The sequence below is a fragment of the Sphaerodactylus townsendi genome, linkage group LG01 (assembly GCF_021028975.2).
Source record: "Sphaerodactylus townsendi isolate TG3544 linkage group LG01, MPM_Stown_v2.3, whole genome shotgun sequence".
Taxonomy (NCBI): Eukaryota; Metazoa; Chordata; class Lepidosauria; order Squamata; family Sphaerodactylidae; genus Sphaerodactylus; species Sphaerodactylus townsendi.
Genome location: NC_059425.1, coordinates 10596349 through 10667156, shown reverse-complemented (window position 1 = coordinate 10667156; position 70808 = coordinate 10596349). Strand labels below are relative to the sequence as shown.

Below are 70808 nucleotides of genomic sequence, written 5' to 3'. Positions count from 1 at the left end.
GTCCAAATCTTCTTTGCAAGTTGGCTGGCTCCTGAAGACTCCAAGGGCTTGATGAACAGGTTGCAACATGATGAAGGTTTCCAGGAGAACTCTCACTCATTACAACCACACAAGAAACCCTGAAACAATAAACTCCAACATTTACAACATAGCAAAAACAACAACTACCTTCCCAGTAGTTTCCAACAATATTGCAATTACCTTAACAAGGTGTTAAGGGCTTATAGAAATCAAGGTCCAAGTCTGGTAGCCTTGTTCTTCTGCAAAAGAGCTCTTTCAGCCTCTCTGCTGCTCCGAGTCTCCACCCCCTTACTGGGTCAACCCATTCTGGGCCAACCCATTCTGGGCATGGGGGTTACATTTGCACTGATTGTTTGTTTTCGACTCTATTTTTAATGCCGATTAAAAGTTTCTGACCACTTCTTGCGGGGGGGCGGGCAATTTTCTGCCCCCCACATGACCAAATGGCAGCCGCCCGGGGACATATGACCCGATATGTCCCCGTGGGCAGTACGCCCCTGCTTCTGGGAGGCTGTTCCGTCTCAGTAGGGCCAGCACTGAGAAGGACCTTATGCAGGCTGCAGCTCAACAGGCTATCTCTGTAGTTTGTAGATCCTCAAGTCCCACCAAAAGGCTGGCAACCGTAGCTTGAAAGGAGCACGAGACGGAGTTCTGTTTGTTCCAGCGCTCACCCAATGACCCAGAAGCCTATTTCCTGGTCGGAGGGCATCTGAAGGACACTGCCCACAATGGTCCTGGGCTGCCACATACCACGGAACGTGCCTGCCACCTCTGGCTATGCCGCTCTCCTCCTCTGTGGTTCCAGTCCCTTCACCCTGATTTTGGCTCTGGTTTTGTCAGTCCTGCTCAGTGGTGGGATCCAAAATTTTTAGTAGCAGGTTCCCATGGTGGTGGGATTCAAACAGTGGCGTAGCGCCAATGGGGCTGGGCGGGGCACGACGTGGGCGTGGCCGGGCATTCCGGGGGCGGGGCATTCATAATTTCTCTGTTACTGTAAAAAACTCTTACTGTAAAAAAAAAGTTCCTAATTTCCAGCTGGTATCTTTCTGTCCATCATTTAAACTCATCATAGCAAGTCCTATTGTCTACTGCCAACAGAAACAACTACTTCTCCTCTAATTGACTGCCTGTCAAATACTTAATACTTTCAAATACTGAATTTTGTTTCTAGAAATCAAAAGAAGGATACTTTCCTTAAACAAGAAGAAGAAGAAGAAGAAGAGTTTGGATTTATATCCCCCCTTTCTCTCCTGCAGGAGACTCAAAGGGGCTTACAATCTCCTCGCCCTTCCCCCCTCACAACAAACACCCTGTGAGGTGGGTGGGGCTGAGAGAGCTCCGAGAAGCTGTGACTAGCCCAAGGTCACCCAGCTGGCGTATGTGGGAGTGTACAGGTTAACCTGAATTCCCCAGATAAGCCTCCGCAGCTCAGATGGCAGAGCTGGGAATCAAACCCGGTTCCTCCAGATTAGATACACGGGCTCTTAACCTCCTACGCCACTGCTGGAACTTGGTAAAGGAACTTTACCATATATTCTAAAACATGTTTTTAAAACAGCCCAACAGGGAGAATTATCCCGTTTTCTACCTTCGCTAACCAGCCACATAGGAAACAACAGGACATGATGATTTTTGGACCTAGTGGAATTTCTAACGGAAAAGCAGACCCAATTAGTAACCCCCTCTCGGCACACACAAATAATTAGTAACCCACTCTCGGGAACTGGTGAGAACCTGCTGCAGACAGCCGGCGAGGAACAAAGGAAACACAAACTATAAAGTCCGGGGCAGGATCCTGCTCTCTCCCTTCTCTTGAGAAAGCTCCTGTGTTTATACAGCACAATAGTTCAGTTGTCTCACAGAGAAGAATGCCTGCCCCGAGGAGTTTACCAACTCTCAGTCTCAGCAGGAAGAGATAAGGACATCACGTGATAAATGGGAACCAGTTGCTTAGTCACCTGGGAGAGAGTGGGAAGGTTAAGCACCTGGCAATCCCTGTCTATTAAGTATGAATCTTTGCATTTCCCGTATGCGACGTCATGCGGAAGCCGTGGAATCTCTGGGTGTTCGATTATCGTAAGTTACAAGAGGTAAGGCACCAGCTGCACACTTCTCCTTATAACCGTGCAATGAAAAGGGTTACAGGTGTTTTTGAAAGAGACCCGAGCACCAGGCAATCATCACGACAATAGGTTTTGTTTTTTGCTGTCAAGTCATACCGTGTTTCCCCGAAAATAAGACAGTGTCTTATATTAATTTTTGCTCCCCAAAATGCACCATGTCTTATTTTCAGGGGATGTCTTATTTTTTCTGTGTTCTGTTCGTCAGGCATGCTTCCCAACAAAAACTTTGCGACGTCTTACTTTTGGGGGATGCCTTATATTTCGCACTTCAGCAAAACCTCTACTACGTCTTATTTTCCGGGGATGTCTTATATTCGGGGAAACAGGGTAGCTAACTCATGGCGACTCTGTAGGGTTTTCAAGGCAAGAGGGGAGGCGGTTTGCCTTTGCCTGTCTCCATGTCATACTTGATTCCTTGAAATTGGTGGGGTTGTTCTGCCCCCCCCCCCCAAGTGAATCTGTTTGAGGGGCCCTATACCTGGCTAGGACAGAGTGGGGGAGACACAAGCCAGGTTCAACAGTTCTTACAATAGGTTTATTACTTGAGAGAATCAAGACCCTAATTCCTCCCTTGGGTCTATCTAAATCTTGCTTGTCTTGAGCAGGTTTGAAGCTGTAGACTGTGTCTTCTCTTGGCTGCTTTCAAGAAAGTCCACCGTGTCTTACTTCCTTTCAGTCCTTTCAGTCTTTGTCTAGTTCTAACTGCTGTTAAAACTTAACTTGTGCTCTATGGACCACCATATAATAATATGGACGTCACGAATATTCCAGTCTCCAGCTACCCTTAGCACCTCACTCTGACTGACTGGCTAGAGCTAAAATAGGGGATTGCTGGGTAAAGAAAGGAAGACTGCCTATTGGGAAATGTCTTAAAGGGACAGGGGCTAACTCAAATACCCTCCCTTAGAAGACTTAACAGTGAACTAAAACCATGCTAACTATGGGGAAACTAAAGCATAATGGGGAAATAACCAAAGCCACTGTGGGGGCATGACAGGGGTGGTGCTGCAACGGCGCTGCCCCTGGCCACCTGGGGCTCTGGATTGGGCTGCCGATTGGGTGAGATTTCTACTTTACCCCCACCATGTCTGCTGGTCTCTCTGAGCCATTAAAGGCTGAAGTCAGAGGCGTATCTAGGAAAATGTAGCCCAGTGCAAAACCTGAGTTTTCAGGGGGGGCCCTTATTTTTTATTTTTTATTAGTTTTATATACCGCCTTCCCCCTGAGGGCTCAGGGCAGTTCACAACAGGTTAAAACATCCATTAAAACATAATTTAAATACCAATTACATAAAAACAGAACCCAGTTAAAAATGTGGATGGCGTCTGGATACCCCCCTCCCCCCCCCTTGTGCCCACGGGAGGCCAGATGACACAATAGATGTATTTTTAACCAGGCTGGCCAAACGCCTGGCGGAACAGGTCCGTCTTGCAGGCCCTGCGGAAACTCTGGAAGAAGAAGAAGAAGAAGAAGAAGAAGAAGAAGAAGAAGAAGAAGAAGAAGAAGAAGAAGAAGAAGAAGAAGAAGAAGAAGAAGAAGAAGAAGAAGAAGAAGAAGAAGAGGAGGAGGAGGAGGAGGAGGAGGCGGCGGAGGAGGAGGAGGAGGAGGAGGAGGAGGAGGAGTTTGGATTTATATCCCCCTTTCTCTCCTTTTCTCAAAGGGGCTGACAATCTCCTTGCCCTTCCCCCCTCACAACAAACACCCTGTGAGGTAGGTGGGGCTGAGAGAGCTCTGAGAAGCCGTGACTAGCCCAAGGTCACCCAGCTGGCATGTGTGGGAGTGTACAGGCTAATCTGAATTTCCCAGATAAGGTGGCATTGCTGGGAATCAAACCCAGTTCCTCCAGATTAGATACACGGGATTAGATACACAAGCTCTTAACCTCCTACGCCACTGCTGCGCCACTGCTGTAAGTCCTGCAGGGCCCTGATCTCCCTAGGGAGACTGTTCCACCAAGTAGGGGCCAGGGCTGAAAAGGCCCTGCCCCTCGTCGAGGCCAGCCTGATCATTTTTGGGCCAGGGATCACGAGTAGGTCCTCCTCCGAGGAGCGGAGGGGCCTACCGGGGCAATATGGGGAGAGGCGGTCCCTCAGGTATGCAGGTCCGAGACACGCAGCTGCCCTTCCCCACTACAACCAAACAACATGTGTGTTTTTTGCACCAGGTCATCTCAAAGTCACCATCACATTATAGAACATGCCGCAACTCACAAATCTGAGATGTGTGGGGCCGATTTTCCGCCTCCCCCCCGTGACTAAATGGCTGCAGACCGGGGACATTTGACTCATATGTCCCCCTGAGCGGTACGCCCCTGGCTGAAGTAGAGGCTGTGTTCCACAGCGCAAATATCTAGCACTGGGAAAGCTTTTCCTATTGAATTTATGTCTGCCATTCAGTACAGAAATCCTGCCTAAAAGCCATATATTGTATATGACCCTCCATTCCCATACTCCAGTGGTGGCGAACCTATGGCACAGGTGCCAGAGGTGGCAGTCGGAGCCAGTGGTGGGAGCCAAAATTTTTAGTAACAGGTTCCCGTGGTGGTGGGATTCAAACTGTGGCGTAGCGCCAATGGGGCTGGGAGGGGCACGACGGGGGCGTTGCCGAGCATTCCTGGGCGGGGCATTCCTGGGCGGGGCTGTGGCAAGGACGCAGCCACTGCGCCGGTCCTTGGGCAGGAAACGAATGCACGCAGGCGCAGGCTGCCACGCACACCGGTGCACCTCCTGCTAGACTGCTTCAAGTTCTGGGCGCTACTGCTGAGAGGAGGGGCGTAACTAAGGCAAAAATCACGTGGCCAAATCTCCAATTAGTAACCCCCCTCTCGGCACACACAAATAATTAGTAACCTACTCTCGGGAACCTGTGAGAACCTGCTGGATCCCACCTATGCTCGGAGCCCTCTCTGTGGGCACACGCAAACAGATTATTTTGGGCTCGATTATTAGCATTAAACCGAAGACCTAGTTTTGGGGAAGCAGTGTAGGTAACCCTGTTAAGCGCTGTTAAACCCCTCTGATTTTCACTCAAAGAACTAAAGCGCGATCCTTTACCTGGGAGTAAGCTCGGTTGCTGGCGATGGGGCTTGCTTCTGAGTAAAGCCTCCTAGGGTCGTGATTCGCCCGTTGGAAGAGTCGCACGGTTGCTTCAAAGCAAAGCCACCGACTATCACCAAGCTTACTCCCGAGTAACGCACGCCTCAGAGCCAGCCGTTTTTTCTAAACTAAAACCTCAGTATTCAGGTTAAATTGCCGGGTTGGCACTTTGCAATAAAGAAGTGGGTTTTGGGTTGCAGTTTGGGCACTCGGTCTCGAAAAGGTTCGCCGTCACTGCCATACTCAGACAGATTTTTTAAAAAGAAGGCCCGAAAATAGGTTGGCCTTCTAGGACATACGAATTCTGTCCGTAAACCCTACCCTTGTCACTGCTATGTAAGAAATTTCCAGGATATCAGCAGACTTTCAATTTGTCAAACTTTTTTTTTTTTTTAGAGAAACAATGTGGTATTTGGCTTCTCGGCCTTCTTGCATTTTCAAGTCATTTCCTCGCTGAGTCACTATTGGTTCTTTCCTCCAGAAGTGGCTCCAGATGACTTTGTGGTTGTTGAATTTTCCCCTTCCAGCTGCTGTTTATTTCAGAATTGTTTTCCTGGTTACTGGATGAGAACATAAGAACATAAGGAGGAGCCAGCTGGATCAGACCAGAGTCCATCTAGTCCAGCACTCTCCTACTCGCAGTAGCCCACCAGGTGCCTTTGGGAGCTCACCTGCAGGAGGTGAAAGCAAGGGCCTTCTGCGGCTGCTGCTGCTCCCGAGCACCTGGTCTGCTAAGGCATTTGCCATCTCAGATCAAGATTGATAGTCAGAGATCGACTTCTCCTCCATAAATCTGTCCAAGCCCCTTTTAAAGCTATCCAGGTGAGTGGCCGTCACCACCTCCTGTGGTAGCATATTCCAAACACCAATCACACATTGTGTGAAGAAGTGTTTCCTTTTATTAGTCCTAATTCTTCCCCCCAGCATTTTCAATGAATGCCCCCTGGTTCTAGTATTGTGAGAAAGAGAGAAAAATTTCTCTCTGTCCACATTTTCTACCCCAGGCATAATTTTATAGACTTCAATCCTATCCCCCCTCAGACGTCTCCTCTCCAAACTTAAGAGCCCCAAACGCTGCAGCCTCTCCTCATAGGGAAGGTGCTCCAGTCCCTCAGTCATCCTCGTTGCCCTTCTCTGCACTTTTTCAATCTCTTCGATATCCTTTTTGAGATGTGGCGACCAGAACTGAACACAGGACTCCAAGTGCGGTCGCACCACGGCTTTATATAAGGACATGACAATCCTTGCAGTTTTATTATCAACTCCTTTCCTAATTATCCCCAGCATAGAGTTTGCTGATACTAGCTTTGCTCTTCAGCCTAGTCATCCAGCGGTCTTATCTTGTCCTGCCACAAGCTTCCTCCCTTATGACTCATCTCCCCATTCCTAGAGGAAACACACTTCTCGTTAGAGTGTTGTGGGTTTTCCAGGTTGTATGGCCGTGTTCCAGTAGCATTTTCTCCTGACGTTTCACCTGCATTTGTGGCTGGCATCTTCAGAGGTCTTCAGAGATCTTGTTTATCATGCTGTGATTCCTGGAGGTCTCCAGACCCCACCTGGAACTTGGCAACCCTACTACTCTCCCAGTGCTTCCTCCTCCTCCTCCTCCTCCTCCTCCTCCTCCTCCTCCTCTTTTTTGGTCTCACAACACACCTGTAATTCCTGACCCACACAGTAAAAGGTCTATTGACAGCCTTAGCCCCGGGACTTTGGCTGTGACTCTGTGCCCATATTATGTAAGAGTAAGTTCTATGGAACGTGGTGAGACTTCCTGCCAAATAAACATACCCCGGTTGGGCCAGTGAATCAATAATATGCCGTCTTCTCCATGCCAGCCAGAATCACCTCAGAAGTCTGAGCCTTCACAACATCTTGGCTTGAAGCCCCAATGAAAATCTGGCTCCGGCTCTGAGCCTTCTCACGGCAACTGAGGCACGGCACCGAACCCAGAGGGACTTGTTAGCCATACTTGGGTGCAGAGGAGTTGCTAGTCACTAATCCAACATGGGATGCCTTTTCCCAGCTGGAGGGGAGCCCCGTGTGAGTGGCTTTCTGATGCAGCTGCAGCGCTATAAGAACATAAGAACATAAGAACTAGCCTGCTGGGTCAGACCAGAGTCCATCTAGTCCAGCACTCTGCCACTCGCAGTGGCCCACCAGGTGCCTTTGGGAGCTCACCTGCAGGAGGTGAAAGCAATGGCCTGCTGCTGCTGCTGCTGCTGCTCCCGATCACCTGGTCTGCTAAGACGTTTGCAATCTGAGATCAAGGAGGATCAAGACTGGTAGCCATAGATCGACTTCTCCTCCATAAATCTGTCCAAGCCCTTTTTAAAGCTATCCAGGTTAGTGGCCATCACCACCTCCTGTGGCAGCACATTCCAAACACCAATCACATGTTGCGTGAAGAAATGTTTCCTATTATTAGTCCTAATTCTTCCCCCCAGCATTTTCAATGGATGCCCGCTCAGACGTCTCCTCTCCAAACTAAAGAGCCCCAAACGCTGCAGCCTCTCCTCATAAGGAAGGTGCTCCAGTCCCTCAATCATCCTCTGGAGGAACCGGGTTTGATTCCCCTCTCTGCCGCCTGAGCTGTGGAGGCTTATCTGGGGAATTCAGATTAGCCTGTGCACTCCCACACACGCCAGCTGGGTGACCTTGGGCTGGTCACAGCTTCTCGGAGCTCTCTCAGCCCCACCCACCTCACAGGGTGTTTGTTATGAGGGGGGAAGGGCAAGGAGATTGTAAGCCCCTTTGAGTCTCCCACAGGAGAGAAAGAGGGGATATAAATCCAAACTCCTCCCCCTCCTCCTCCTCCTCCTCCTCCTCCTCCTCCTCCTCCTCTTCTTCTTCTTCTTCTTCTTCTTCTTCTTCTTCTTCTTCTTCTTCTTCTTCTTCTTCTTCTTCTTCTTCTTCTTCTTCTTCTTCTTCTTCTTCTTCTTCTTCTTCTTCTTCTTCTTCTTCTTCTTCTTCTTCTTCTTCTATGTCCACGGGCCCTAAAATGGTTCCTTTGTGAGATCACCTTTTTAGCTTTATGTCTGTTTTTTTCCTTTCCCCCGTGCAACCACACAGTTGGTTTCCTCTTTACTTCAGGGAAGAAGCGGTCAAAATTTTAGGTATCTCCTTTTGCAACGGAGGGAAACTACAGCATGTAATGACAAGCGTTCGGGTTCCTCGTGTTTTCACTCCTGACCTGTCTTGTAACCAAAAAACACCTCATAACCTTTTGCACTTTGACCACAATGGGTTGTGAAAACCCAGAGTGAGTATTTACAAAGAAGAAGAGTTTGGATTTATAGCCCACCTTTCTCTGGAACCAGCAGAGAGGAGTAGCAGCAGAAGAGACTTGGCCAGGAAGAGCAGAGTGACCTGCTGGTGTTCATTTTGGAGGGCTTGTCTCAAAGCCACAGCTTTTAAAACAGTGTTATTTTAACAGGGGTTATCTCTTTTTCTCCTTGTAAGGCTGCTGAATCTGGAAGGTGGGGCTTAACAGGGGTTAACAGAGTTCATCTCTTGTTCCTCTTTGTCCTAAGAGGTGGGGCTTTTGTCCTGAGAGGTGGGGCTTTAATTCAGTCTCTGGAACCAGCGGCGCGCGCCGATTTAATTTTTTTTGTTTTTTAAATTAATAAGGACATATTTGACAGATAGTACATGCAGATAGCTCCAGGGGGGCAGTGACTAAAAGCTTAATATCTAAATATCTAAACAAATCAGATATGAAGGCAGAAAGCCAGCAGGGGGATGGGGGCTTTCCTAAAGTGCGTTTTGCTCTTGAGTGTCACATGTATGACTATCTCGCCACTTCAGGGACAGAAGTCGTGGGTGTGCCCTCAAGCCGTAATGAGCTCCTGGCACTCAAGGAACGTGTATGCCCTCTTGAAGCCACAAGGTGGCAGACCTGGAGAAGCTGGAAAGAGTAAGCAGAGAGTAGGTGACAGACTCCAGGCTTCTCAGGGACCTAACAGCCGGGTCCCACCTCCTGCAAGGTGACATCTCTTCAGATGTCATGGAGAATGGAGGCCTTGGGGATGGAGTGGTGCCAGTTCGAGGTGGGGAAGATGCTCCCCTTAGGATGGGGACCCCTTCCTTAGCTGGTGCATCAGCTATCCTCTCGCGAAGACTGAGGATACCTCTCTGTGGGAGGTGGGGGGCTCCTCGTGAGTGGGTGATTCGGATCATTAGAAATGTAGAGAGTTGGGTTTGTGGGAGAGGCGGATGACCGCGATGGCATTCTGCCTCGCCTGGTGCGAAGGCTGCGGATGTCACGCCTGCTTCTAGATAGGCTTTTAGACAGTGCTAGGGTGGAGTCAGCAGTTGTGGTCCACATTGGCACCAACGCACATTGGGAAATGTAGCCGGAGGTTCTGGAAGCTAAATTTAGGCTGCTAGGAAACAGGTGGTTGAAGTCCAGGACCTCCAAGGTGGCATTCTTCTCAGAAATGCTAATACCCGCTCCACTCTGCAGGGCTTAGCCAGGGGCAAGCTGAGATACAGGGTCTCAATGCGCGGATGAGAAGGTGGTGTAAGGGGCAGAGGGTTTGCTAGATTTGTCAGTAGAACTGGGGAACCTTTTGGGACAAGGTAGGGCCTGTATTAAACGGGACGGGCTTCATCTTAACCAAAGAGGAACTAGAGCTGTTGGCGCCAACATTAAAAGGTGGCAGAACAGCTTTTTAAACTGATCACTGGGGGAAAGTAGCAGAAAGCTGGACTAGATGGACTCTGGTCTGATCCAGCTGGCTTGTTCTTATGTTCTTATGTTCTTATGAAAGCCGACAGGAGCTGAGGTGACTTTGGTTCGGAATACAGTATCTATGGGGATGCAGACAGAGAGGGAGGTTTTTCTAAATCAACCACATACAAGCGAGGAACATAGCAATGTGCATGTGACAAGGGATAGTGTTCTACAAAAAAGACTTGAGGGTAAAGCATTACAAATCCCAGTGGGTTAAGGACAGAGATAGTGGTGCATACAGGTAATCTCTATGCTAATAGTAGAAGCTATTCTTCAATCTAAAATGGGGAGAGCTAGAATACAGAGTTTTGAAGGAGTGACTTTGATATAGTGGGCATTACAGAGACATGGTGGAATGAGGGAGAACCAGTGGGATGCTGTTATACTCAGGCTACAGGCTCTATAGGAAGGATAGGACAGGGGGCGCATTAGTGGAGCTGTTGCCCTTTACATCAAAAGAGAGCATAGTATCACATAAAATAAATAGACAATGCAAGGGGAGCTGGTTCCCCTACAGAATCACTGTGGATATCACGATGCTACCAGGTGCGTGGTGAAGCGACAGTTTAATATTAGGGAATATATTATCAGCCCCCTGACCAAAGTGCACAAGAGGATTCTGAGATGGAAAAAAGAAATTAGAGAGGCCAACAAAAACAAAAAAATGTAGTGGTAATGGGTGATTTTAACTATCCCCTATATAAACTGGAAAAATGCATGTCACCCAGCTCATAGTAAGGAGAGAGCATTCCTGGATATGCGTTAAATGACTGTGGCTTAGAGCAGATGGTTGTGGAACCAACCAGGGGAGAGGTGATCCTAGATCTAATTCTATGTGGGACCCAGGACCTGGTGCAGGAAGTCAGTGTTGTTGAGCCGATAGGGAACAGCGCCCACAATGCTGTCAGATTCAGTTCCTCAGCATGCGTCCAAGTGGCACCTACTAATGTAGTTACATTCGCCTTCAGAAAGGGAAATTTCTCAAAGATGAGGGGGATAGTGCGCAGGAAGTTGAAAGGGAAAATCAAGAGAGAGTCAAAACTGTCCAGGATGCTTGAAGGTTATTTAAAAACACAGTAATAAAAGCTCAGCTGGAATGTGTTCCTTACAGGTTAGAAAAGGCAGCACCCAGTCCAAAAAAGAAAGTTTCACCATTAAGGTTCAACATCAAGAGGTTGAGGAAATTATCAGAAAAAAGAAAATGTCTTTTAGAAAATGGAAGTCCAGTTTGGCTGATGAAGAATATGAGAGGGAACACAAATGGTGGCAAAAAGAGAAGCAAGTTAGCTGTATAAGGGGAGGCAAAAGGGATTATGAGGAGAACGCATGGCTATGAACAAACATCAAGACCAGCAACAAAACAAAGTTCTTCAAGTACATCAAAAAAGCAGGAAGCCAGCAAGGGAAGCGGTAGGCCCGCGATTAGATGACAAAGGAACAAAGGGTATGGTAAGCAAGATGACAGGGGTGATTGCAGAAAAGCTGAATGAATTCTTTGCATCTGTCTTCACCCAAGAGGAGGTGAGGAAATCATTCCTGCACCTGAACCAAGCTTCTTAGGAGGCGAATCCCAGGAACTAGCTGTAAGATAGTGGTAGACAGGGAAGAAGTTCTGGCAGCCATTGATGCTAAACTAAATGTTACCAAATCCCCAAATGGCCCAGATTGGTATCTCACCCAAGAGTTCTTAATGAGCTCAAGTATGAAATTGCTGATCTTCCTTCACTTTTAATATGCAACTTATCCCTGAAACTCAGGGCTCCATCCCTGAAGACTGGAAGATGGCCAATGTCACACCAATCTTTAAGAAAGGATCTAGGGGGGGGACTCCGGAAATTACAGGCCAGCTCAGTTTGACATCTGTTCCTGGTAAATTAGTAGAATCTATCATTAAAGATAAAAATTATAAAACATGTAGAAAAGCAAGACCATGCTGAGGAAGAGTCAGCATGGCTTTTTGCAGAGTAAATCCTGTCTTAGCAAAACCTCACTCAGAGTTCTTTGAGGGTGTAAACAGGCATGTGGACAGGGGTGAACCCGGTGGACATTGTCTACTTGGATTTCCAAAAGGCTTTTGACAAAGTTCCTCACCTCAGAGACTGCTGGAGAAAAAACTCAGCAATGAAGGAATAAGAGGGGAAGTCCTCCCATGGATTAAAAACTGGTTGGAGAAAACAGGAAACAAAGAGTGGGTGTAAATGGGAAGTTCTCACAATGGAGAGATGTCGGGAGTGGTGTCCCCCCATGATCCGCTTGGGGACCAGTGCTCTTTAACCCATTCATAAATGACCTGGAAGTAGGGGTGGGTAGCGTGCAGGCTAAGTTTGCAGATGATACCAAATTATGTAGGGTGGTGAGAAACCACAAAGGATTGCTAAGAGCCTGCAAGCGGACCTTGATAAATTAGGTGAGTACTCAGAAATGGCAAATGCAGTTCAATGTAGCAAAATGCGATGCACTATAGGGGCAAAAAATCCAAACTTCACATTAAGACGCTAAGCAGGGGTCAAAAGCTATCAGTCACAGACCAGGAAAGGGATTTAGGCGTCTGAAGCTGATAGTTCCATGGGAATGTCAACTCAATGCATGGCAGCTGTGAAAAAGGCAAAACTCTATGCTGGGGATCATTAGAAAAGGAATTGATAATAAAACTGCAAAGATTGTCATGCCCTTATATAAAGCAGTGGTACATCAAGCACTTGGAGTACTGTGTCCAGTTCTGGTCAGCCGTGATCTCAAAAAAAGGATATTGAGGAGATAGAAAAAGTGCAGAGAAGGGCACCATGGATGATTGAGGGACTGGAGCACCTTCCCTATGAGGAGAGGCTGCAGCGTTGGGGACTCTTTAGTTTTGGAGAGGAGGCGGCTGAGGGGGGATATGATTGAAGTCTACAAAATTATGCATGGGGTAGAAAATGTTGACAGAGATAAATTTTTCTCTCTTTCTCACAATACTAGAACCAGGGGACATTCATTGAAAATGCTGGGGGGAAGAATTAGGACTAATAAAAGGAAACACTTCTTCACGCAACGTGTGATTGGTGTTTGGAATATGCTGCCATTATTAATAGGAGGTGTGTGATGGCCACTAACCTTTATAGCTTTAAAAGGGGCTTGGACAGATTTATGGAGGAGAAGTCGATTTATGGCTACCAATCTTGATCCTCTTTGATCTGAGATTGCAAATGCCTTAACAGACCAGGTGATCGGGAGCAACAGCCGCAGAAGGCCATTGCGTTCACATCCTGCAGGTGAGCTCCCAAAGGCACCTGGTGGGCCACTGCGAGTAGCAGAGTGCTGGACTAGATGGACTCTGGTCTGATCCAGCTGGCTTGTTCTTATGTTCGTATGTTCTCCTGTAAGGAGACTCAAGGTGGCTGACAAGCTCCTTTCCCTTCCTCTCCCCACAACAGATACCTGGTGAGGCAGGTGGGGCTGAGAGAGCTCAAAGAGAACTGTGACTGTCCCAAGGTCACCCAGCAGGATTCATGTGGAGGAGTGGAGAAACACATCTGGTTCACCGGATAAGCCTCCGCCACTCAGGTGGAGGAGTGGGGAATCAAACCCGGTTCTCCAGATTAGAATCCACCTGCTCTTAACCACTACACCATGCTGGCTCTTGGAGAAATAGAGGCATTTACTGAGAAACGCCATTTTTCTGTGACACCGATTCACCATATTTGGGGTTTATATCTGTCTTCAGGGATAACTCTTGCTCAGGCCTAGGCTGGAAATTCACACTCCGTGCTCCTCTCCATTTCCTCTGCCCACTTCTGTTATCAGCCATTTTACTTTCTTCTCAGCTTCCATCATTTGTCCGAGGAACAAAAAGCAACAGTCGGTGTTAGACCAAAACATTTCATTGCTGGTAGTGAAAAATTCCCAAATTATTCTCATTTTTACTAAGGTGACCAGATCGTCACCTTTTTAAACTGGGACCAGGGTGGGCGGGCGTGCGCACACGCGTGGCCGCAGGAGCGCACTGTCTTTTGGGGTGCTCCCCTGTTTCCCGCCCTGTTACAGGGCAGGAAAAGGGGAGCGCCCCAGAAGGCAGTGTGGCAGCCTTCCAAAAATCGGGACAGTAAAAAAACCCCGCGGGACGCAGGACAAATTGGTTTAAGGCGGGACTGTCCCACCAAAAGCGGGACGTCTGGTCACCTTGATTTTTACCCTACTTGCAGTGGTAAAATACAACAGCTGGCAATTGGCTATCCTTGAATGGAGTTCAGGTTGTTCCAATTATGGAGGCTGCTGTTTTTCCTCATGAGGAAGGGACCGTGATGAAGAAAATAGCAGACCACCGAGTGGGAAGAGAGGCTGAAGCCGCAGAGTTTGGGTGTTATGAAAGGGCAGGAAAATAACACCTTGTCTTGGCAGAATTTGTGTCATGATCCCCTCCGCCTTTCTCCAACGAAGAAATCCTTTCCAAGAAGGAGCACGGCGTGCCAGCAAACTAAAATAGGTGCACAACATTACCTCAGAGCACAGAAGGCAAATGACCTAATCCTAATCCTTCTTGCTGGAAATGACTCTCAGGGTGTTATGTGAGCAATGAGCAAGGCTATGAGGAAAAAGGGAAGCACAACGCACCATTTTTACAGGACCGAGTAGGCCTGGGGGGACTTTTGAACTGAGGCAATAGGACTCTCCATGAGGCACAAACAAAAGACACTTGTTCCTGCTAGTTCTAGTAGCTTTCTTTGTCTGCGGTTTTCCTTCCAAGAGGGCAGCAAAAGATAATTCGCCACGCTCCTTATTTTCCTTCCTTTTTATTATCTGCTTTCTGTTGCCCCAGCTTTCATTTTGTTGTTTTGCTCTTAAATATAACTCACAACCAGAAACGCGTTGAATCCCCCGCTTTTTATGTGCTCAAAAGTGTGCATCAAACAATAAGTGCATATATATAACAGAACGAGCACAACAATAATGCTATATAACAATACTCTAAATACTCCCATGGGGCTTTCTGCACTGACAGAGTTGTACTGGTTTCTATCTAGGTTCACCTCAGTGTATCTGCACTGCAACTGAGCTCAACGTTGTTTTGTCTCAGTTCCCCCCCCCCCGCCCCCAGAACTGCGACATCCCTGTTGCAGTTATGAACTGCACCTTTCTGCTGGAACAAGGTTGATACCGCTTCGAAGCTTCGAAGTGCGGATGCATCGAAACGACACCTCATCCATTCAACCAATCACGAGCCGCTTTTGTGGCATGCGCAGAACGGGAGAGTTGTGGCGGGCACGTAACTGTAAACTGTAAAAACTGTAAAAAAAAAAAGAATGCTCCTGTTTCCCATGGTAACACAAGCTCCAATCACGATCAAGGAGCGAAACAGGCACCAACATGATCCCGCCCACTTAGCTCGGTTCCAGGGGGCCAAGGAAGTTGCTGTGCTGTGCCTGGAATCGCCCCCCACTGAAGGGAACCGAGTCAACCTTAGCTCCCTTCTGTAGTGCGGAAAGCCCCAATATCTTCAAGAACAGAGTTTTTAACTATAACAAGTCTTAGCTTTAAGCGTATCAGCGTTCGTACGCAGTTATAGTTATAGTTAAAAACTCTGTTCTTGAAGATATTGAGTACTTAGAGTGTTGTTGTATAGCATTATTGTTGCGCTCGTTCTGTTATATATATGCACTTATTGTTTGATACATACTTTTGAGCACATAAAAAGCGGCAGATGCAACGCGTTTCTGATTGTGTGTTAGCCTTAACGTCGCATCGGTGGATTCATTGATACTTTGCTCTTAAATATACACAAGGATCATCAAAATGGCCAGCAGCGTAAGTGGGCAGAGGAACCAGAAAAACAGCACAGCGAGTGAATTTCCAGTCTTGGCCTGAGCAAGAGTTATCCCTGAAGATGGATTTTAACCCCAAATATGTTGTGAACTAGCATTTCTTTGCCAAATGCTGCTGTTTTGCACCTGGGGCTCTCTGCCTTACTCTCCCGTTCTCTCCTTCCAACTTCCATTAACTTGACACAAACTGCTAGTTGTTGTAACTCCCTAAGATATAGTAGTGCCAGAATGTGTGAAATAATACTAAAGAAGGGACTGTTTGGGAGCATGTGCAGAGTCCCGCTGTCCTCAAGCTGGAGTAACCACAGATAGTCCCCCACAAGAGACGCTAATTTTGGAAAGGGCTGACAGTCTTTCTCTTCTGCGCTCCAACTAACACTTCATGACCTACCCACCATAGTCTGTGGCCCGGTGTGGAACACGGCCACCAAAATGATAAGAACATAAGAACGAGCCAGCTGGATCAGACCAGAGTCCATCTAGTCCAGCACTCTGCTACTCGCAGTGGCCCACCAGGTGCCTTTGGGAGCTCACATGCAGGATGTGAAAGCAATGGCCCTCTGCTGCTGCTGCTGCTGCTTCCGAGCACCTGGTCTGCTAAGGCATTTAAGAACATAAGAACATAAGAACTAGCCTGCTGGATCAGACCAGAGTCCATCTAGTCCAGCACTCTGCTACTTGCAGTGGCCCACCAGGTGCCTTTGGGAGCTCACATGCAGGAGGTGAAAGCAATGGCCTTCTGCTGCTGCTGCTCCTGAGCACCTGGTCTGCTAAGGCCTTTGCAATCTCACATCAAGGAGGATCAAGATTGGGAGCCATAGATCGACTTCTCCTCCATAAATCTGTCCAAGCCCCTTTTAAAGCTATCCAGGTTAGTGGCCGTCACCACCTCCTGTGGCAGCATATTCCAAACACCAATCACACGTTGCGTGAAGAAGTGTTTCCTGTTATTAGTCCTAATTCTTCCCCCCAGCATTTTCAATGGATGCCCCCTGGTTCTAGTATTGTGAGAAAGGAGGGATTATGATGGAGGGATTATGAGGTTGGGCGGTATTAAGGTAGCTCGTTCACAGATTTATACATGGTTTTCATGTGAATAAACATTCGTCATGTGCTTTACCAGAAATAACCATTTGCTTATGGTATAGAGTGGTGTCGTGGTTAAGAGCAGGTGGATTCTAATCTGGAGAACCAGGTTTTGTTCCCCACTCCTCCACCAGAGGCTTATCTGGTGAACCAGATGTGTTTCCACACTCCTACATTCCTGCTGGGTGACCTTGGGCTAGTCACAGTTCTTCTGAACTCTCTCACCCCAACCTGCCTCATCAAGGTGTCTGTTGTGGGGACAGGAAGAGAAAGGAGCTCGTAAGCCACCTAGAGTCTCCTTACAGAGGAGAAAGGTGGGGTATAAATCCAAACTCTTCTTCTTCTTTTGTCTCAGCAGGTGAAAAATATGAATCCATTTAAGTTAATTCCAAACTTTCAGGTAAAGGTTAGAGGTCTCCTGGAATTATAACTGATCCCCGGATGACATGTTTGTTTGTTTATTATTTGCTTATTGAAAACCTTTATTCCACTTCTCTGGAGTAAAGGGCTGCTTCGGAAGATAGACCACATACTAAGGTCTCTCCCCTTCCTTAAACACAGGGGCGTAACGAGGCAGCCCTGGGCAAACTGTAGCCCTGGGCAAAACCTGAGTTGGATGCCCCCCCATGGGCGGCCACTCCACCACGACCAAATTTCTTTTTGCACCAGGACATTGGTGCCTGCAGGGGGTGCATTTTTAGACATATCAGCACCAAAATTTCAGCATATCACCAGGAGACTGTCCTTATGCTACCCCCCAAGTTTGGTGAGGTTTGGTTCAAGGAGTCCAAAGTTATGGACTCCCAAAGGGGGTGCCCCATCCCCCATTGTTTCCAATGGGAGCTAATAGGAGATGGGGGCTACAGTTTTGAGGGTCCATAACTTTGGGCCCCCTGAACCAAACTGCACCAAACTTGGGGGGGTGCCATCATCTCCAGATGATACCCTGAAATTTTGGTGCCGATACATCCAAAAATGCACCTCCTGCAGGAACATCCTAGAAATTTGCCCAAGAATCTTTGTTCTGCATTGAGTTGCTGGGCTGCTGTCAGTGGGGGATGCAAGGCTGTGGGGGGCACATTTCTAGAAGGCCTGATCTCAAAACTTTCAGGGTCTCATCCCGGAGACTGCCCTAATGATACCCCCCAAATTTGAACAATTTGGTTTAGGGGGGCCCAAAATTATGGACCACCTCAAAATTTCACCAAGCCCCAATCTCCTAGCCAAGCTCCCATTGGAAACAATGGGGGATAGAAGGACCCAGGAGTCCATAACTTTGGAGACTCCCTGGAATCAAACTTCCTCACCAAACTTAGAAGGTGGCATAAGGACAGTCCCCTGATGATTACGCTGGGGAATTTTAAGTTAGCCGCTAGCCTAAAAACTGCGCCCCCTGCAGGCCAAAAATAGAAAACCACTAAAATACTCAAAAACGAATCCAGCATTTTGATACCCCCCACAAGGTGATGCCCTGGGCAGCTGCCCACCTTGCCCAATGGGCATTACACCAGTGCTTAAACACCACTCTCCCAGACTCTAACTTCAAATCTCTAGGTCAGTAATTCCCAACCAGGGTTCCGTGGTACCCTGGGGTACCATGAGCACGTCCCAGGGGTATCCTGACAATGCTACCGCCTGCCTGCCCCCCCCCCCCCGGAATCAAATGGATTTTGAAGGGGCGGGGGGAGGGGGGTTGGAAACCTCATGGGGTTCCTTTAAACAACATTGAAAAACAGCATTGTTTTATTTGCCTAAATTCGGTGTGGATGGGGGGGGGGTATTTAAATCCCTTTAAATTCCCCCAAATCCATGCCGAATTTAGGCAAACAAACAACGCGGCTGCCAAGGTTGCTTTCCCTCCCCTCCCCTCCCCCTGCTTGCCACTCCCCCCACCTACAGGCCAAAAAAGGAAAAAACCCTAAAACAATGCAAAAAAAAATTTCAAATGAACCTCAAAGGTACCCTGAGATATGAAGAGCGAGGTCAAGGGTACCGCGACGTCGAAAAGGTTGGGAAACACTGCTCTAGGTATTTCCAAACCCAGGATGGTAACCCTAGATTTTGCGGTCTTTGTTTAATGGGACCAGAAGTTGGGTTCTGGCTGCATGATTGCCTCCTGCAAGGCATGATGGGAATATTCACTGACTGAGATTCTGGGAATGTGCGTGTGAACAGACAGGTGGAATTCCAAAGCAAATTAGGTTTATTTCAGTTTGCCCGCAAAAAAATCTGATTTTTTAATGCTTTTTGTTTGAACTTTCCCCAATAGTTCAAATTGCACATATTGCTGGATTTTTGAGATACGCAGCCCTGAAGAACTGAAACTATAAAGTGCCACTGCCAGCCATAGATGCATGCAAAACATCAGGAGAAAATACTACTGGAACACGGCCATACAACCTGGAAAACCCACACCATTCTAGCCACAGATGCAGGCAAAACGTCAGGAGAAAATACTACTGGAACACGGCCATACAACCCGGAAAACCCACAACATTCCAGCCACAGATGCAGGCAAAACGTCAGGAGAAAATACTACTGGAACACGGCCATACAAACCAGAAAACCCACAACATCTATCTACTAGGTCATTCGAATTTGCTGTTTTCATTTTTTTTAAAAGGCACAGCTCTAGCCCTTATATCTGTTGCAGAGATATAAAGAAAAATAAATATTTCTACAATAAAAACTTATGACTAATACAGGGGCCTATTGCCCACCAGGATGGAGGCATATGGTGGAACAGGAAATGCGTCGGCGCAAGAAATCTTGTCCTGACGGGCTTCCCGCTTGCGGCGTGCCGTGAGAGGAGGTGCGTCGAGGCAAGGTTTCTTGTCCGGACTTGCTTCTTCCTGCCCCGCGGACACTTCTCGCTTTCTGCAGGGAAAGAGAAAGCGCTTCTGGCGCAACGTTTTGCGCCACAGCGGGGCGAGGGCGGGGAACCAGCCGCAGTGGAGAATCGGCCAATGAATGAATGAATAAATAAATAAATTTATTTTATTGGATTTATATCCCGCCCTATTCCCGAAGGTCCCATGTACCAAATCAAGTTTTGCAATGTGGGAAAACAGAGAGAGAGAGAGAGAGAGAGAGAGAGAGAGAGAGAGAGAGCGTAGGGCCGCCCTTCCCCTTACTGGCTAAGAATGCAGATGTATGCAGATGTTCCCCCCAAAAATCTGGATGCTTTCTTACAACCACTGGGAGAGCCGATATTATCTATCCAAAAAAAAAAAGAATTCAGGTTTCTGTTCCTTAATGTCAGATATTTTGATTGATGCCACTTGACACTTTTGGCCATAATTACAAGGTAGTTTTGACGCCTCAGACAAAACACCCAAAGGAGCTTCCTTAGTGTCGCAAATGTTGTCATAGTTGATGGTGACTAATTTTTCTTCCGCTTAATGGCGCTCCATCTCAGCTTCCTGAAGCGTCCGCTTCCTTTTGCCTGACGCCCTTTGACCCAGATCCACGGATCCGTGGTGCTTCCTCCTCCACAAGGGAATCTCCAAGCTCTCACCCACTCAACCAGTTACATCCCCCCTTTCTCTCCTGCAAGGAGACTCAAAGGGGCTTACAATCACCTTTCCTCCCCCCCCCACCCCATAACAAACACCCTGTGAGGTAGCTGGGGCTGAGAGCCCTCCGAATAACTGTGACTTAATTTGGAGTCCAAAGGTCACTTAGCTGCTTAAAGTGTTGGAATGCACAAATGAAATCCTAGTTCCTGGAGTAAGAAAGCTCCACAGTGGGGAATCAAACCTGGTTCTCCAGATTAGAGTGCACCTGCTCTTAACCACGACACCATGCTGGCTCTCCCGCAGAGATCAGTTTTCCCTGGAGAAAATGGCGGCTTCGGAAGGTAGCTGATCTCCTTCCTCTCTCCAAACTCTTCTCTTCCCAAGTGTCACCCCAGGAATTTCCCATGCCAGGGTTGGGTTTTCCCAAGCCAGGGTTGGCATTTGGTGGCTAGATTTCCCCTCGGTAGGTTTGAAAGATCCAGGCTGGGAAACTCCTGAGATCTCGGGATGGAACTTTCAACTACCAGGACTATACATGGAGAAACCCATGACAATAAAACTAAAATTAAAGGTAGCAGAGGTAGAACACTGATACTCATACAGCGATGGAAACCCTAGCATACTTATGTTTTGTAGAGGATTTGTAAAAGGAAATGCTTTAAAATGTTTTTTAAAAAGGCTAGAAATACTTAGTAAGGTTTTGCAGAGTAAGAAAATTATTACTGCTAACATTTCCCACTGTAATAATTAATGTTCTTGTTAAATCAATTTTGTAAAATTGTTACTATAAAAGTTAAAAATGTTAAAAATGTTAAAAATGGCTAGAAATAGTAAGGTTTTGCAGAGTCTATGCAGCCATTTGGGTTTGTGTGTCAGCCCTGTTGAGAGGCAAGTAAGGAAATTATTACTGCTAACATTTCCCACTATGATAATTAACGTTCTAGTTAAATCAATTTTGTAAAATTGTTACTTAATATAAAAGTTAAAAATGTTAAAAATGTTAAAAATGTTAAAAATGGCTAGAAATACTTAAATGGTGTTAGCTATTACTAGAATCTAATGTACAAATTATACTATGAAGAAGAAGAAGAAGAAGAAGAAGAAGAAGAAGAAGAAGAAGAAGAAGAAGAAGAAGAAGAAGAAGAAGAGTTTGGATTTATATCCCCCCTTTCTCTCCTGTAGGAGACTCAAAGGGGCTAACAATCTCCTTGCCCTTCCCCCCTCACAGCAAACACCCTGCGAGGCGAGTGGGACTGAGAGAGCTCAGAAGAACTGTGACTAGCCCAAGGTCATCCAGCTGGCGTGTGTGGGAGTGCACAAGCTAATCTGGTTCCCCAGATAAGCCTCCACAGCTCAAGCGGCAGAGCTATGTTGTTTGTTTATTTGTAGAAAGACCTGTGTTGCCTTAAATGAATGCACATGAAATTTTTCCTGAAAGAATTGCTTCTCCTGAGGAAGACTACAGTGAGAACGTACTTAACAACGCGCGAGTCGTTTGGGAAGTACTTTCTATATAATGGAATATAATCATCCTAAAGATATTGAAAAAATGAACTATTTTCGTTCAGTAGATATTGAAGATATGGATTATATATCTCAAAAATGAACTTCTGTTGTTGGAAATAATACTTGTTTTTCAAAAAACTGGATGTACAATCATTGGATTCAGTAACTGGACAATTATAATAATATATATAAATACATTTATTGAATATATTGACATTACTGACCTCAAGCCACAATGTTTACCTAGCAGACTATGTTTGTGGGGTGGTTTGCCATTCCCTTCCCCAGTCATCTACCCTTTACCCCCAGTGAGTTGGGGACTCATTTTACCAACCTTGGGAGGATGGAAGGATGAGTCAGCTTCCTGAAACCACTTCCTTCGGGATCGAACTCCGGTCATGAGCAGAGCTTGGGCTGCGTTCCTGCAGCTTTCCATTCTGCACCATGGGGCTTCTCCAAAACTGATATTAACCAATATAAATTTGCAGTTAGAAGCTGTAAGATGTTGCTTAGACCAGGGGTCTGCAAACTGTGGCTCTCCAGATGCTGGCAGGGGCTGATGGGAATTGTAGTCCATGAACATCTGGATAGCCATAGTTTAAGAACATAAGAACGAGCCAGCTGGATCAGACCAGAGTCCATCTAGTCCAGTGCTCTGCTACTCGCAGTGGCCCACCAGATGCCTTTGGGAGCTCACCTGCAGGATGTGAACGCAATGGCCTTCTGCTACCGCTGCTCCTGAGCACCTGGTCTGCTGAGGCATTTGCAACCTCAGATCTAGGAGGATCAAGATTGGTAGCCATAGATCGACTTCTCCTCCATAAATCTGTCCAAGCCCTTTTTAAAGCTATCCAGGTGAGTGGCCATCACCACCTCCTGTGGCAGTATATTCCAAACACCAATCCGTGTTCGCGTTGAAGAAGTGTGTTTCCCTTTTATTGAGTCCTAATTCCCCAGCATTTTCAATGAACGCCCCCTGGTTCTAGTATTGTGAGAAAGGAAGGAAAGAATTCTCTCTGTCAACATTTTCTACACCATGCATAATTATCTAGACTTGAATCATATCCCCTCTAGGCGTCTCCCTCTCCAAACTAAAAAAAAGAGATCCCAAAGCGCTGCAGCCTCTCCTCCAGAAGGGAAAGGTGCTCCAGTCCCTCAATCATCCCTCGTTGCCCTTCCGCCGGCACTTTTTCTATCTGCTTCGATATCCTTTTTTTTGAAGGATGTGGCGACCAGAGACAGAACACAGTTCTCCAAGTGCGGTCGCCACCACGGCTTTATATAAGAGGGGCATGACAATCTTTGCAGTTTATTCTCAATTCCTTTCCTAATTATCCCCAGCAGAGGGTTTTGCCTTTTTCACAGCTGCCCATGCATTGAGTTGACATTCCCATGGAGCTATCGGCACTGAGGCAGCCCAAATCCCTTTCCTGGTCTGCTGACTGAGTAGCACTGACCCCTGTAAGCGATGTGTATGTGAAGTTTGGATTTTTTTTGCCCTATGTGCATCCACTTTACATTTTGCTACATGGAACTGCATTTGCCACGTTTCTTAGCCCACTCCACCCTGAATTTATCAAGGTCGGCTTGGGAGCTCTTAGCGCAATCCCCTTTGTGGTTCTCTTACCCCACCCTACCCTAATTGGCATCATCTGCAAACTTGGCCACCAGCTACCCACCACCCCTACTTCCAGGTCATTTTATGAATAATGGGTTAAAGAGCACTGGTCCCAAAGCAGCGGGATCCTTGGGGGACACCACTCCCTACATCTCTCCATTGTGAAGAACGCTTCCCATTTACACCCCACCCTTTGCTTCCTGTTCCTCAATCCAGTTTTTTAGCTTGAATCCATAGGAGGGACTTCCTTCCTCTTATTTCTTCATTGCTGAGTTTTTCTCAGTTGAGTCTCTGGTAAGGAACTTTGTCCAAAAGAAGCCTTTTTTGGAAATCCAAGTAGAACCAATGTCCCACTGGATTCCCCCTTATCCAAAGGTGACCAGATGTCCCTTTTGGCCCAGGACAGTCCACATAAACCAATTTTAGTCCAGCGTCCACGGTTTTTTTTACTGTCCGATTTTTTTTTGGAAGGCTGCGAACTGCCTTCTGGGGTGATCCCCTTTTCCATGCCTTAGCTGACAGGCGGGAAAGCGGGGCGCCCAAAAGAATGTAGTCGCAGCTCCCTGCGCCAGCGATGCCGCATGATGCAGCCCAGCATGCTTTCTGTGCCACACCACTTCGCCCTGGTCCCGGTTTTAAAAAGTGACAATCTGGTCACCTTACCCTTATCCACATGCCTGTTTACACCCTCAAAGAACTCTAGTAAGTGTGCAAGACAGGACTTGCCTCTGCAAAAGCCATGCTGACTCTTCCTCTGCAGGTCTTGCTTTTCTACATGTTTTACAATGTTATCTTTAATGACAGATTCTACTAATTTACCAGGAACAGATGTCAAACTGACTGGCCTGTAATTTCCCGGGTCCCCCCTAGATCCTTTCTTAAAGATTGGTGTGACATTGGCCATCTTCCAGTCTTCAGGGATGGAGCCTGATTTCAGGGATAAGTTGCATATTTTGCAGACCCCCGGCTTAGACGATACGCTTGTAGGGAGTGCAGAACTGGTGTTGTTCCTTCACCTGACCTAATTCTCCAAAGCCTCAAGGCAGGAAAAAGAATTCCAGCTTTTTTGGGGGGCGGGGGTGGGATGGAGTAGTGGGTTACTTTTGGCTTCTTTGTACCTGCAACCAGCGAGCCTAGACAAGCCTTATCTTATCACTTGAAAAGCCGAGCCTTTCAGTGTATCCTTTTTATCCCCTTGATGGGATTGTTTTTATGAACAGCTGCCCCAGGTCTTGTGGGAACAGATCATAAATGTAATCTGTCTGGGACACGGCGATTATCGCTAACTCCCCAGACCACACAGTGCTTCTGACTCCGGGCCTCTCGAAAGCATTGTCTGTGTTGAGACTCCGTTGCCCTGGCATTTTTGTGAGCTCGATGTAAAGAAGATCACAGCTTGTGAAGGCCACAGCTAGCAAATTCGGCAAGTAAAAAATCTGCAGGAGAAAGTAAGCAACTTGAGCGCTGGAGGCAAGATAAAGAAGAAGAAGAAGAAGAAGAAGAAGAAGAAGAAGAAGAAGAAGAAGAAGAAGAAGAAGAAGAAGAAGAAGAAGAAGAAGAAGAAGAAGAAGAAGAAGAAGAGAGAAGAAGAAGAGGGAGGAGGGAGGAGGGAGGAGGAGGGAGGAGGAGGAGGAGGAGGGAGGAGGAGGAGGAGGAGGAGGGAGGGAGGGAGGAAGTGGGAGTTTGGATTTGGATATCCCCCCCTTTCTCTCTCCCTGTAAAGGGAGACTCAGAAGGGCTTCAATCCTCCTTTCCAGCTTTACACTCCCCTCACAACAAACACCCCTGTGAGAATGGGTGAGGCTAGAGAGAGCTCAAGGAGCTGCTGACCCCAGCCCAAGAGTCACCCAACTGACATGTGTTGGGAGTGCAAGCTAATCCTGGTTCCCCAGTTCTTAAAGCCTCCACAGCTCAGAGTGGCAGAAGTGGAGAACCAACCCGGTTCTCAAGATTAGACTCTACAGCTCACCCAACCACTTCACCAGCAGCTACTGCAGACCCGGCCACAGCTGCCCAGAAAGCTTATCTCCATGAGAAGGGGTCCTTCCACACGGGAACCAAGCCCAGCACTCTGCCGCCCCACACCCCATTAGAAAGAAGAGAAGAAAGAAGAGAGAGAAGAGAGAAGAGAGAAAGAGGAGAGAGAAGAAGAAGAAGAGAAGGAAGAGAGAGAGAAGAGAAGAGAAGAGAGAAGAGAGGGAGGAGGGAGGAGGAGGGAGGAGGGAGGAGGGAAGAAGAGAAGAGAAGAAGAAGAGAGAAAGAGAAGAAGAAGAAGAAGAAGAAGAAGAAGAAGGAAGAAAGAAGAAAGAAAGAAAGAGAGGGAGGAGGGAGGAGGGAGGAGGAGGAGGGAGGGAGGAGGGAGGAGGAGGAGGAGGGAGGGAGGAGGGAGGGAGGAGGAGGAGGGGGGGGAGGAGTTTGGATTTATACCCACCTTTCTCTCCTGCAGGAGGAGACTCAAAGGGAGCTTACAATCTCCTTGCCCTTCCCCCCTCACAACAAACACCCTGTGAGGTGGGTGGGGCTGAGAGAGCTCCGAGAAGCTGTGACTAGCCCAAGGTCACCCAGCTGGCGTGTGTGGGAGTGCGCAGGCTAATCTGAATTCCCCAGAGAAGCCTCCACAGCTCAGGCGGCAGAGCGGGGAATCAAACCCGGTTCCTCCAGATTAGATACACAAGCTCTTCACCTCCTACGCCACTGCTGCGGAACACCAATGGCGTGGGGTGGAGACTGACACCCCGGGCAGCCGCCGTTGGGGTCACGAGGGGGGCAGAAAACTCGGAGTTTGCCCCGGGCTCCATTTCCCCCAGCTATGCCACTGCCTAGGGCACTTTCGCGCATGCAGAATAATGCACTTTCACAATTGTTTGCAAGTGGACGTTGCTATTTTGCACAGTAAAATCCAGCTGCAAAGTGCACGTGTAACCTGTGGGTTCTGTAGGGCAGAACTTGGAATGAGTTTGCAACAACAATTTTTAAAAACAAAATGATTTACTTTCTTAACACATAACACATAACATCCACATTGAACGTCACACTTCAAGGTCCTGTTCAGGTTGCATTTTCAAGTCCTTCTATTTACCGTCTACTGATAACTGCCCAGTCCAATTCTTCTTTTCAAGTGGGTTGGCTCCTGAAGACGCCAAGGGCTTGGTGAACAGGAGTCAACACGATGAAGGTTTCCAGGAGAACTCTCACCCGTTACAACCACAAAAGAAACCCTGAAACAATAAACTCCAACATTGACAACATAGCAAAAAATAAACAACTACCTTCCCAGTAGTTCCCAACAATATTGCAGTTACCTTAACAAGGTGTTAAGGGCTTATAGAAACCAAGGTCCGAGTCTGGTAGCCTGGTCTCCTCCAAAGAGCTCTGCAGCCTTTTGCTGCTCTGAGTCTCCACCCCTTTCTGGGTCAACCCATTCTAAGCTTGGGGGTTACACATGGAAAGTGCATTATTCTGCATGTGTGGAAGTGCCCCTAGTCTGACTTTGGTCACTCATGCCTGATGACATTGCTGCCAAACTCTTGCCTTCCACCATATTCCCTGCTGTCCTCCAGATACGCTGCTCCTGATCTTCTGTGGACCAATTAAATATCACCAGCCCCGCTACTGAGCCATGGGATACCCCACTGCTTACTTTATTCCATTGTGAGACCTTGTCCTTTATTCCCATTCTCCGCTTTCTGATGCTTGACCAATTGTTCACCCCCAAGAGGGCCTGTCCTCTTATCCCGTGTTTGCTGAGCTTAATCTTTGGTGAGGCACCTTATCAAATGCTTTTTTTTGGGAAGTCCGGGTACGTAATGTCTTGCAGACCGTCCTTATCTACACGCTTGTTAACCTGTTCCGATAATTCCAAGAGCTTGAGACAGAACTTCCCTTTGAAGAAGCCACAATGATTCCCACCCTTCGCATCCGCCATTCCCCCCAGGAAAATGGATCCCTCGTCTGAAGATAGGAGTCCGTTCTGCACAAGTCATTGACAACGATTGCAAAATATTTTCAGTCACCAACATTTGTTCACACTCAACCCCTTGAAACAATTCTTGGCTGCCATTTTCTGGTCGTTCCTTTTTTTTTTTACAGATCTGTGAATCTGATGCTCTGAAGCTTCAAAGCCTTGGGCTGCGGTTCTCCAGGTGTGGCACCTTTGAAGACATAACCCCCCAACATTTTTTTAAAAAAACAGAAGAAGAAGAAGAAGAAGAAGAAGAAGAAGAAGAAGAAGAAGAAGAAGAAGAAGAAGAAGAAGAAGAAGAAGAAGAAGAAGAAGAAGAAGAAGAAGAAGAAGAAGAAGAAGAAGAGGTGGGGGGGGAGGTGGGGGTGGTGGTGGGGGTGGGGGGGGGGGGGGTGGGGGGGGTGGGGGGGGGGGGGGTGGGGGGGGGGGGGGGGGGGGGGGGGGGGGGGGGGGTGGGGGGGGTGGGGGGTGGGGGGGGGGGGGGTTGGGGGGGGGGGGGGGGGGGGATCGGGGGGGGGGGGTCGGGGGGGGTGGGGCTGGGGGGGGGGTGGGGTGGAGGGGGGGGGGGGTGGGGGGGTGGGGGGGGGGGGGGGGGGGGGGGGGGGGGGGGGGGGGGGTGGGGGGGGGGGGGGGTGGGGGGGGGGGGGGGTGGGGGGGGGGGGGGGTGGGGGGGGGGGGGGGTGGGGGGGGGGGGGGGTGGGGGGGGGGGGGGGTGGGGGGGGGGGGGGGTGGGGGGGGGGGGGGGTGGGGGGGGGGGGGGGTGGGGGGGGGGGGGGGTGGGGGGGGGGGGGGGTGGGGGGGGGGGGGGGTGGGGGGGGGGGGGGGTGGGGGGGGGGGGGGGTGGGGGGGGGGGGGGGTGGGGGGGGGGGGGGGTGGGGGGGGGGGGGGGTGGGGGGGGGGGGGGGTGGGGGGGGGGGGGGGTGGGGGGGGGGGGGGGTGGGGGGGGGGGGGGGTGGGGGGGGGGGGGGGTGGGGGGGGGGGGGGGTGGGGGGGGGGGGGGGTGGGGGGGGGGGGGGGTGGGGGGGGGGGGGGGTGGGGGGGGGGGGGGGTGGGGGGGGGGGGGGGTGGGGGGGGGGGGGGGTGGGGGGGGGGGGGGGTGGGGGGGGGGGGGGGTGGGGGGGGGGGGGGGTGGGGGGGGGGGGGGGTGGGGGGGGGGGGGGGTGGGGGGGGGGGGGGGTGGGGGGGGGGGGGGGTGGGGGGGGGGGGGGGTGGGGGGGGGGGGGGGTGGGGGGGGGGGGGGGTGGGGGGGGGGGGGGGTGGGGGGGGGGGGGGGTGGGGGGGGGGGGGGGTGGGGGGGGGGGGGGGTGGGGGGGGGGGGGGGTGGGGGGGGGGGGGGGTGGGGGGGGGGGGGGGTGGGGGGGGGGGGGGGTGGGGGGGGGGGGGGGTGGGGGGGGGGGGGGGTGGGGGGGGGGGGGGGTGGGGGGGGGGGGGGGTGGGGGGGGGGGGGGGTGGGGGGGGGGGGGGGTGGGGGGGGGGGGGGGTGGGGGGGGGGGGGGGTGGGGGGGGGGGGGGGTGGGGGGGGGGGGGGGTGGGGGGGGGGGGGGGTGGGGGGGGGGGGGGGTGGGGGGGGGGGGGGGTGGGGGGGGGGGGGGGTGGGGGGGGGGGGGGGTGGGGGGGGGGGGGGGTGGGGGGGGGGGGGGGTGGGGGGGGGGGGGGGTGGGGGGGGGGGGGGGTGGGGGGGGGGGGGGGTGGGGGGGGGGGGGGGTGGGGGGGGGGGGGGGTGGGGGGGGGGGGGGGTGGGGGGGGGGGGGGGTGGGGGGGGGGGGGGGTGGGGGGGGGGGGGGGTGGGGGGGGGGGGGGGTGGGGGGGGGGGGGGGTGGGGGGGGGGGGGGGTGGGGGGGGGGGGGGGTGGGGGGGGGGGGGGGTGGGGGGGGGGGGGGGTGGGGGGGGGGGGGGGTGGGGGGGGGGGGGGGTGGGGGGGGGGGGGGGTGGGGGGGGGGGGGGGTGGGGGGGGGGGGGGGTGGGGGGGGGGGGGGGTGGGGGGGGGGGGGGGTGGGGGGGGGGGGGGGTGGGGGGGGGGGGGGGTGGGGGGGGGGGGGGGTGGGGGGGGGGGGGGGTGGGGGGGGGGGGGGGTGGGGGGGGGGGGGGGTGGGGGGGGGGGGGGGTGGGGGGGGGGGGGGGTGGGGGGGGGGGGGGGTGGGGGGGGGGGGGGGTGGGGGGGGGGGGGGGTGGGGGGGGGGGGGGGTGGGGGGGGGGGGGGGTGGGGGGGGGGGGGGGTGGGGGGGGGGGGGGGTGGGGGGGGGGGGGGGTGGGGGGGGGGGGGGGTGGGGGGGGGGGGGGGTGGGGGGGGGGGGGGGTGGGGGGGGGGGGGGGTGGGGGGGGGGGGGGGTGGGGGGGGGGGGGGGTGGGGGGGGGGGGGGGTGGGGGGGGGGGGGGGTGGGGGGGGGGGGGGGTGGGGGGGGGGGGGGGTGGGGGGGGGGGGGGGTGGGGGGGGGGGGGGGTGGGGGGGGGGGGGGGTGGGGGGGGGGGGGGGTGGGGGGGGGGGGGGGTGGGGGGGGGGGGGGGTGGGGGGGGGGGGGGGTGGGGGGGGGGGGGGGTGGGGGGGGGGGGGGGTGGGGGGGGGGGGGGGTGGGGGGGGGGGGGGGTGGGGGGGGGGGGGGGTGGGGGGGGGGGGGGGTGGGGGGGGGGGGGGGTGGGGGGGGGGGGGGGTGGGGGGGGGGGGGGGTGGGGGGGGGGGGGGGTGGGGGGGGGGGGGGGTGGGGGGGGGGGGGGGTGGGGGGGGGGGGGGGTGGGGGGGGGGGGGGGTGGGGGGGGGGGGGGGTGGGGGGGGGGGGGGGTGGGGGGGGGGGGGGGTGGGGGGGGGGGGGGGTGGGGGGGGGGGGGGGTGGGGGGGGGGGGGGGTGGGGGGGGGGGGGGGTGGGGGGGGGGGGGGGTGGGGGGGGGGGGGGGTGGGGGGGGGGGGGGGTGGGGGGGGGGGGGGGTGGGGGGGGGGGGGGGTGGGGGGGGGGGGGGGTGGGGGGGGGGGGGGGTGGGGGGGGGGGGGGGTGGGGGGGGGGGGGGGTGGGGGGGGGGGGGGGTGGGGGGGGGGGGGGGTGGGGGGGGGGGGGGGTGGGGGGGGGGGGGGGTGGGGGGGGGGGGGGGTGGGGGGGGGGGGGGGTGGGGGGGGGGGGGGGTGGGGGGGGGGGGGGGTGGGGGGGGGGGGGGGTGGGGGGGGGGGGGGGTGGGGGGGGGGGGGGGTGGGGGGGGGGGGGGGTGGGGGGGGGGGGGGGTGGGGGGGGGGGGGGGTGGGGGGGGGGGGGGGTGGGGGGGGGGGGGGGTGGGGGGGGGGGGGGGTGGGGGGGGGGGGGGGTGGGGGGGGGGGGGGGTGGGGGGGGGGGGGGGTGGGGGGGGGGGGGGGTGGGGGGGGGGGGGGGTGGGGGGGGGGGGGGGTGGGGGGGGGGGGGGGTGGGGGGGGGGGGGGGTGGGGGGGGGGGGGGGTGGGGGGGGGGGGGGGTGGGGGGGGGGGGGGGTGGGGGGGGGGGGGGGTGGGGGGGGGGGGGGGTGGGGGGGGGGGGGGGTGGGGGGGGGGGGGGGTGGGGGGGGGGGGGGGTGGGGGGGGGGGGGGGTGGGGGGGGGGGGGGGTGGGGGGGGGGGGGGGTGGGGGGGGGGGGGGGTGGGGGGGGGGGGGGGTGGGGGGGGGGGGGGGTGGGGGGGGGGGGGGGTGGGGGGGGGGGGGGGTGGGGGGGGGGGGGGGTGGGGGGGGGGGGGGGTGGGGGGGGGGGGGGGTGGGGGGGGGGGGGGGTGGGGGGGGGGGGGGGTGGGGGGGGGGGGGGGTGGGGGGGGGGGGGGGTGGGGGGGGGGGGGGGTGGGGGGGGGGGGGGGTGGGGGGGGGGGGGGGTGGGGGGGGGGGGGGGTGGGGGGGGGGGGGGGTGGGGGGGGGGGGGGGTGGGGGGGGGGGGGGGTGGGGGGGGGGGGGGGTGGGGGGGGGGGGGGGTGGGGGGGGGGGGGGGTGGGGGGGGGGGGGGGTGGGGGGGGGGGGGGGTGGGGGGGGGGGGGGGTGGGGGGGGGGGGGGGTGGGGGGGGGGGGGGGTGGGGGGGGGGGGGGGTGGGGGGGGGGGGGGGTGGGGGGGGGGGGGGGTGGGGGGGGGGGGGGGTGGGGGGGGGGGGGGGTGGGGGGGGGGGGGGGTGGGGGGGGGGGGGGGTGGGGGGGGGGGGGGGTGGGGGGGGGGGGGGGTGGGGGGGGGGGGGGGTGGGGGGGGGGGGGGGTGGGGGGGGGGGGGGGTGGGGGGGGGGGGGGGTGGGGGGGGGGGGGGGTGGGGGGGGGGGGGGGTGGGGGGGGGGGGGGGTGGGGGGGGGGGGGGGTGGGGGGGGGGGGGGGTGGGGGGGGGGGGGGGTGGGGGGGGGGGGGGGTGGGGGGGGGGGGGGGTGGGGGGGGGGGGGGGTGGGGGGGGGGGGGGGTGGGGGGGGGGGGGGGTGGGGGGGGGGGGGGGTGGGGGGGGGGGGGGGTGGGGGGGGGGGGGGGTGGGGGGGGGGGGGGGTGGGGGGGGGGGGGGGTGGGGGGGGGGGGGGGTGGGGGGGGGGGGGGGTGGGGGGGGGGGGGGGTGGGGGGGGGGGGGGGTGGGGGGGGGGGGGGGTGGGGGGGGGGGGGGGTGGGGGGGGGGGGGGGTGGGGGGGGGGGGGGGTGGGGGGGGGGGGGGGTGGGGGGGGGGGGGGGTGGGGGGGGGGGGGGGTGGGGGGGGGGGGGGGTGGGGGGGGGGGGGGGTGGGGGGGGGGGGGGGTGGGGGGGGGGGGGGGTGGGGGGGGGGGGGGGTGGGGGGGGGGGGGGGTGGGGGGGGGGGGGGGTGGGGGGGGGGGGGGGTGGGGGGGGGGGGGGGTGGGGGGGGGGGGGGGTGGGGGGGGGGGGGGGTGGGGGGGGGGGGGGGTGGGGGGGGGGGGGGGTGGGGGGGGGGGGGGGTGGGGGGGGGGGGGGGTGGGGGGGGGGGGGGGTGGGGGGGGGGGGGGGTGGGGGGGGGGGGGGGTGGGGGGGGGGGGGGGTGGGGGGGGGGGGGGGTGGGGGGGGGGGGGGGTGGGGGGGGGGGGGGGTGGGGGGGGGGGGGGGTGGGGGGGGGGGGGGGTGGGGGGGGGGGGGGGTGGGGGGGGGGGGGGGTGGGGGGGGGGGGGGGTGGGGGGGGGGGGGGGTGGGGGGGGGGGGGGGTGGGGGGGGGGGGGGGGGGGGGGGGGGGGTGGTGGGGGTGGGGGGGGGTGGGGGGGGGGTGGGGGGTGGGGTGGGGGGGGGGGGGGGGGGGGGGGGGGTGGGGGGGGGGAGGGGGGGGGGGGGGGGGGGGGGGGGGGGGGGGGGGGGGGGGGGGGGGGGGGGGGGGGGGGGGGGGGGGGGGGGGGGGGGGGGGGGGGGGGGGGGGGGGGGGGGGGGGGGGGGGGAGGAGGAGGAGGAGGAGGAGGAGGAGTTTGGATCTATATCCCCCCTTTCTCTCCTGCGGGTTAGGGTTAGGGTTAGGGTTCTCCTTGCCCTTCCCCCCTCACAAGCTGTGACTAGCCCCAGGTCACCCAGCTGGCATGTGTGGGAGTGCACAGGCTAATCTGAATTCCCCAGATAAGCCTCCACAGCTCAGGCGGCAGAGCAGGGAATCAAACCCAGTTCCTCCAGATTAGATACACGAGCTCTTAACCTCTTACGCCACTGGTCAGGGGTGGTGTAGGGTTGCCAGATCGAAGCTGGGAAAGCCCTGGAGAGTTGGGGATGGAGCCAATGGAGGACAGGATTAAACGCTGTTGTGTCCTTTCTGCCAAAGCATTCATTTCCCCCCGGGCAACAGTGTAGTCTAGAGATGAGCTGGAATTCTGGGACGTCCCCAGATCTTCCAGGTGGAAGCTGGCATCTCTACCTGGAGATCAGGTGTGTCTCTGGGAAAGCTTTACCTCCCAACTGGATATTTGTTTATGCATTTATGCTTATTTTATTTCTATCCCATTCTCCCTTGACTCACATCCGGCTCGAGGCAGCTAGCTGGTAGCTCTGTTTTAACATATCAAATAAATGAACATTAGTTGCATTCAAAAACACTAGCGTGGGAAGAGGAAAGGTTTTCAGGAAGCCGCCTTGTGTCTAGCTCACTAGTTAGGAGTGGCGATGGATGGCGGAAAGGGAGGAGGAGGAGGAGGAAGAGAAGAGTAGTAGTAGTATTAGTAGTAGTAGTAGTAGATTGGAATTATACCCCCCTTTCTCTCCTGTAAGGAGATTCAAAGGGGCTTACAAACTCCTTTCCCTCCCCCCCCCCCACAACAAATACCCTGTGAGGTGGGTGGGACTGAGAGAGCTCCGAAGAACTGTGACTAGCCCAAGGTCACCCAGCTGGCGCGTGTTGGAGTGCACAAGCCCCAAGACAACCTGTTCTCCGACTACATTATTAATCCCGCGCGAGAGTGGAATTATGGCAGCATATCTTCGTCTGCTGATTAATCCCACCCAGTAGCCTTGGCTACTGCAAGATGTAATGTGCTGCCGTCAGCTCTGCTGGAGGGAAGATTTCAGAATATGGAACGTTCTAAAAGAGCTTGTTCATGTGATCTGATTACGGTTGGGCACTTGCCAGCCATTCTCTGTTTCTTTACCCTAAATACAATGAGATGCTTGCTTGCCAATACATGAATTCCATTTTCTTGCAATGTTCTCAGTGGCATGAGTGTTATAAGATACCCAATCTCCTGAACAGCTCTGATGTGCTCTTTTGTGAAACTGTTGCAAATTATATACTGGAAATTAGCAATTTTAACAGCATTTCTTAACCTTGTTTTGTTTTAAAATTTTGTCCTGTTTTATATGCGAATAAAGGCTTGTGTTGTTGTTGTTGTGTTGTTGAGTGCACAAGCTAATCTAATTCACCAGATAAGCCTCCACAGCTCAAGTGGCAGAGCGGGGAATCAAACCCGGTTCTCCAGATTAGAGTACACCTGCTCCTAACTCCTTCGCCACGCTGGCCTCGCAGCTGTGCTGGCGGTACTGCAGAGGCCTCTGAGGTAGGGTGCCAACTCCCGCTTGGGAAATAGCGGGAGATTTGGCGGTGGGACCGGAGGGGTGGGGGCAGAGTTTGGAGAGAAGAAGAACCTTATAAGGATACAAACGCCATAGAGACCACTCTGCGAAGCAGCCATTTTTCGCAGGGAAACTGATCTCTGACTGCTAAAGAGCCCCTGGGGCACTGCCAGCACACTGGGGAAGGGTCTCGGCCTTGGCTGCACTTTCACCTGGCTGCCGGGGCCCACCAGGAATTTTTCCCAGCAAGCATCAGAACCTGCTGGTTTTCCTGGACTCTTTGGACTCTCCGTAAAAGGACAAACCTATAATACAACACTCTGATATCTTGTCAGATATTGGAAGATGAGCAGGGTCATAGAATCCTAGAGTTGGAAGAGACCCCCAAAGGCCATCCAGTCCAACCCCCTGCCATGCAGGAACACACAATCAACACACTCCCGACATAGGCTCATCCAGCCTCTGTTTAAAAACCTCCAAAAAAGGAGACTCCACCACACTCTGAGGCAGTGAACTCCACTGTCAAACAGCCCTGATGGTCAGGAAGTTTTTCCTGATGTTTAAGTGGAATCTCTTTTCCTGCACCTTGAACCCATGACTCCTGGTCCTAGTCTCTGGAGCAGCAGAAAACAAGCTTGCTCCCTCACCAACATGACATCCCTTCAAATATCTAAACATGGCTATCACGTCACCTCTTAACCTTCTCTTCACCAAACTAAACATCCCCAGGTCCCTAAGTCTCTCCTCGTAGGCCACGGATTCCAGACCTTTCACCATTTTGGTTGCCCTCCTCTGAACCCGTTCCAGCTTGTCAATACCCTTCTTGAATTGCGGTGCCCAGAACTGTACACAATATTCCAGGTGAGGTCTGACCAATGCAGAACAGAGAGGTACAATTACATAATTCGATCTACTATATTCCTATTGATACAGCCCAGAATCACATTGGCTTTCTTGGCTGCCGCATCACACCGCTGACTCAGATATTGGAAGATAAGCAGGGTCGGCTCCAGTTAGTACTTGAATGGGAGACCACCAAGATCGAGGGTAGCTTTACAGAGGCAGGCAATGGCAAAGCCCCTCTGCTTATTGAAAAGCCTACACTCTGTACAGCACCAACTCACCTGCAATGTCTGAGGCCTTGCTAGCATCTTTGGACAGTTTGTCCTTTACGGGACATTCCAACCCCTTGGGGAGTTGGAATACAATGGGTCTAGCACCATTAACTAGAATAAAGTCTCAAAAGTCCCCTGCTCTTGCTTCTTCCCCTTTCCCCCTCCCCGTCTCACTCATTTTTACCCCCTATTCAGTTGCAACGTGAAGGTGATTCCTGCCGCCGTGGAGCAACACTGACTCAAAAGTGTTTAAAAATAAATCCTCAAAGCTAGTCCCTGGCGCGTTGACGAACGCACCTCGCACTTCTCAATTCCCCACTCGGCCTCTATATTATTGCAACATCGTCTGTCTACGATTTCATAACCTGCAGCGAGTGTTTTTGTTGGTTTGTTGGTTTGTTTGTTTTAGTCGCCTCGTAACCCGACCCTGAATGCATCCAGTGTCTGTTTTGGGAAGAAGAGGATGAGTGTTTCTTTGGAAGGAGGGACGGCGGCGCATAGTTAAACAGCCAGCTCTCTTTTTTTTCATTGTTGTGTTTTGCGGTTTGGGTGATGGAGGGTGACTGGCGAGCAGGGCGTGCCTCCAACGTCAAGGCGGTGACTCAGTTTCTGTTGCAAGCCCTCGGCTGCCGGAGTGTCCAGAGGGTTATAAAAGACTGTCAAAGAGGCGGAGGCAGCACACAGCAGTTGGGAAACCCAGGAAGCCAGAGGAAGGCAAACTGCCTGCACAGAACCTGAAGGCAAGACGTGACTCCGGCTAAGCTGGGATGCAGACGAAGATGCTCGCCGTCCTCCTGGTCTCGTGGCTGGCGCTGGCCAGGTCAGCCACCGTGCCGTCCGAAGGTGAGTCTAGGAAAAGAGAAAGTGGTCCCCCGGGTCTGGCTTTGGGGCCCCCCTCTTCTTGATCCAGGGCAACCTTTGCTTTGGCCGGCCTGTGAGATGAGCAAATGCGGTTGTGCAAGGTTGTCGAGGACCGACAGGATGGCGAGCTACACAATGTGCCATCACATTGTGGCCAACAACTTGCCGGAACGGGGACGGGGTGTGTCGTTGTTGTGAACACGAGCCTGGGCCAAATTACTGTCAAGACGAGCAGCAGTGGCGTAGTGGCTAAGAGCAGGTGCACTCTGATCTGGAGGAACCGGGTTTGATTCCCAGCTCTGCCGCTTGAGTTGTGGAGGCTTATCTGGGGAATTCAGGTTAGCCTGTGCACTCCCACACACGCCAGCTGGGTGACCTTGGGCTAGTCACAGCTTCTCGGAGCTCTCTCAGCCCCACCCACCTCCCAGGGTGTTTGTTGTGAGGGGGGAAGGGCAAGGAGACTGTAAGCCCCTTTGAGTCTCCTACAGGAGAGAAAGGGGGGATATAAGTCCAAACTCCTCCTCCTCCTCCTCCTCCTCCTCCTCCTCTTCTTCTTCTTCTTCTTCTTCTTCTTCTTCTTCTTCAAATGGGGTGTGGGGCGGCAGAGCGCTGTCTTTGCCCCGTGGAAGGATTTTCTCACGGAGATAGTTTCAGGGGGTAGCCGTGCCGGTCTGCAGTAGCGTCGTGGTGAAGTGGTTAAGAGTGGTGGACTCTAATCTGGAGAACCAGGTTTGATTCTCCACTCTGCCACTTGAGCTGTGGAGGCTTAACTGGGGCACCAGATTAGCTTGTGCACTCCCAACACATGTCAGTTGGGTGACCTTGGGCTAGTCACAGTTCTTTGGAGCTCTCTCAGCCTCACCCACTTCACAGGGTGTTTGTTATGAGGGGGGAAGGGAAAGGAGATTGTAAGCCCTTCGAGTCTCCTTGCAGGAGAGAAAGAAGGGATATAAATCCAAACTCTTCTTCTTCTCCTCCTCCTCCTCCTCCTCCTCCTCCTCCTCCTCCTCCTCCTCCTCCTCCTCCTCCTCCTCCTCCTCCTCCTCCTCCTCCTCCTCCTCCTTCTTCTGGGGTTCAAATCCCCACTCAGACCATTTTTGGAATTCAGCATGTTTCCGTTTTTATGCTGAGCGCAGCTTTAATTGAAAAAAGATGCAACTGCTTTTTCAGTTCTGCAAAGTTTCTTAGTCAATCTCATTTGTTGTCTCTCTCCCATATCCTCCCCACTGTGTCTGAGTGAGAGAGTGTGAAGAGACGGTATGCAATGAGCCAAACTGTGTTGCAATCTCGGAGGAGCCCTTGAAATAATTCTTTTCCTTTTCCAAAATGGTAGCTCCAGCTACTGCTGGTTCAGGTTGCAAACACAAGGTAAATTCTGGAGGTTTGTCATATGGAATAGTGCACACGGACCATAAAGAAGTGTAAAGAAAAACAGTGTAGCTGACTGGTTGTGGTGGGTTTTCTGGGCTGCGTGGCCGTGCTCTGGTAGATCTTGTTCCTAACGTATCCCCTGCATCTGTGGCTGGCATCTTCAGAGGTGTACCACAGAGAAAAGTGTGTTACACACTGTGACACAGACTTCCCTCTGTGGTACACCTCTGAAGATGCCGGCCACAGAGGCAGGGGAAACGTTAGGAACAAGATCTACCAGACCACGGCCGCGCAGCCCGGAAAACCCACCACAACCAGTTGAATCTGGCCGTGAAAGCATTCGGCAATACAGTGTAGCTGACTGTTTGTGAGCAGGAGATGAAGTAACTGAGGTGGATGTGTGCATCAATTTGAGTTTAAAAGGAGAACTGCTCCTGGCAAAGAGACGTTCTTAGGTGGCATTCATTTTCCTCTGACAACCACCCTTCGTGGTAGGACACGAATGCTCCCATTTTACAGATAAGGACTGAAGTCTATACAATTATGCCTGGGGTAGAAAATGTGGACAGAGAGACATTTTTCTCTCTTTCTCACAATACTAGAACCAGGGGGCATCCATTGAAAATGCTGGGGGGAAGAATTAGGACTAATCAAAGGAAACACTTCTTCACACAACGTGTGATGGGTGTTTGGAATATGCTGCCACAGGAGGTGGTGACGGCCACTCACCTGGATAGCTTTAAAAAGGGCTTGGACAGATTTATAAAGGAGAAGTCGATCTATGGCTACCAATCTTGATCCTCCTTGATCTCAGATTGCAAATGCCTGAGCAGACCAGGTGCTCGGGAGCAGCAGCAGCAGAAGGCCATTGCTTTCACCTCCTGCAGGTGAGCTCCCAAAGGCACCTGGTGGGCCACTGCAAGTAGCAGAGAGCTGGACTAGATGGACTCTGGTCTGATCCAGCTGGCTTGTTCTTATGTTCTTATGAGACCTTGGAGTCACATAATTTCCTTCTGACCTCACAGAGAGTTCACAGCAAAGCCACTGCTAGGTGTCTGCTAGGTCAAGATACCTATTTCTCTGCCCACTAAACCACGGTGGCTTCGGTTACCCAGAAAGCCCACACACAGAAATAGGAAGATGCTTTGGAAGGCCAATCCCCCTTTTCAGTGGTTGCTTGGAAGACCCCAAAAGACAAAGCAGAGTTTATTTCAAACTAGTCAATCAATCACAAGCCTTTATTGGCATAAAATAAACATACAAAATCAGCATACAAAATTTGCCCATTATTGCTCACAATTATAGACACTGGTACTAAAATACTAAATACTAAAATATATACATGGTCCTTCTGTAACTATAGGACATTCCTTCAGCTAAGTTAACTCACTTAAACGTCATCGGATACTGACAGAAGCTAGAAAAATTACTGCTGGCTATATGTGGTCATAATACATAGACTTTGGTTGGTATTCATCTAGACTTACGTCTATTATTGTTAGCAGAAATTTTGCTACATTCTCACACACTGTGGGATCCATGTTGTTCAAAAGCATAGGTATCTTAAGAGCATCAGTTAGATTGTTATACAGAAATGGGATAAGTGCAGATTGTGACATTCTGATTTTTGCAAACCTTACACAATGAAAGAGGGTATGATCGAGTGTCTCCACCTGACCCATATTGCATGGACATAGCCTCCTCTGTTTATCAATTTGTTGATATCTGCCATAGAGCAGCATAGAAGGCATTAGATTGAATCTGGCCAGTGTTAAAGCTCTTCTTAATTTAGGGTTGGTGATCCACTGTAAATAATTGGCCATGTGTCCTTGTTCAATTGGAATAAGCAGGGTCAGGGGGGAACACGTTTTCCTCGCAGCTGTTATCATATCCCGATACTCTTGTTCTAATAGCTTAGTTTTCAAGCAGCTATATGCTTCTGATAGGGAAAGAGGGACTAACGACTCTAATGAAAAGCCAAGAGTGTTGATTTTTCCCTCAACTATTTCAAACTAGTAAAATAATTTTCAGAAATACATTTCACCTGGGATAGAAGGAAAGCAAATGGAATCAACGGGACATTTTTAAAGATAAAAAAAACCCTAAGCAGAAAGGAGGGAGTTGGGGATGTTTCGTCTGGAGAAGGAGGGACATGATAGCTATGTTTAAATATTTGAGGGAGTGCCATGTCGAAGAGGGAGCAAGCTTGTTTTCTGCTGCCTCAGAGACTAGGGCCCCTTCCGCACACGCAAAATAATGTGTTTTCAAACCACTTTCACAACTGTTTGCAAGTGGATTTTGCCATTCCACACAGCTTCAAAGAGCATTGAAAGCAGTTTGAAAGTGCATTATTCTGCATATGCGGAATGAGCCTAGGACCAGGAGTAACCGATTCAAGGTGCCGGAAAAGAGATTCCACCTGAACATCAGGAAGAACTTCCTGACCGTCAGAGCTGTTCGACAGCGGGATTCACTGCCTCGGAGAGTTGTGGAGTCTCCTTTGGAGGTTTTTAACAGGGGCTGGATGAACATATGTCGGGAATGCTTTGAATGTGTGTTCCTGCATGGCAGGGGGTTGGACTGGATGGCCCTTTGGTGCCTCTTCCAATTCTATGATTCTATGCAAGCCACAATCTTATAGCTCACAGTCCTTTCCCCAGGGTGTTCATCCGTTGATTTGTGCAGTCAGCTACAGAAGTGTGAAGGGAAACCCTTGGTGGATATGCTACCGCATTTCCCCGAAAATAAGACAGTGTCTTATATTAATTTTTGCTCCCAAAGATGTGCTATGTCTTATTTTCAGGGGATGTCTTATTTTTCTGCGTTCTGTTCGTCGGGCAGGCTTCCAAACAAAAACTTTGCTAAGTCTTACTTTCGGGAGATGCCTTATATTTAAGGTGACCAGATGGTCACCTTTGTAAACTGGGACGGGCGGGTAGGCAGAAGCGTAGCGCGACATGCATCGACAGCCAGCCAGGAGCGCACTCGCCTTCCTGGGGCCCCGCTACCTCCCTCCTGTTCCCTTTGCACTGCTCTTCTGGGGTGCTCCTCGCTTTCCTCTAGAAGGCAGTCTGCGCAGCCTTCCAAAAAATCGGACGCTTCAAAAAACCCGGGCGGACGCTATGGGACAAAATTGTTTTTTAAGGAGGGACTGTCCCAATAAAACCGTGACGTCTGGTCACCCGTGCAATTTATGACATTTCGCCACACACTTCAGCAAAACCTCTACGACGTCTTATTTTCAGGGGATGTCTTATATTCGGGGAAACAGGGGACGTTGCCAAGACCCCAAACAACCCCTCAAACAGGTCAAAAGACTGAATGGCTGTGCTGAAATAACTGCTACTGCAAAGCACGTTCGGCTTGTGTTTAAATTGCTTCCAAAAATCCCAGCCAGAGTTTTCTGCTGATGTGGGCCGGGGTTCCTTCCTTTCTGGGAAGAAGACTCCAGTAGGCTTTTCAACGATGGCTTTGTCAACACCTCTTCGCTCAATCCGAGGGAATCTTGGATCCTATCGTTTCTTCCCACCATGGGAAGAAGGTTAAACAAACCGGCCCAGCAGGCTTTGGTGTCCGTCCCGGCAAACTGCTCCCAACTCCAGACTGCATGGATCCGTAGGGCTTTGCCGTCTGGAAACAAATCTACTGCTTTTTACTGGAAAGGGATCATCAGGCGTGAATGGACACGTTTAGCAGAATCCTGGCCGTCGTGGTGGGTGGTTTCCTTCCAATTGTTTTGCCTCTGCAAGCTCTGCGTGTCCAACTATTTGCCTTCCTTGCAGCGGAGATGGGAGTGGATTCTCACTGTTGTTTGAGAAGAACTTAAAGCAGATTTGTAGCTTTGGTGTTTGCTGGCCTCGGGGAGAAGACCTTACCCCCGTTTCTCCGAAAATAAGACCTCCCCGGAGAATAAGACGTAGTGGAGGTTTTGCTGAAGTGCTAAATAGAAAACATCCCCCGAAAGTAAGACGTAGCAAAGTTTTTGTTTGGAAGCACGCCCGTCGAACAGAACACCAGAGCAGGCAGCAATGAGCCAAACGGGAAAGAAATTAGCCCTCGCGCCTCAAAGAAAGAGTTTCTACTTAATTCTACTTTCTTTGCTGCAAATTTTCATTGGGCTGAGCAATTAATATTGCTGCTGCGTTCACCCCCCCCCCCAATTTAAGCATAAGCATAAGCATTTTATTGTCATTGTGCACGCACAACGAAATTTACAGCAGCATTCCTCGATGCACACAATTTCAGACTCATACATCATCCTCACTTTCCCCTTCCTCCACCCATCCCTACACAGCCCCAAACACATTTCCTGACTATCAGCCCCCTCGCCAGCCTTCACTGGTAATTAGACAGCCGGCGCGGTGTAGTGGTTAAGAGCAGGTGCACTCTCATCTGGAGAAGTGGGTTTGATTCCCTGCTCTGCCCCTTGAGCTGTGGAGGCTTATCTGGTGAACCAGATTAGCCTGTGCGCTCCCACACATGCCAGCTGGGTGACCTTGGGCTAGTCACAGCTTCTCTGAGCTCTCTCAGCCCCACCCACCTCACAGGGTGTTTGTCTTGGGGGGGGAGGGGAAAGGAGATTGTAAGCCTGTTTGAGTCTCCTCACAGGAGAGAAAGGGGGGAGATAAATCCAAACTTTTCTTCTTCTTCTTATGGGGTTCAAATCCCCACTCAGACCATTTTGGAATTTAGCATGTTCCCGTTTTTATGCTGAGCGCAGCTTTAATTGAGAGCACAAGAAGAAAAAAAATAAAAGAGCAAGCTATTGGAGGTCAGTCGAGAAAGGATTTTTCTTCTTGCCATTGGCAGCTGGGCAAGCAGCCTGACTTAACAGGACTCACTGCTCCTCGTCGCTCCCCAAAGAATTTCAGGTTTGAGACACAGAGATCTTCAGCGGCGTCGCTTCCGCTCTGGCGGATGTTTCTGGGAATTCCTGAATGGCGGCTACACCATCTTCCCTGACCCAGATTGCTCAGGCTAGCCTCATCTTGTCAGATATCAGAAGCAGCCGTATGCTAAAGTACCGCAACAAGGGCTTGTAAGACGATTTCTCCTTTCCTACGGGAAGGAACTTTGCCACCCTCCCCAAACTGTTCCTTGAGTGTGGACTGCATCAGGAAGGTGGTTTTCCATAGCTGTCTGCCCTCTGGGTTTAATCATTTCGTTGTTAAAGTTCATGTTGTTTTATTCACGGAATGTTTTAGAAAAACAAGACAACTATTTTGGACTTATACCCTCCCTTTCTCTCCTGTAAGGAGACTCAAGGTGGCTTACAATCTCCTTTCCCTTCCTCTCCCCACAACAGACACCTTGGGAGGTAGGTGGGGCTGAGAGAGTCCAGAGAGAACCGTGACTAGCCCAAGGTCACCCAGCAGGAATGCAGGAGTGCGGAAACACATTTGGTTCACCAGATAAGCCTCTGCCACTCAGGTGGAGGAGTGGGGAATCGAACCCGGTTCTCCAGATTAGAATCCACCTGCTCTCAACCACTACAACACGCTGGCTCTCACGCTTTCAAATATGTTTATATGTCCCCCAGAGTCAGGCCTTGTCCAGGAATGGGCAGGATATAAATTTAATAAGTAAATAAGAATAATGCTCAGTCCCCTTTGGCTAACTGCCTCCAAGATGGTTACACAGCTCCAGAATGACACGGAGCAATGACCAAGCCAGTGGTGGGATCCAAAAATTCTAGTAACAGGTTCCCATGGTGGTGGGATTCAAACAGTGGCGAAGCGCCAATGGGGCTTAGCGGGGCACAACGGGGGCGTGGCCGGGCATTCCGGGGGCGGGGCATTAATAATTTCTCTGTTACTGTAAAAAACTCTTACTGTAAAAAAACAGTTCCTAATTTCCAGCTGGTATCTTTCTGTCCATCATTTAAACTCATTATAGCAAGTCCTATCGTCTACTGCCAACAGAAACAACTACTTCTCCTCTAATTGACAGCCTGTCAAATACTTAATACTTTCAAATACTTAATTTTGTTTCTAGAAATCAAAAGAAGGAGACTTTCCTTAAACAAGGAACTTGACCCTATTTCTAAAACATGTTTTTAAAACAGCCCCACAGGGAGAATTCTCCCGTTTTCGACCTTCGCTAACCAGCCACATAGGAAACAACAGGACTTTATGATTTTTGGACCTCATGGAATTTCTAACGGAAAAGCAGACCCAATTAGCAACCCCCTCTTGGCACACACAAATAATTAGTAACCCACTCTTGGGAACTGGTGAGAACCTGCTGGATCCCACCTCTGGACCAAGCTCTTGTTTTCAAACGAGGAGCTCCCTGCGCCTGCTCGCTTTTTTCCCCAAGTCTTCCGGTTTGAGTTTCCTTGTTTGCCTCTCCGGATTAAAAAGTGATCCCTCCCTAATAAACAAGGGCGAGGAAACTGCAGATCCTGAGGAACGAGTCCAGTTTCCTCCACATGCCTGGTCCCAGAGTTGGAAGTGGATTTGAAGGACTTCTTAATCAGCACTTGGCCACTTAGTCACGCCGCCGCCCGGCTCCTTCTGTGGGTGTGCGGCGAAGGCTGGGTGTCTGGCCGCACACTCCCGTTCAAAATGTTCAGTTCGCGAGGAAGAGCCTCCCTTACCTCTTTCCTCCTCAACAATCGGGGAAGCTAATTTCTCAGCTCGCATTTCATCAGAGATGAAGATGCTCTGAATCAATGCAGTGGTGGCGAACCTTTGGCCCTCCAGATGTTATGGACTACAGTTCCCATCAGCCCCTGCCAATTGGCCATGCCCCTGCCCCTTGAGCTGTGGAGGATCTCCCAGCAGGCTTCATGTGTAGGGAAACAGATCCAGTTCACTTAATAGAAGTCCGCCACTCGTGTGGAGGTGTGGGGAATCAAACCAGGTTCTCCAGATTAGAGTCCACCTACTCTTAACCACTACACCGTGCTGGCCCTCACGTGAGAACTACTTAGCAGGAGACAACCTCATCCTACACTGGGAGAAGACGCGTCCCTTTATCACTTCCGCCCAGGGCATCAAGTGACCCAAACAAACAGGAAATGACCAAGGTTGTCCTAATCTTTGGCTCACCGCTCCTCTGCCCACTTTTGGAGATGATGCAGCACAACTTTGGCCCCTTCTGCACAGCATCCTACACAAGAAGTCCTGTGTGTGTGTGTCTATGTGCAGGCAGCTGTAGTTCAGGGCAAGAAATGTGAACAATACACCAACGAAGTCTACATGAACTGGAGACCTCTATGCCTACCTGTCTCCCTTCCCTCCCTCTCTTTACTGATCCTTGCGGACAAATAATTTTTTGCTTAAGAAACTGACAGACAGATAAGGTATTAAAAGCAATAAGACGCAGAGTTGATCTTTATAACCTGGAAATCTGGGAAACCTTCAGGCTCTGCATTTGATTGCATTTGATGCTTTGATTGGTTGTTCCTGCATTGCAGGGGGTTGAACCTGATGGCCCTTGGGATCTCTTCCAACTCTATGATTCTATGCATGGAGGTTGGTAACGCTGTCCTAATTTATCAGATTTCAGAAGCTAAGCAGGGTTGTTGCTAGTTAACAGAGGCGAAGCTGCAAGGGGACCAGGGGGTGCGTGTTGCATTGGGCGCGCGCCTGGGGGCGCAAAAATTGGTATACTTTAGTGTTTTTTTCCGTTTATGGTCTGCAGGGGGCACGGTTTTTAGGCTAGCAGCACCAAAATTTCAGGGTATCTTTAGGAGAATCTCCTGATGATACCACCGAGGTTTGGTGAGGTTTCGTTCAGGGGGTCCAAAGTTATGGACTCCCAAAAGGGGTGCCCCCATCCCCCCTTGTTTCCAATGGGAGCTAATAGGAGATGGGGGGTACACCTTTAACAAACTTTACCACAACTTTACCAAACCTGGGTGGTATCATCGGGAGAGTCTTCTAAAGGTGCCCTGAAATTTTGGTGCGGCTAGCCTAAAAACTGCGCCCCCTGCAGGCCAAAAACTGGAAAAACATGAAAAAAATACAAAAAACACAAACGAACGGGGGGGGGGGGGGCGCGAAAAACTCAGATTTTGCACTGGGCTGCATTTTCCCTAGCTGTGCCTCTGCTAGTTAATACTTGGGGGGGAGACCACCAAGGAAGTCCAGGGTCGCTGTGCAGAGGCAGACGACGACAAACCACTTCGGTTTCTTGCCTTTGCTGAGACTTGAATGCGTTATACAGACACACATTCATTCTAGTATTGGACCTCGTTGCCTTGAGCAGCAGTGGCGTAGGAGGTTAAGAGCTCGTGTATCTAATCTGGAGGAACCAGGTTTGATTCCCATCTTCCGCCTGAGCTGTGGAGGCTTCTCTGGGGAATTCAGATTAGCCTGTGCACTCCCACACACGCCAGCTGGGTGACCTTGGGCTAGTCACAGCTTCTCGGAGCTCTCTCGGCCCCACCTACCTCACAGGGTGTTTGTTGTGAGGGGGGAAGGGCAAGGAGATTGTCAGCCCCTTTGAGTCTCCTGCAGGAGAGAAAGGGGGAATTTAAATCCAAACTCCTCCTCCTCCTCCTCCTCCTCCTCCTCCTCTTCTTCTTCTTCTTCTTCTTCTTCTTCTTCTTCTTCTTCTTCTTCTTCTTCTTCTTCTTCTTCTTCTTCTTCTTCTTGAGATGGGGCAAGGGTTTCAGCCCCAATTATGCAAACAAACATTTCTGGCGGAAGATATCCTCCAGGTTGACTTTCTGACACCGGCGAGTTGTTTCCTTTAAAAACAAACAAACTTTTTTTCTCTTCCTCCCCTTAGGTGCTGCAATAGAGCCCCAAGAGCACATCGTGCAAGAACCAATTGACCGTCTGGAAGACTTTCCGCTTCAGACTTTGCTCCAGGAAGAATTGGACCCTTTTGGGACCCACGTGGAACAACGGGAAGGTGAGGGCTCGAATCTCTGCTCACTTCCAGCCCATTCAAGAGGCACATTCTTTTATTTATTTATTTATTTTATTTATATTTATTATTCCCCTTAGGTCTCGGGGCGGTTCGCAACAGGTTAAAACAAACATGAAAACATCATTTAAATATCAATTATATAAAAACAGAACCCATTTTAAAATGTGGATGGCGTCTGACTACTCCCCTCCCCCCCTTGTGCCCACGGGAGGCCAGATGACATGGTAGATGTGTTTGTTTTTTTTAACCAGGCTGGCCAAACGCCTGGCGGAACAGGTCCGTCTTGCAGGTCCTGAGGAAACTCTGTAAGTCCTGCAGGGCCCTGATCTCCCTAGGGAGCCCGTTCCACCAGGTAGGGGCCAGGGCTGAAAAGGCCCTGCCCCTCGTCAAGGCCAGCCTGATCATTTTTGGGCCAGGGATCACGAGTAGGTCCTCCTCCTCCGAGCGGCCTACTGGGGCAATATGAGGAGAGGCGGTCCCTCAGGTATGCAGGTCCGAGACCGCGAACGGCTTTGAAGGTCAAAACCAACACTTTAAACAGAATCCGGAATTCAATCGGCAGCCAGTGCGGATGGTATAGGATCGGTGTGATTCGATCCCTGCTCGAACTGCCAGTAAGCAGCCTGGCAACCACACTTGGAGTCCTGTGTTCAGTTCTGGTCGCCACATCTCCAAAAGGATATTGAAGAGTTAGAAAAAGTGCCGAGAAGGGCAACGAGGATGATTGAAGGAATGGATCACCTTCCCTATGAGGAGAGGCTGCAGCGTTTGGGACTCTTTAGTTTGGAGAGGAGACGTCTGAGGGGGGATAGGATTGAAGTCTATAAAATTATGCATGGGCTAGAAAATGTTGACAGAGAGACATTTTTCTCTCTTTCTGACAATACTAGAACCAGGGGGCATCCATTGAAAATGCTGGGGGGAAGAATTAGGACTAATAAAAGGAAACACATCTTCACGCAGCGTGTGATTGGTGTTTGGAATATGCTGCCACAGGAGGCGGTGATGGCCACTCACCTGGATAGCTTTAAAAGGGGCTTGGACAGATTTATGGAGGAGAAGTCGGTCTATGGCTACCAATCTTGATCCTCCTTGATCTCAGATTGCAAATGTCTTAGCAGACCAGGTGCTCGGGAGCAGCAGCAGCAGAAGGCCATTGCTTTCACCTCCTGCACGTGAGCTCCCAAAGGCACCTGGTGAGCCACTGCGAGTAGCAGAGAGCTGGACTAGATGGACTCTGGTCTGATCCAGCTGGCTTGTTCTTATGTTCTTAAATGCCTTAGCAGACCAGGTGCTCAGGAGCAGCAGCAGCAGCAGAAGGCCATTGCTTTCCCATCCTGCCTGTGAGCTCCCAAAGGCACCTGGTGGGCCACTGCGAGTAGCAGAGTGCTGGACTAGATGGACTCTGGTCTGATCCAGCAGGCTAGTTCTTATGTTCTTATGAGTTTTAATTTCTGGATCATGGCCAAAGGCAAGCCCGCGTAGAGCGAGTTGCAGTAGTCTAAACCTGGAGGTGAAAATATTCTGGAAATATTGATGAATGGGATTTATTTACGCTGAGCTGTTCTGACGTTGCTCTCCGTGTGTCCCTTCCCAGTGTTCGACCTGCCGTTGCTGATCCACGGGGAGCCGTCTTCCTTCTCCCCCAGAGGGCGAAGGCCCGTCGGCCGCCCGCATTACACCAGCACCCTGGCCGATTTCCCCCCGGGCCGCCCCAGCCTCAGCAACATTGACAACATCTGCGCAGAAGGGAGGCAGAAGGCGTCCTACAAGCCCTGGAGTCTTCCCCGCACTGGCTTCAGTCACCTCCGCCGCCAGGGGGATGCCCTCAACAATCTGGAGGCCAGCCTAAGCCAGTGCTGCCGACTGTCTGAGGACGAGAAGCTAAACTGTAGCCAGGCTGCGGTGAGTTGCCCTCGTGGCTGCCATCTCTGGGTCGGGAGATTCCTGGAGGTTTAGAGGCGGATCCTGGGAAAGGATCTTCGAGGGGTACGGAGCAACTATTTTCTCCAGTGGGAGGGAACCAGTGGTGGGATCCAAAAATTTTAGGAACAGGTTCCCACGGTGGTGGGATTCAAACTGTGGCGTAGCGCCAATGGGGATGGGCGGGGCATGATGGGGGTGTGGCCAAGCATTCCTGGGCTGGGCTGTGGCAAGGACATAGCCACTGCGCCGGTCCTTGGGCGGGAAACGAGTGCACGCAGGCACAGGCTGCCACGCACGCCGGCGCACCTCCTGCTAGACTGCTTCCAGTTCTGCGCGCTGCTGCTGAGAGGAGGGGCGCAACTGAGGCAAAAATCACATGGCAAAACCACCGATTAGTAACCCTTGGCACACACAAATAATTAGTAATCTACTCTTGGGAACCTGTGAGAACCTGCTGGATCCCACCTCTGCTGTCATATTTTCTCATTCCTGGCAGTGCCTCACATTGGTTCTGTCTTGGGCGCTGCCAGCCCCTCCCGGCCTTAAGACCAGGTGCCACCAACATGGGGTTTCAGACTGTGGTTATTTGATTTGTTATGCTGCGCTTTGAATTTTAAATGTTTAGATGTGTTTTTAAGTGTTTTATTGGAGGTTACAGTATATTGTGAACTGCCTAGAGCAGTGGTTCTCAACCTGTGGGTCGCGACCTCTTTGCTTATTGGAGCATGCCTGATGTCCCGCGTTCTGATTGGCTATTGTTTTTTTAAGTGGCAGCTGCAATCATCTCTGAGCATGCCCGGTGTCCCATATTCTGATTGGCTGTTGTTTTTGAGGGGCAGCTTGAATGAACGTCAGGCAGGGAGATCAGGCAGTTAGGCGGGAAAAATACACCGGTCCTGCTCCCGATTGGTTTTTGCACGGTAGCAGGAACAAGCAGGGTCACACTGGGATTTTTAAAAAGAACCTCCAAACTGGCGATTTTTGAAAATCCCGGGCTAAGGTAAATATTGCAGGGCAACAACGGGCCAAGCCCGCTTTAGCACCGGGAACCGTGCGGAATTCTCGCCTGCACAGGAATATTTTTCTGGCCCAATGCAGGATATTTTGACCGTGCGGAAACGGCCTAGGGGCGATGAACTGTTCTGTTGAGGATTTCAGTGAATAATATGATGTAGGATGGAATATAGGCATTGAAGACCATATTCTTAATGCATCCTTACAATAATTCCCTCCGTCGTACATTATTCTATCACGCTTGGCAGGGATAGCTTCTCAGAGCCGACCGGGACTTTGGGGTTGCACTGAGCCGGGTCGCTGTGGGCGCAGCCGCTTGTTTTGCTGGCGTAGTCGTAATCTGGGAAAGGGGCCCCTCCGGGGGATGGCGGTATATAAATATAACCAGTAAATAAATAAATAAATAAATATCTCACCACGAGGTGAGGCGCCTGTGTGAAATTTAACATCTGTTTGTCCTGTCGATTGAGCTTGGTTGGGATTTGCCATGGGCTGGGGGTGAAACTGGATTGTTTAATTTGCTGCTGCTGCTACTAAACTTTTTAAATTGCTGGTGGGGACCAAGACTGGTAGAGAGCTGTTTTTGAGGGCCATTCTTTGCACCAAGGAGCCCTGTGGAGTTTCAAGGCTAATGCCTTTGGGGAATATTAGTGAAAAAAATCCTTGACCCTTTGCACAAAAATGTGCAGGCTCCAGCTGTGGTTGTGGTGTGCTCAGATACTGCGATGGCGGCAAGGCCCACGCAAGTGACCGGCAAACTCCCTTCTCCCGAGCCAGCTGAAGAGGGTAGACGGACCCACGGTCTTGACGCCGTGACTTCCTGACAGAGCCGGCTGCGAGGGGCCTTGGAGACCTCCCCTTCTAAGACGTGTCTGAACTGGAAGGCCCTCTTCCTTCTCATGCCAGTTTGTGTGGAGGCCATGCTGTGTGAGGAGGAGAAAGCGTTCGGTGCCAAGCCCAGAGAAAGCGTTCGGTGCCAAGTTCTTTGGCCTCCTGCTGCTTGCCTGGCACCGAAAGCAGCTTTTGAGCTCCGGTGTGCATCCCTCGTTGACACTTCCTTTCTCACTCCCGCCTCAGTGGTCGGACGCCTTGGAGAACTTCTGCAAGGCCGAATTCATGGTGAAGACCAAGCAATACGTCTGCTGCAAACAGAAGGAGTCCCGCAGGAGTAGCTGCTTCGCCCGGGCGGCCCCTTTCCCAAATTACGACTACGCCAGCAAGACGAGCGGCTGCGCCCACGGCGACCCGGCTCGGTGCAACCCCGAAGTCCCGGTCGGCTCGGAGAAGCTCCCAGCCCTCTTCTTCCCGCCGGGCAGGCCTTCCGAAGCCAACATCAAGAACATTTGCAAGCTGCGCAAATTCCGGCCCGTTTACTCCGAAGACAGCCTCCCGCAGACGGGCTTCGGCTGGTTCGTGCGCCAGGCCTGGGCCGTGAACCGCCTGGAGAAAGAGTTCAAAAAATGTTGCCCGAAGGAGGATGTCCGGTGTGCTCAGAGAGGGGTGAGTGACCTGGGAGACGGTGGTGGAAGCCGCAGCTGGCCCTTGCAAATCTATCCCCTGAGCTGGCCCCGTTTCCCTTGCTCCCAGAATTACCCAGCATTCCACACCTTGCGATCCCTGAAACAAACACGGACCTTGTCCTCAACCAAAGTATCTTAGTCCTCCACAACTGGGAAAGTGACCTAATTTGTGGGTCGTACCAAGCGTGCAATTAAGAAAGTGTCTAAGCCAGTGGGGGCGAAACTACCCTGTTTCCCCTAATATAAGACATCCCCGAAAAATAAGACATAGTAGAGGTTTTGCTGAAGTGCGAAATATAAGGCATCCCCCGAAAGTAAGACATAGCAAAGTTTTTGTTTGGAAGCATGCTCGACAAACAGAACACAGGAAAAATAAGACATCCCCTGAAAATAAGACATAGCACATCTTTGGGAGCAAAAATTAATATAAGACACTGTCTTATATTCGGGGAAACACGGTATGGCACGGGTGCCAGAGGTGGCACTCAGAGCCCTCTCTGTGGGCACGGACAGACAGAGTCCCCCCCCCCCACATCTAGGCTGGCCTGGGCCACTGGGCTCGATTATTAGCATTGAACCTAAATTTAATTAGGTTTAATACTAATAATTGCATTAGGTTTAATGCTAAGTTTAACCAGGTTTAATGCTAATAATAACCTAAGTTAATTCATTAGCATTAAACCTAAGTTTTGGGGAAGCAGTGTAGGTAACCCTGTTAAGCGCTGTTAAACCCCACTGATTTTCATGCGAAGAACTAAAGCGCGATCCTTTACCTGGAAGTAAGCTCGGTTGCTAGCAATGGGGCTTGCTTCTGCGTAAACCCTCCTAGGGTCGTGATTCACCCGTTGGGAGAGTTGCACGGTTTCTTCAAAGCAAAGCCGCGAACAACCACCAAGCTAACTCATGAGTAACGCATGCCTCCGATCCAACGATCCAACCATTTTTTTAAAAAAACTAACACCTCAGTATTCAGGTTAAATTGCCGTGTTGGCACTTTGCGATAAATAAGAGGGTTTGGGGTGGCAGTTTGGGCACTCGGTCTCGAAAAGGTCCGGCACCACTGGTCTAAGCCAAGGGTGGCCAACCTATGGTGCTCCAGATGTTTGTGCTGACTACAATTCCCATCAGCCCCTGCCAGCATGGCCAATTGACCACCCCTAGTCTAAGCCTTCTGGCATTAGCTTTACGCTAATATACCTTTCACCGTTCTGTGGCGCCTGAAATCCAGCATCTATATTATTTATTTATTGGGACTAGATGGCCTCTCATGGCCCCTTCTGTGATTCTGTGGCCGATTATTCACTGGTGCTGTGCCCTGCAGCAAGGGTACACTTCCTCTGGGGCAGAGATTTCTGACGCGATCCCACTTGGGGTGCCGGAGATCCCGGAAGTCCCGCAGTTAGCGAGAGCGAGCAAATTTGGGCGTTTCCCCCTCCCTTCGGGGTTTTGTTCCTTCTGAGTCTCTACCTTCCCATCCAATACAAGGTAGAAGATTGCTGGCTCTCTCTCTCTCTCTCTCTCTCTCTCTCTCTCTCTCTCTCTCTCTCTCTCTCTCTCTCTTTGAGCCCTCTAAATGTAATATCAATATTCCTTATATTGATATTGTGTGGCGGCTTCCATTGTTTTTCGTGTTAAGTTCCTTGCCTTTGCTGAGGCTGCAACCCGGCCTCCAGGCTGGGGGAGCTTTACGGTTGCCAACTCTGGGTTGGGAATTTCCAAAAGGTTCGTGGGACGGGACGGGAGAAGAGAGAACATCTCGGAGTAGAAGGCTGTCCAGTCTGCCCTCCAAACCAGCTGTTTTCTCCAGGAATTGACCTCTGCAGCTTAGAGACAAGTTGTCGTTCCGGGAAATCCACCAAGATGTGGGCAACCCGACCAACCACTTTTTGTGACCTGTATAGCATTCCGGCTGTGGTGGGTTTTCCAGACTATGTGGCTGTGGTCCGGTAATTTTAGTTCCTAACATTTCGCCCGCTTCCGTGGCTGGTGTCTTCAGAGGCGCGTCATGATAGGACGTGACTTTCTCCAAAGTACAGTGTAGTTCAGCGGTCTGTGACCTGCAGCTCTCCAGATGTTCATGAACTACAATTCCCATCAGCCCCTGTCAGCATGGCCAGTTGGCCATGCTGGCAGGGGCTGATGGGAATTGTAGTTCATGAACATCTGGAGAGCTGCAGGTTGAAGACCTGTGGTGTAGTGTGACTTGGGTATCTGTTTTGGCTTCCTTTCAGGCGGGAGGGGGTGAGGCGCATTGTGTCTGTGTGGAGTTCATTTGCAGTTTTATCCATCCATCCATCCATCCATCCATCCATCCATCCATCCATCCATCCATCCATCCATCCATCCATCCATCCATCCATCCATCCATCCATCCATCCATCCATCCATCCATCCATCCATCCATCCATCCATCCATCCATCCATCCATCCATCCACCCACCCACCCCCCCACCCACCCACCCACCCACCCACCCACCCACCCACCCATCCATCCATCCATCCATCCACCCACCCACCCACCCACCCACCCATCCATCCATCCATCCATCCATTTACCTACTTACTTACTTACTTATTTACTTACTTACTTACTTACTTACTTACTTACTTATTTATTGTTTAGATTTTTATACCGCCCTATCCCCAAGGGGCTCCGGGCGGCGTATAACACAAATCAACACAATACTAGATTGGGGAGCAAACCATACAAATACACAACAAATTTCATAGGCTCCATCCATTTAGATATTCGTTAAAGTTGCGTTTGTTTGTGTCCCGGCACGCGAGGCACATTCGCGGACGTGGACAAAACGTTAGGAGCTGAGACTACCAGACCGTGGCCACGCAGCCTGGAAAACTCACGACGGGCAAGAGATTCTGGCCGTAAAAGCCTCCAACAATATGTACACCTTTCTCACGCTCCGTTGCTTTGATTATGTGTTCCTGCATGGCAGGGGGTTGAACTTGATCAGTGGTTCTCAACCTGGGGATCGGGACCCCTTTGGGGGCCGAACGACCCTTTCACAGGGGTCGCCGAAGACTCTCTGCATCAGTGTTCTCCATCTGTAAAATGGATAAATGTTAGGGTTGGGTGGGGGGGTCACCACAACATGAGGAACACCACAACATGAGGTATTAAAGGGTCGCGGCATTAGGAAGGTTGAGAACCACTGGGCTTGATGGTCCTTGGGGTCTCTTACAGCTCTATGATTCTGTGCTTTCAGGGGAGGGGGCTCTCTCCCACCCACCGACACACCCTTAGCATGCGTTTTGCTTTCCTCCGCAGTGGGAAAAAGCCCTAACTCAGTACTGCAAGCGGGAATTTGCAGTGAAGACCCGGCCCCATTTCTGCTGCCGAGACCTGGAGGACGAGAACAGCTTCGATTGCTTCGCCAACCTGGCCCCGTTCCCAGCGTACGACAGGGAAATCCAAGTGGTCAACCTGGCTGAAGTCAACCCTTCGCTCTTGGACCTGCTCTGTGGCCAGTTCTCGCTTCTTTCTAAGCAGTAAGTGTGCCGCTGTTTTCCACGTCCTCTCTTGTCTGGTCTGACCCAAAGGCCTGGCGCCAGGAGCTGGAGTTAGCTGGGAAGTCCCTGGTTTCCATGGCAGCTGCTCAGGGGCTCAGCTTGGGGTACCCAACACGGTGCCCACTGATATATTTTCTGATGCCTGCAACGTGACTTTCTCGCCATTGGTATTGGTATTGGTACTGTAATTTATATACCGCCCTCCCCCGAAAGGCTCAGGGCGGTGAGCAACATAATATACATCAAACATAGTACATAACATAACAACAGCAATCATAACACAATAATAACACATAATAACACAATAATAAGTACATAACAACAGCAATGCATGTACATAACAACAGCAGTCATCAGAATACCAGATGGCAAACCAATCAAAACATAACTGACATAAAATCATAACATTTCAAGAATTAGGACTAATAAAAGGAAACACTTCTTCACGCAACGTGTGATGGGTGTTTGGAATATGCTGCCACAGGAGGTGGTGATGGCCACTCACCTGGATAGCTTTAAAAAGGGCTTGGACAGATTTATGGAGGAGAAGTCAATCTATGGCCCCCAATCTTGATCCTCCTTGATCTGAGATTGCAAATGCCTGAGCAGACCAGGTGCTAGGGAGCAGCAGCAGCAGCAGAAGGCCATTGCTTTCACCTCCTGCAGGTGAGCTCCCAAAGGCACCTGGTGGGCCACTGCGAGTAGCAGAGTGCTGGACTAGATGGACTCCGGTCTGATCCAGCAGGCTAGTTCTTATGTTCTTATGATCTTATCATAAATCCCAGATATCAGTGCCAGTTTTACTCTCCCTCTCACTCCTCCTTCCCTGTGTGTTATTTTAAATTACGCATCCTGTCCCCTGAACTTGAGCTTTCTTTGTGGGTGTGGCTCCCGGGGGCAGCCCGTTTGATTGGCTCCGCTTCCCACAGAAGCCAATGCCTTAACAATCCAGGTGCTCAGGAGCAGCAGCAGCAGAAGGCCCTTGCTTTCACCTCCTGCCTGTGAGCTCCCAAAGGCACCTGGTGGGCCACTGCGAGTAGCAGAGTGCTGGACTTGGTGGACTCTGGTCTGATCCAGCTGGCTTGTTCTTATGTTCTTAATAACATACCCCTCTGGAATTTTCACAGCAGAAGTGGTTGAAAACAGAGCAGGCCTTCTGGTTTGCAAGCTCGCGCTTCCCTCTTGTGGCTGCGGCTCCCAAGTGCGCTTTTTGGACCTTGGCCATTTCACACTTGGAAGGCACGTTCCCCGTTTCCCTTTCCATTGAAGGCCTTCTGCATAGCACATAGACTGGGGTGTGAAACAAATAGCGAGGGTAAAACTGGGGGTAACACAAACAGGGGGTAAAACAGACTGGGGGGTAAAACAAATAGGAAGACCAGTGTGTTGTGGGTTTTCCGGGTTGTATGGCCGTTTCCTGGTAGCATTTTCTCCTGACGTTACACCTGCGTCGCCTTCTCAGATTCCAGCCGAATGCAGGCGAAACATCAGGAGAAAATGCTACTGGGACACGGCCATACAACCCAGAAAAACCCACAACACACTAGTGATCCCGGCCGTGAAAGCCTTCGACAATGCTAGGAGGAACATTTGGTGTTCGAGGTGGCTCGAGCCACTTCAGTGTGTTCACTCTGAGCTCTGCATTCGTGCGGGATATTTGCAGTCTTTCCGTTCCGCGACTCAAACGTTGTCCCACGTTGCTCTCCAGGAAACACGTCCCGGCCTTGGTACAGAACATGACGGAGCCCTGTTGCCAACTGAAGGGGGACGAGAGGACACAGTGCGCTCAGCAAGAGGTGAGTCTCAGGTTGAGAAAACTGTCGCTTGCCGGTAAGGAATGAGCCACAGAGGCCACAGGTCAAGGTGCTGGCGAGAGTTTTGTCGCAGAGTCGCTTTTTGGAGATGAGCTTTTCGGAAGCTGATTCTGCCTTCGGCTTTTAGCAGACGCCGGCCTCTTCCGCGCAGGCACAACGATGCACTTTCAATCCACTTCCACAGTTGTTTGCAAGTGGATTTTGCTATTCCGCACTTGGAGTACTGTGTTCAGTTCCGGTCGCCACATCTCAAAAAGGAGATCGAAGAGGTAGAAAAAGTGCTGAGAAGGGCAACGAGGATGATTGAGGGACTGGAGCACCTTCCTTATGAGGAGGCTGCAGCGTTTGGGACTCTTTTCGTTTGGAGACATCTGAGGGGGGATACGATTGAAGTCTATAAAATGATGCACGGGGTAGAAAATGTCGACAGAGGGAAATTTTTCTCTCTTTCTCACAATACTAGAACCAGGGGGCATCCATTGAAAATGCTGGGGGGAAGAATTAGGACTAATAAAGGAAACACTTCTTCACGCAACGTGTGATTGGTGTTTGGAATATGCTGCCACGGGAGGTGGTGATGGCCACTCACCTGGATAGCTTTAAAAAGGGCTTGGACAGATTTATGGAGGAGAAGTCAATCCATGGCGACCAACCTTGATCCTCCTTGATCTGAGGTTGCAAATGCCTTAGCAGACCAGGTGCTCGGGAGCAGCAGCAGCAGAAGGCCCTTGCTTTCACATCCTGCCTGTGAGCTCCCAAAGGCACCTGGTGGGCCGCTGCGAGTAGCAGAGAGCTGGACTAGATGGACTCTGGTCTGATCCAGCTGGCTTGTTCTTATGTTCTTATGTTCTTATGTTCTCTTGCCAGAAATCTCAGTTCATCACCATCCTCTGCGACTCCCCGAAAACCTCCTGGAAGGACGCTAAGAAATGCTGCTCTAAAGCGGAAGACGCCGCCCGCCTCGCCTGCTTCGACTCCAACTACCTGAGCAACGTCACCCTGGCCAGCTTCGCCCAGCCCACCCAGCCCACCGAACCGGCCGAATGAACCGGAACGGACAGTTCACGTACTGCAAAAAGACACTTAGCGGCTTTCTTGGCCTGTAGACAGACAGATCTGTAAGTCTTTGCCTTCCGTCCCCAGCACAAGGGGGAGCCTGATGCCCCAGCTTCACGGACTTTTATCTCTCTGGCAATTGCGATAGACCAATCCCAGCCGGCTTGTAGGTTCTGAACCCTTCCTCCCGTTCTGTTTGGTTTTGCCTCCCGTGCCTGAAATGCTGCAAAGCATCCTGGGAGAAACAGGTGAGGCACCTGGCTACTTGCTCACCTCGCAACTTTTTGCCATCCCCAGCAAACTGAGTGCCCCACATCTTGGGGAGATTTTGGTTCCTTTCTGTCCCCCTCCCCTTTTCCCCCCTAATTTTTGAGTGCTACACTCTGTTTTGTTCAAAGCCTGGACCACCGAGGGGGCAAAATCTACTTCTGGATCTCGGTTAAGTGGACACGGAGCCGGTCTCCGGTGCGTTCATCTGGCGCCAATTTAACGCGGACGAGGCCCAGAGGACTGGAAGAGGGGATTTATTTCTGAGCCGCTTTGCCGCTGAGCTCGGGAAGCGTGGCGTTGCCCGCAGACCATAAGGGTGGGGTGGGGTGGTTGTGAATGAAAATGACCTGGAGCAGATGTGGGCCCGAAAGGCAGCATATGGCAGGAGAGCTCTTTGGTTGGCACTTTCCTCCGCTGCTGAGCTCCATTTCTGTGTCTTGGTCGCGGCGGCTCAACCATCCGTCTCCTTTTGTTCCAATTGTTTCCATATCCTCGTACAGCGTCTGTGTTCACCTCTGTCAGAGGCTCTGGGTTCTAATAAACCCTTTTGTGGAAGAATAATCTCGATTGTTTGACTTTGTTCTTCTGTCCTCCTCCTTACACTCCCACCCTTCTTACTTTGGCCGAATTCCCACTGAAAATTTGATCTAGAAACAACCAAGTTTCAAAAGAATCGGCACCTTTTCATCCAGGTTCCAACATCCTCTCTGCAGCATGGTTCTAGTGAAGACGTCTAGGGCATTGCCCCTTCAGATGTGGGTGTTGTGTGTCTTGTGGCCAGCTATCTTAGCTTTCTTGTCGAAGTGCAATTGTTAAGCTAGTGTAACCTCTATCTGTGGGTTCTGTGGGGCAGAACTTGGAATGAGTTTGCAACAACAAATTTTAAACAAACAAAATGGTTTACTTTCTTAACATATAACATCAAACATCCACATTTAACATCACACTTCAAGGTCCTGTTCAGGTTTTGTTTCAAGTCCTTCTAGTTACAGTCTTCTGATATTGCCAAGTCCAATTCTTCTTTGCAAGTGGGTTGGCTCCTGAAGACTCCAAGGGCTTGGTGAACAGGATTCAACATGATGAAGGTTTCCAGGAGAACTCTCACCCATGACAACCACAAAAAGAAAACCCTGAAACAATAAACTCCCACATTTACAACATAGCAAAAACAAACAACTACCTTCCCAGTATTTCCCAACAACATTGCAGTTACCTTAACAAGGTGTTCAGGCTTATACAAACCAAGGTCCGAGTCTGGTAGCCTCGTCTCCTCCAAACTACATGAGCTCTGCAGCCTCTTGCTGCTTTTAGTCTCCACCCCTTTCTGGGTCAATCCATTCTGAGCATGGGGGCTACACTAGCACAGGGGTAGGGAACCTGCGGCTCTCCAGATGTTCAGGAACTACAATTCCCATCAGCCTCTGTCAGCATGGCCAATTGGCCATGCTGACAGAGGCTGATGGGAATTGTAGTTCCTGGCTTTATCTAGGCAGTCTGCTGCTACCAACATTTCAGAGTATCTTTAGGAGACCCTCCTGACGATACCGCCCAGGTTTGGTGAAGTTTGGTTCATGGGGGCCGAAGTTATGGACCCTCAAATATGTAGCCCCCATCTCCTATTAGCTCCCGTTGGAAATAATGGGGGATGGGGGCACCCCCTTTGGGAGTCCATAGCTTTGGACCCCCTAGACCAAACTTCACAAAACCTGGGTGGTATCAGTAGGAGACTCTGCTGACGATGCCACCCAGGTTTGGTGAAGTTTGGTTCATGGGGGCCAAAGTTATGGACCCTCAGATGTGTAGCCCCCATCTCCTATTAGCTCCCATTGGAGTGTTTTTTTCAAAAAGGTGCATATACAAGCAGGTCCAGGAAAATCCCGTGATAAGGGTGTGTGTGTGTGTGTGTGTGTGTGTGTGTGTGTGTGTGTGTGTGTGTGTGTGTGTGTGTGTGTGTGTGTGTGTGTGTGTGTGTGTGTGTGTGTGTAATCGCCAGTGGGAAATCGCCCTTTGATTGCTAGAATGGGCCATTTGCCTGAACCCTCAAGCGCGGATCTTTCAATAGGATAATCGCTCCGAGCACACAAAACACAAAAACTGAAGGAGCTTTGACCGTTTTAATGTTGGAAAAGCAAAGAGGCAAACAAAGCCTTCATTGGCAAAAACAGAACAACAAACACAGCCAACAATAGGGTTTTAAAAGCAAAAAAAAGATAACATCAGATAAATACAGATTGTTACTGGCTCTGAATTATTTCCACAACACAGCTTGCAACCTCTTCACAAAACAGCAGAATCAGAGTTGTTCAGCAAGAGAAACAATGTGATCAAATCTGTTAACAGGTTGGAAGAGAGGATGCAAACTGACATATTTAGATCTAATTTTGGCAAATCTGGTGCAATGTAATGGCCGGGGAGCCACCGTTTCAACTTGGCTGGTGTTACAACTACAGGACTACTCATTTTAGGTATTGGAATTATGCCTACTCAAGGTCACAGCAACAATAACAACTAGAAGAAGAAGAAGAAGAAGAAGAAGAAGAAGAAGAAGAAGAGGAGGAGGAAGAAGAAGAAGAAAGGAGAAGAAAGGAGAAGAGGAAGAAGAAGAAGAAGAAGAAGAAGAAGAAGAAGAAGAAGAGGAGGAGGAGGAGGAGGAGGAGGAGGAGGAGGAGGAGGAGGAGGAGGGAGGAGGGAGGAGTTTGGATTTATATCCCCCTTTCTCTCCTGCAGGAGACTCAAAGGGAGCTTACAATCTCCCGCCCTTCCCCTCACAACAAACACCCTGTGAGGTAGGTGGGGCTGAGAGAGCTCCGAGAAGCTGTGACTAGCCCAAGGTCACCCAGCTGGCGTGTGTGGGAGTGCACAGGCTAATCTGAATTCCCCAGATCAGCCTCCACAGCTCAGGTGGCAGAGCTGGGAATCAAACCCAGTTCCTCCAGATTAGATACATGAGCTCTTAACCTCCTACGCCACTGCTGTTCAACTACAAGAGACGTGGCAAGGGGTGGGTGCATAATAGATTATTATAACGGTCCAGAGAGCGTGGGGCAGATATGATTTATTGTCCTGTGCCCATAAAATTCAGAATTCCCCAAAAGCAGGCGGGTCAAAACACGCAAAAAAAATATGTCCTCCATTCCATGGATAACTAATTTATCAGACTCACTGCCACAAGGTTTGATGATGGCTACTGGCTTAGATTACTGTTTTTTTGGAAAAGGGATCCAAGAAACTCAGAAAGGAGCGACCTGTCAAAAAGTGACAAAGCCAAAACCCCAGACAGAACTTTCGTTTTACGAGGCGTCCACATTCCAGATGCTTCCTTGGAGAGAAAGCTCTTGTGCTTGATCTCGACATCTGAAGACCTCCCACCTCCAGCGGGAAAACAACCGACTGCAAAACTTCAGGGCTCGTTTTTTCCCCCTCTCCGACGCCCCCATCCCAAACCATCAAGCGAAATTCAGGGTTGAGGTTTGAGAAACGGGGGAATGCAACAATTCACCGGTAGGGGGCGCCTCCGCCTTGGCACTAGCTCTCAACGGCAAGTTGAAAACCCCATCTGCAGTGCCTGATCCAAAGTCACATTTCGATTTATACCCTAGCAGGTGTAACCTCTATCTGTGGGTTCTGTGGGGCAGGACTTGGAATGAGTTTGCAACAACAAATTTAAAAAACAAAATGGTTTACTTTCTTAACATATAACATCAAACATCAACATTTAACGTCACACTTCAAGGTCCTGTTCAGGTTGCATTTTCAAGTCCTTATATTTACAGTCTACTGATACTGCCAAGTCCAATTCTTCTTTGCAAGTGGGTTGGCTCCTGAAGACTCCAAGGGCTTGGTGAACAGGATTCAACATGATGAAGGTTTCCAGGAGAACTCTCACCCATTACAACCACAAAAAGAAACCCTGAAACAATAAACTCCAACATTTTACAACATAGCAAAAACAAACAACTACCTTCCCACTAGTTCCCAACAACATTGCAGTTACCTTAACAAGGTGTTAAGGGCTTATACAAACCAAGGTCCGAGTCTGGTAGCCTTGTCTCCTCCAAACTACATGAGCTCTGCAGCCTCTTGCTGCTTTGAGTCTCCACCCCTTTCTGGGTCAACCCATTCTGAGCATGGGGTTTACATTAGCAGCTTTGGGCCGAGCTAGAGTAGATGCAGAGTCTTTTCAGGAGCCAGACTAGAGTAACTCAGCAGCAAGAGGTTACTGCACTAGGGAATGGGAGGCCAGCTATAAAGAGAGGCTGCCGCCGAGCTAGCTTTAAACAGAGTGAGTACAAGGCACTACCTGTAGTGAGACCCTCTTCGGCCCCTTGATGCAGAGCCAGAGGCGACCGGCCTTCCATCTCTTGTATATGTTAGGGCAATTGGCCATGCCGGCAGGGGCTGATGGGAATTGTAGTCCATGAACCTCTGGAGTGCCATAGGTTTGCCACCACGGTGTTAAGGCATCCCTGGATTTTATGCTGATGAGATTCGAATGGTTATATGTGGATTTTGAAATTGTTATATTTCTTGTAAACCTCCCAAAGCCTGACTTCTCAGGAGAGGGTAGGTTAGAAACAGCATTTATAAATAGATAGACAGACAGACCGATAGACCGACCGACAGACAGACAGACAGACAGACAGACAGACAGACAGATGATAGACAGACAGATGATAGACCGACCGACAGACCGACCGACAGACCGACCGACCGACCGACCGACAGACAGACAGACAGACAGACAGATGATAGACAGACAGACCGACAGACTGACAGACAGACAGACAGATGATAGACAGACAGACAGACAGACAGACAGACAGACAGACAGACAGACAGACAGACAGACAGACAGACAGACAGATGATAGACCGACCGACCGACCGACCGACCGACCGACAGACAGACAGACAGACAGACAGACAGACAGACAGACAGACAGACAGACAGACAGACAGACAGATGATAGACAGACAGATGATAGACCGACCGACAGACCGACCGACAGACCGACCGACCGACAGACCGACAGACAGACAGACAGACAGACACAGACAGACAGACAGACAGACAGACAGACAGACAGACAGACCGACCGACCGACAGACCGACAGACAGACAGACAGACAGACAGACAGACAGACAGACAGACAGACAGACAGACAGACAGACAGACAGACAGACAGATGATAGACAGACAGACAGACAGACAGACAGACAGACAGACAGACAGACAGACAGACAGACAGACAGACAGACAGACAGACAGACAGACAGACAGACAGACAGACAGACAGACAGATGATAGACCGACCGACCGACCGACCGACCGACCGACAGACAGACAGACAGACAGACAGACAGACAGACAGACAGACAGACAGACAGACAGACAGACAGACAGACAGACAGACAGATGATAGGCCGACCGACCGACCGACCGACCGACCGACCGACCGACCGACCGGCCACGGCGACCGGCCGACAGGAGCGGAGCAGACAGACAGACAGACAGACCAACCGACCAACCGACAGACAGACCGACAGACAGACAGACAGACAGACAGACAGACAGACAGACAGACAGACAGACAGACAGACAGACAGACAGACAGATGATAGACCGACCGACCGACCGACCGACCGACCGACCGACCGACCGACCGACCGACAGACAGACAGACAGACAGACAGACAGACAGACAGACAGACAGACAGATGACAGACAGACAGATGATAGACCGACCGACGAACCACGGAAGACCGACCGACCGACCGACCGACCGACCGACCGACCGACCGACCGACCGACAGACAGACCGACCGACAGACAGACAGACAGACAGACAGACAGACAGACAGATGATAGACCGACCGACCGACCGACAGACAGACAGACAGACACAGACAGACAGACAGACAGACAGATGATAGACAGACAGATGATAGACAGACAGACAGACAGACAGACAGACAGACAGACAGACAGACAGACCGACAGACCGACCGACCGACCGACCGACCGACCGACCGACCGGCAGGCAGGCAGGCAGGCAGGCAGGCAGGCAGGCAGGCAGGCAGGCAGGCAGGCAGGCTGACGAGCAGAGCGAGCAGAGCGAGCAGGCAGAGCGAAGCGAGCAGACGAAGATGATAGACAGACAGACAGACAGACAGACAGACAGACAGACCGACACAGACAGACAGACAGACAGACAGACAGACAGACAGACAGACAGACAGACAGACAGACAGACAGACAGATGATAGACAGACAGATGACCGACCCGACCGACCGACCGACCGACCGACCGACCGACCGACCGACCGACCGACCGACAGACAGACAGACAGACAGACAGACAGACAGACAGACAGACAGATGATAGACCGACCGACCGACCAACCGACAGACAGACAGACAGATGACGGACAGTCAGACAGACAGACAGACAGACAGACAGACAGACAGACAGACAGACAGACAGACAGACAGACAGATGATAGACAGACAGATGATAGACCGACCGACCGACCGACCGACCGACCGACCGACCGACCGACAGACAGACAGACAGACAGACAGACAGACAGACAGACAGACAGACAGACAGACAGATGATAGACCGACAGACAGACAGACAGACAGACAGACAGACAGACAGACAGACAGACAGACAGACAGACAGACAGACAGACAGATGACCGACCGACCGACCGACCGACCGACGATAGATAGATAGATAGATAGATAGATAGATAGATAGATAGATAGATAGATAGATAGATAGATAGATAGATAGATAGATAGATACATACATACATACATACATACATACATACATACATACATAGATACATAGATAGATAGATGATAATGAATGAATGAATGAATGAACTTATCAATAAATCAATCAATCAGAAATCCTCTGGATTCCCTATTGCTTGAGCCACAGGTCAGCCAAAACTGCCCACTTCAAATCCAGAGCCACTTTCTGAGTGTAAACAGAACAGATCCGGATCCACCTCAGAAACACTTTAGAGCTAATTCTTGACCAGTTTATGGTTTTTTCTCCTTCTTCCAGTGACCAAAAAAAGAATCCGGCCCAGTCCTTTAGGTTTGGGAACTGGCGGAAGATTGGGGAGCCAGGGTGAAATATCACGGTGTGGAGAGAAACCTGGCACCCGCTCTACTTAAAGCAAACAATCCCAGGCCCCCTCCGGGCACGGTGTCAAGGGTGGTGTACCAGGCAGGCCCGCCAACGGGTGGGCAGGCCTCCCAAACAAACAGGCCTCTAACAACATGTCCCCCCGCTCAGCTTTCCAAACTGCCGAATTCACAGGGGAAAACGAGACAGGGGGCTATGTCTAAAAGCACAACCCGAGATCACCCGCCTCGACCGAGCTCGGCCCGAATAATGTCACGGGGCCCCCCTCACCCGCCCCACGCTCGGTTTTCAGCACAACAGCGGCTCATTTCTTTGGAAGCCGGGCTTTAATCGCAGACGAGCAAATCTTGCTTTCGAGGCCACACACACAACTGAGCTTATCTCCTCTGACCGATTCTTCGGGCGCCTTTCCCAAAAGCAGTGGGCACATCTTGGTATCTTCCCCGCCTTTCCCCGCTGCGAAAAAGATGCAGAGCCCGCTTGGCTTCTCTGCCGTCTCCCACCGATCTTAAGCGATCCTTTCGTTCCTTTGTCCTCCAAAGCCCAACCGTCTCCCTGCTCCTGATATATGTGAAGAAATCCTTCTTGTTAGTCTTAGGGGCCAGCGTGGCGTAGTGGTAAAGAGTAATCTGGAGAACCGGGTTTTGTTCCCCACTCCACTGGAGCAGCAGAGGCTTATCTGGTGAACCAGATGTGTTTCCGCACTCCTACATTCCTGCTGGGTGACCTTGGACTAGTTACAGTTCTCTCTGACCTCTCTCAGCCCCACCTACCTCACAAGGTGTCTGTTGTGGGGAGAGGAAGGGAAAGGAGCTTGTAAGCCACCTTGAGTCTCCTTATAGGAGAGAAAGGTAGGATATAAATGCAAACTACTACTCCTCTTCCTCTTCTTCCTCTTCCTCTTCCTCTTCCTCTTCTTCCTCTTCTTCTTCTTCTTCTTCCTCTTCTTCTTCCTCTTCCTCTTCTTCATCTTCTTCTCCCTCTCCCTCTCCTTCCTCTTCCTCTTCCTCTCCCTCTCCTCCTTCTTCTTCTTCTCCTTCTCCTTCTCCCTCTCCCTCTCCCTCCTCCCCCTCCCCCTCCTCCCCCTCCCCCTCTTCTTCTTCTTCTTCTTCTTCTTCTTCTTCTTCTTCTTCTTCTTCTTCTTCTTCTTCTTCTTCTTCTTCTTCTTCTTCTTCTTCTTCTTCTTCTTCTTCTTCTTCATGGCTTTAACAATCTGCTCCCAAAGTTCTTTTTTGCATGGTTTTCCACTTGCATTTGTCGTGCCAGAACTAGTCCATTCGTCTCGATCAAGGAAACCTTCGGCTTTTTAAAAGGATTTTTAAAAAAAACCTTCTATGGCTTCTTTGACATGAGTTATTAACCGTGCACCCACCCCTTTCGATCACATGGTAGCTTTCTTCACTTAAGAGATGCATTCTATCTGGGCCTCTGTTTCTGTGGTTTTTAAATAGTTTCCAGGTATCGTGAAGGGATTCCACACTCCTAATTCTTCCTTTGAAATTTCTTCCGACCAACCCCGCATTTTTGTGAAGTGCCTCCATCGAAAGCAAAAGAGATTGTTTTCAGTTTGGCCGGCATCTCTCCGCGGACATGAATGCTGGTCTTAAAAGCATCGCGGTTGCTGTTCCAGGCGTTACGAGGACATCTAAATCTTGCACCTGGTCCCCTGCCCAGCTCCAAAATAATTCCAGTTACCAGTTTGAGAATTTCCTGGAGATCTGGGGGTAAATCCTAGGGATGATATAATGCTACAGAGTCCATCCTAGTGGGGTATAATCAGAGGTGGGATCCAGCAGGTTCTCACAGGTTCCCGAGAGTAGGTTACTAATTGTTTGTGTGTGTCGAGAGGGGGCTACTAATTGGTGATTTTGCCACATGATTTTTGCCTTAGTTACACCCCTCCTCTCAGCAGTAGCGCGCAGAACTGGAAGCAGTCTAGCAGGAGGTGCACCAGCGTGCGTGGCAGCCTGCACCTGCGTGCATTCGTTTCCTGCCCAAGGACAGGCGCAGCGGCTGCATCCTTGCCACAGCCCCGCCCAGGAATGCCCTGCCCCCGGAATGCCCGGCCACGCCCCCGCTGCGCCCCGCCCAACCCCATTGGCACTACGCCACAGTTTGAATCCCACCACCATGGGAACCTGTTCCTAAAATTTTTGGATCCCACCACTGGGTATAATGCTAGAGTCCTCCCACCAAAGCAGCCATTTTATCCAGGGAAATTGATCTGGAAATCAGTTGTAATTCTGGAAGATCTCCAGGTCTCCCCTGGAGGATGGCAACCCCAGCCAATCCACCCCACAGCGCTGCCTTTGTGCCCAGGATAAGCATCTTGCCTTCTACGTCCTCGAGAATCCGGCGTGCCAATCCACCGACGCCTCTTTGCTTGGCCAGTCCATGTTCCCCCCCGCCTCCCCCCACATTTTGTTTGGCCTGCTGGTTCTCGCTCTGGAAATGGATTCAGAGCACTTCTGTCCCTCCGCCCGCAGCGCCAAACCCCAGGAATATTTCCGTTTACACCTGCACCCCCACTTCCCTGTTCCACTGCCACCCCAGAGCGGCCAAGAGCGCCCGTCATTTCCACTCCTACGCCATTCGGATTCCTTCATTCTCGAGTTAATGAAGCGGAGAGAATCAACCGTCCCGAGCGCCAGGCGCTGGGGCTGTTTGCAGGTCACCGGCTACCTGGGCCAGGTGCGGCCGGCCACCTTTCATGGCCTGCCAAGGGACGGCCGTGTGGCATTTCCCTGCATACTTTGGAAACCGGGAGGATGAGTCAAGCTGAGCCTGAGGTTTGGAAGTCGGGCGTCTTGTAATAATAGCTACAGTATTAACTTCTGGCTCGGCCCGGCGGCCTCTTGCTCGGCTCTGATTTTCATAAGCCAGCCTGCCAAAAACTCCCCCTTTGAACTGTTATTTCTTACGGCTGATTTCTCTCCCTCCAACCTCTTGCTTTTGTGATGCCTGCCTGCCTCCCTCCCACCCTCGGCTTTTGTCCTGGCTGGTTCACTGTAACGTAAAATATGAATTGTGTTCCCAAACACGGATCTTGGCTGCAGAGACGGTGGTGAAAGTGAGCAGAGGTGGCTGGGCGGAGGGCTGCCAAGGAAAGGAGACGGTGGCTCCGCCAAGGCCTGGATCTGTAGACAAATATCAGACTCTGGATCTTTGAATCAGAAGTCTTTGTTGACAAACGTCGGGGCAACATGGCTCGAGAAAGCCGGTTCTCGTGAACTGTCTTGAGGTAACCCCTTTTATTGCCCCGAGGCAACCTCCCCTTCCCCTTTCTCACCCTTAAAAGTGCAGAGAAGGGCAACGAGGATGATTGAGGGACTGGAGCACCTTCCTTATGAGGAGAGGCTGCAGCGTTTGGGACTCTTTAGTTTGGAGAGGAGACGGCTGAGGGGGGATAGGATTGAAGTCTATAGAATTATGCATGGGGCAGAAAATGTGGACAGAGAGAAATTTTTCTCTCTTTCTCACAATACTAGAACCAGGGGGCATCCATTGAAAATGCTGGGGGGAAGAATTAGGACGAATAAAAGGAAACGCTTCTTCACGCAACGTGTGATTGGTGTTTGGAATATGCTGCCACAGGAGGTGGCGATGGCCACTCACCTGGATAGCTTTAAAAGGGGCTTGGGCAGATTTATGGAGGAGACGTCAATCTCTGGCTACCAATCTTGATCCTCCTTGATGTGAGATTGCAAAGGCCTTAGCAGACCAGGTGCTCGGGAGCAGCAGCAGCAGCAGAAGGCCATTGCTTTCACCTCCTGCACGTGAGCTCCCAAAGGCACCTGGTGGGCCACTGCGAGTAGCAGAGTGCTGGACTAGATGGACTCTGGTCTGATCCAGCAGGCTAGTTCTTATGTTCTTATGTTCTTATATCAAAGACAGCATGAAATAGGACAGGAATGTTACAGCCGTTTTTCTCCTCAATGAAAGATAAGAGCAATGTCTGTCTGGCGTAGGAGGTTAAGAGCTTGTGTATCTAGTCTGGAGGAACCGGGTTTGATTCCCCGCTCTGCCGCCTGAGCTGTGGAGGCTTATCTGGGGAATTCAGATTAGCCTGTACACTCCCACACATGCCAGCTGGGTGACCTTGGGCTAGTCACAGCTTCTCGGAGCTCTATCAGCCCTACCCACTTCACAGGGTGTTTGTTGTGAGGGGGGAAGGGCAAGGAGATTGTCAGCCCCTTTGAGTCTCCTGCAGGAGAGAAAGGGGGATATAAGATCCATTAACATGACAGAGCCTGTTTGATGTCAGGAAAGGTCTTCCTGACAGGCTCGGCAATAGAGCATTTGCTGGGCCCTCACAAGGTCCCCGGTTTGATCCCCAGCATCGTCAGTTAAAAAGGACCAGATGGTAGGCGATGTGAGTGATCTCCGCCTGAGACTCTGGAGAGCAGCTGCCAGTCCGAGCAGACGAGGCTGGCCTTTTCCGCACAAGCGAAATAAAACGTTTTGAGGCTGGAAATGAAACGTTTCCTCCATGGAGTTGGTCTCCCCCCCCCCCCCCGAAATGTTTTATTTTCAGCCTGAAGACGTTTTAAGTGAACCCTCTCGTTTAGCGATACTTTTCTGAGAAGTGTCGCTTCAGCGATTCTTTTCTGGAAGCGTTTTCACTTGCTGTGCGGATCTCTTTAAAACGTTTCTGCAGCCCCCGGACTTCCTTGTTGGCGCCATTTTCTGAGTTCTCACCGGCCGTCTCACTGTGTATTTTCATCATCTTTTTTTTACAATTGAGGGGGGGGGGTCAGGTCTCCATAGCGTTGAATGCGCGGCCCATAGAGGATCATGAAGCTTTGTAGCGTTGGATCTACAAATCTGGTTTGTTTGTTTTTTAAAAAAAATGGAACGATTACAAAATGGCGGCCAGGAATCGCGGGGGTGAGTGCGGACAAACAGGGAGGACAGAAAAGGTTTGGAAATGTTTTGGAAACATTTTCAGGGAATCTGTGTGGAAATGGTCCCTGACTTTGATGGACGTCTGATTCAGTATAAGGAAGTTTTGTTCGTTGGTTCGTTGGTTCGTTGGTTCGTTGGTTCGTTCATATGTATGTGTGTGTGTGTGTGTGTATACTCAGAGCTCAGAGCGGTGAACATGAATATATGAATAGAGCACAGAATAAAATCAATAAATCTCAAGTAATTAAATAAATCGTAAAGAAATGGCTCTATACACATTAAAACCATTAAAACCCCATTAAAAGCAGGTAATTGGTACCGAAGTATTTATGTGACATCCAAAGGGGTCCTAGACCTCAGTTCCCCTGGAGAAAATGGAATAGCTTTGGAAACTAGACTTCATGCCATTATACCCTGCTGAGGTCCCACGCCCTCCCCAAGCCCCACCCTCCTGAGGCTCCACCCCCAAAATCTGCATGCCAGAGAGGCGGAGTGGTCAGAGCTTGAGAATGCCTCTGTTTGGATCCCATTTCCTTGGTGATTCAGACAAGGTGTGGTCCCGTTTTCTCTCCGGGCTTCCTTTCGATAACACCCGGCATTCTCCAAACTTCTTGATAACCTGGGTTGAAATCGGAGGAGTGTCCTTTATTCTGAATAAATGCTTATGCTCCGAAGGGTCGAGGGAGATCTGTGGAACTCCCACCCACAATGTGGCATCCTTGCAATGGCAACAGAGTACAACTCAGGTTACCTTTGGTGGACAGCGCAGTCAAGGCAAGAGGCAAACAGAGAAAAACCGGGGGGCGGGGAGTATGTGGGAAGTCTTTCTCCGTGGCTGGCCCCAGACTGTAGAAGAAGAAGAAGAGTTTGGATTTTTATCCCCCCTTTCTCTCCTGTAAGGAGACTCAAAGGGGCTGACAATCTCCTTGCCCTTCCCCCCTCACAACAAACACCCTGTGGGGTAGATGGGGC

General features: G+C 52.0%; 2 protein-coding genes across 2 annotated transcripts in view; both read left to right on the top strand.

Moving 5' to 3' along the window:
- Nucleotides 1-36064: 36064 nt before the first annotated feature.
- ECM1 (extracellular matrix protein 1) lies at nt 36065-58326 on the top strand. Its single transcript, XM_048510907.1, has 7 exons — nt 36065-36365; nt 46494-46619; nt 48235-48542; nt 50655-51077; nt 54384-54604; nt 56334-56421; nt 57307-58326. Exons 1-7 carry the CDS (start codon nt 36290-36292, stop codon nt 57484-57486), a joined length of 1422 nt encoding a protein of 473 aa, XP_048366864.1. The 5' UTR covers nt 36065-36289; the 3' UTR covers nt 57487-58326.
- A 9691-nt stretch (nt 58327-68017) lies between these two features.
- Nucleotides 68018-70808, top strand: part of LOC125429868 (ADAMTS-like protein 4) — a 97139-nt gene continuing 94348 nt past the window's right edge. The window contains exon 1 of the mRNA XM_048491444.1: nt 68018-68172. The gene's annotated coding sequence lies outside the window, so the exon portion shown is untranslated. The remainder of the gene's footprint in view (nt 68173-70808) is intronic.

Bases quoted from the DNA above. Each gene is read 5' to 3' on its own strand.
- ECM1 (XM_048510907.1), top strand. From the start codon at position 36,290: ATGCAGACGAAGATGCTCGCCGTCCTCCTGGTCTCGTGGCTGGCGCTG. The intron at 36,366-46,493 runs GTGAGTCTAGGA...TCCTCCCCTTAG, and splicing joins AGCCACCGTGCCGTCCGAAG to GTGCTGCAATAGAGCCCCAA. The intron at 56,422-57,306 runs GTGAGTCTCAGG...TTCTCTTGCCAG, and splicing joins CACAGTGCGCTCAGCAAGAG to AAATCTCAGTTCATCACCAT.